Raw genomic sequence first — 72,089 nt, 5'->3', positions numbered from 1 at the left:
AAGGAATCCTATTTCAATTAGCTTTTTTTTTCTAAAAAAAAATCATCGTGAATGACTAATACATTTTTAACAAAATAGGATATGGGAAGTAAAGCAGAAGATGTATTTTCATGGTATTTTATATAATTTCTTTTTGAAGAAAGATGTATAAGAGTTTAGGTTTATAATCATCTATTAATTGTTGTATGTCCTTTTCAATGTGTTCACCGTTATTTTTATTCTCGAATTAAAGTGAGTAAGGTTGAATTTTAGATAAATTTTCATGTGATCAAAGAATTATATTTCTTGTGTAATTTTTTTCAAAAATAAAAAAGAACATGTAGCGTATACACTTTTTCTTAAAGTAGTTCGTATGTAAATATACCAAAAAGACGGAGTCACGAGCAGATAGAGCAGCAATGTCAGCACAGGAGACGACAGACCCACAAGCCTTGGTTACAAGAGCTTGGATATCATTGATGGCTTTGAAGGCCGCCGGTCGGAGCGTCAAGTTAGGCGGAGCATCTTTCTCGCTCGGGCCGCCGGCCGAACCATCAAGCAGGATTGACCCGTCACACCCCTGCACAATTCAAATCGAATATATTTATATATATATAGATTTGCATTTTCAATAAGGAAAGAAAATAAAAGAAAAAAAAAGAAAATTATATCTAGCTAATTAATTAAGACCTGGACAAAGCAATCATGGAAGTGAAGGCGGAGGAGCGCAGCTGCTAGGCCGATGTTATTCTTGATAGCTTGTTTTATGTAGTCCCTGACGAGGGGCCCTACTTGGGGGCAGGTTGACTTGTAAAAGGAGAAGGAGAGGCCGTTTACTATGGGAGGGTAATTATAAGCTGCCTCTGAAGGAGTACTGGCAATGAAGGATAAGAACAGAAGAAGCAGGATCACATAGGCTGAAGAGGAGGAGGAGGAGGAGGAAGAAGAAGAAGAAGAAGCCATTTGGAAAGAGTATGAGTTCGATCGTGCTTCCCACACTGCTTGTTCAATTCAAGTGTGGAAATACCTTCATTTATAGGCATTAATTGATGGGCTACAGGTTAAGATATTTGGTCGGCTTCAGATTTTCCACATCGAGCAGTTGAGATGTCAGATTAATTGTATGGTGGCTAAAAGCATCAAAGTCATCCATCAATGTTCCCATAATTCAATACTGATGCGTGGGCTTGCCGGGTAATGTTTTTTGACTATCTTTTGATTATGCGAATAAGTAGGTAGTTTGATGTGTAATATATGTGACTCAAGATAATTCGTTTATCTTTAATATGTCCATCAATTTATCTTTAAATTAATATAGATGAGATAAATTATAGGTGACTACTAACTATTAGTTCAAGTGACCAAGATATGAGGGAAGATATGTTCGGACGCACTGAACTTTGACCCCAAATCTTATATGATAATACCCCATTTTTTAATCACCGTACTTCCCCGAGAAAACACATTTTGATATGTACTATAGTAAGAAAGAGACTAGGAGATGATAAATTGAGGCCACCGGATCTCTTCAATTAAACACTTTTTGTTTTTGTTTTGAAGATCACAAATTTATTTAATTATTGATGTTTCTTGGGTAAATCCAATTGAGTCATCACCCTATATAGGCCCCATGATATACCTTCTTATGTATGTTGAATATGTGTTAAAGTCTAATATGAGTCTTCAAATTTTAAATGTATATAACTTTTGACTTGGGATTCAGAATCAGGTTCTGTCTATCGTCACACGTGTATAATTTGAAAATCTATATTTATTACCAGTGTAACCGTAACCGTCAATTTTCATCCACAAATTTTGATGTTTATACCCTTTTAGGATCTTTTTACTATTTTTGGTAATTTTTATTTTTTTTATATTTAGAGTAATTTTCATATTTCTGGTATTTTTTTAGAGAGGATTTGTCTTGATCCATGTATTGATTTGAGTTAAGATCGTTAAGTTAATTATTTTCTTTTTTGGCTAAAAAATTATTTCCTTTCTTTACAAGATTAGAATTAAGATCTGTTAATTGTAATTATTGTAATTTCTTTCCTTATTTGAGTCTTAGATTGTGGTCTATATAAGAGTCATGTTTAGATGATGAGGGATTAACCCCTCAAGTTTTAATAAAAAGTTTCTTTCTCGAAGGTTCCTCTTCTTATCTTCTCCTCAATTTTCCTTTTTGCATCATCCCGCAGAATAATTGCTATCCTGCCTGACATCAGCTGGTATCAGAGCGCGTGAAGGTCATTAACAGATCCAATGGTGGGTCATCATGGTCATAGTTGTAGTCGCAACAACAGGCAGACTTCGGTGGAGGAAGCTGAGAGCGTCCAAGACATAATGACGATTGAGGATTTATAGAGGCAAGTTACAGATTTAACGCAGCATATGATGACATAGGATCTTGAAGATCGTGAGATTTCAAATTGTGGATATGAGTCTTCATTTTAGAAATGAGAACCCATATCACCGGTGGGACTCACCTCAGGATCGTCGTAGACAAGAGGAGCCTGTTGGAGACTTTGGATTTCGATATCTGCCTGAATTTTTTGGTTCGTTGCCAGTAGAGGACTTTATTGACTGGATCAACGAGGTAGAGCGGATCTTCGACTATAAGCAAGTTCCAGATCAGATGAAAATAAAGGTAATTGCCATCAAACTTAAAGGGCGAGCATCAGCATGGTGGGAATAGATACGGTGCTCTCAGGACAAACAAGGTAAACCTCAAATAACTATCTGGGAAGATATGAAGGAAAACCTGAAGGAACACTTCCTTCCCTTCGCTTACACCCAAATTATGTTCCAGCAACTTCACTCATTAAGATAGGGTGCGAGATCAGTCAACGAATATGCAGAAGAGTTTTTCCAACTGGTGGCTCGAAATGACCTATTTGAGGAGGAGCATCAAGTGGTACGTTACTTAAGGGGTCTGTGCTTGCAAGATACCCTCAATATTCATTGACTCTCGATGGTGTCAGAGGCCTTTCAGTGTGCACTGACGGCTAAAAAGTAACAAAATAGGAAACTAACGGGGAGAGGTGACCAGAACAATCGGCCAACTCGCCCTTAAAATTCTTGTCCCTCACAGCAATAGCCACCGTAGCAGCCATCACAGTGACCACCACCGTGGTCACCATAGGTTTGCTCTAAAACCCCTATGAGATGTTATCAATGTGGTGAACAGGGACATATGACACACCAATGCAGGAAGCCCTCTTCTACTGATCTAAAGGGAAAAAACTTGTTGATCAAGGAAGAAGTGATAGATGATATAACAACAATCGGCGATCTGATGTATGAAGCATCTGATGAAGTGATTTATAGTGATGGTAATGAGACTTTGGTTGTTCATAAGAGTCTGTTGACTCCTAAGGGCAATTCGAGGGACAATTGGTTGAGAACCAATATTTTTCATACTACCTACACAATCGTGGATAAAGTCTGCAAGATGATTATTGACAGCGACAGTTGTGAGAATGTAATATTCATAGAGATTGTCCAGAAATTACAACTGAAGACAGACCATCATCCTAAACCCTACAAGTTATCTTGGCCGAATACAGAAAGTGAGGTAACAGCAGACTGGTGATGCTTTATTTCCTTTTCAATTGGAAAATATTTTGATAGTGCTTGGTGTGATGTGGTGGTCATGGATACACGTCATGTATTGTTGGGGCGACCATGACAGTATGATAGCAGTGTTGTTCATGATGGATGGAAGAATACCTATACCCTTAATGTCAACGAGAAAAAAATTATGTTGGTGTCGTGGTAGGAAGGAACTGTTGGTGCAGGTTGCACTAATAATTTGGTTTTAATGTATGACAAATAAGTTAAATTTAGATGTGATATTTGTCTAACCTTTCTACTAAGTATGCAGGAGTTGATTGGTCTGAAGGACTTGACCCCAGGCTAAAATTCAACTAGGTCCGCGGCGCTTGATAGTTGGTGCGAATTTCAAATAGGTCCGCCAGACCTGATATCTAGTGGAAAGTTCAGTTGGGTCCACTGGACCTAACAACCGGCCGAAATCCAGTTGGATCTGTGAATTTGATAACTGACGGGAAGACCTGGTGGGTCAAAGGCAAGTCAAGTGACTGCAGTTGGTAAGTGGAGGTAAACAACTGGAGGAGAGATCCAGTGAGGACACGTTTCCCGTTAAGGGAACTGTAGGCGTCGACCTAGCTAGTTTATGTCCATTTGGGAAACCTAAGTTGAGACCTTGACTAGATCCTGGTTTTGAGGAGACAGGATCTAATTACTGCTACTGTTTTATTATGTTGTGCTAACTTTATTTTGCAAGGTAAATATATTTTCTATTGCCTGGACTAACCTTTTTGCAAGGAAGAAACTGCTGAAGAAAATGAGAGTTCGGGTGCCCAGAAGGGATCCAGGCGCCCAGAGTTCGGGCGGAGCTGGTCCGAGCGCTCGGATGAGGCTCACCCGAGTGAGTGTTGTGAGCACCCGGGTAGTTCAGGCGCCCGGAGTTGGTTCAGACGTCCGAATCCAAAAATTCATCCAAAAGCTGATGTGGAGTGTGTCGACTGGCCGAGCCACGTGGTCTAGGTGTCTAGAGGGGGCGTTTGGAGGGGTTCCAGGCACCTGGAATGGGCCTATATAAAGACCTTTGACTAGGACCTTTACAACAACAACTACTACAAGTTTTTCTCTTGCGTGCTAATTCGAAAAAGCTCCGACGACACCGAAAGGTTGCTCCGAAGGTTAAAGAACGAGAGATCCTTATTTCCTTTCTATTTGTCAGTAATGATTTTAGTTCTTGTACTCAAAATGTGTAACACCTTTTTCGAATTGATAATGATTGTCTAACGAAAGCAATCGACGATCACGAGTTTTGGAGTAGGAGTCGTCGAAGGATTTGAACCAAGTAAAACTTTGCTTGTGTTAGCATTGTCTTTTGTTTTCCTTTTCGTTGCGTAATTGTTTTTAATTCATAATTTTTCGAAGAACGCCCCCCCCCCCCCCCCCCCCCCCACGTCTTTCTGATCCTATAGGAACTACTCCAGTTCCAATAGCTAAAAATACTAATATGCTTTATATATCCAGGTTTTTAGATGAAGTAAAGCAAGGAGTTGTATATGCTTTGCTACCATGCCAAAGCATTGCTCTAACCATGGCTGCAAAGTTACCAACCGAAGTACAGCAACTGCTAGCAGATTTTGATGAGCTGATGCTAGAGGATCTTCCTTTTGGGCTACTACCGATGCATGAAATTCAACATAAGATTGACCTTGTTCCCGGGTCAAGTTTGCCTAATCGGCCAGCTTATCGCCTTAGCCCTAAAGAAGCAGAAGAATTGCAACATCAAGTGGTAGAGAGCATGAGCCCTTGTACAGTTCTTGCCCTACTAGTACCGAAGAAAGATGGCTAGTGGCGTATGTGTGTCGATAGCAGAGCTATCGACAAGATTACAGTGAAGTACAAGTTTCCAATTCTCCACTTGGATGACATGTTGGATCAACTATCCGATTCTAAGGTCTTCTAAAAAATTGACCTTAAAAACGGATACCACTTGATCAGAATAAGGCCTGGTGATGAATGGAAGACGACATTCAAGATGCAACATAGGGTATATGAGTGGATGGTCATACCTTTTGGATTGTCCAATGCTCCTAGTACCTTTATGAGGTTTATGCATCAAATCTCGTGGCCCTTTATGGGAAAGTTTGTGGTGATATATTTTGACGACATCCTCGTTTATAGTCTGACATGGACATCACACTTCGATTATCTCCGTGCTATCTTTGAAAAGCTGAAAACGGAATGTTTATTTGTAAATAAGAAGAAGTGCTCTTTCTTTACTATATCGGTAGCTTTCTTCAATTTTATTGTGTCTACTGATGGTGTACATGTAGATCAAATAAAGATAGATGCAATCCTGGAGTGGCCTCAACCGAGGACCTTGCACGATGTTAGAAGCTTCCGTGGCTTAGTTTCTTTTTACAACTAGTTCATCAAAAATTTTAGCACTCTGATTACTCCTATCACGAAGTGTCCCAAGGGAAGCGATTTCAAGTGGTCTGAAGAAGCAGAGACTAGCTTTCAACTGGTCAAACAAAGGATGACCGAAGCACTAGTTCTGACCCTTCCTGATTTTGACAGAATATTCGAAGTCAACTGTAATGCATCCAACGTAGGTATCGGGGATGTTTTGAGTCAATCTGGGCGACCAGTTGCTTTCTTCAACGAGAAGCTCTCTGGGTTCAAGAAAAATTATTCTACCTATGACTTGGAGTTTTATGTCATCGTGCAATCCTTGAAGCATTGACGACATTACCTAGTATAGAAGGAATTCATCATGTTCACTGATCATGAAGCATTAAAGTATATCAATAGTCAACACAAGCTGAGCAAGCAGCATGCCAAGTGGGTGACTTACTTACAAGAATTCACCTTTACACTAAGGCACCAAGCGGGAAGTCTGAACTGTATCATACATGTCAGCATAGATTTTGTATTAGGATTATCCCACACCTAATGAATGTCAGACTCAATTTTTGTGGTTGTTGACAGATTCTCAAAGATGGCACATTTTGTAGCTTGCAGGAAGACTATGGATGCTACTCGGATTGCCTATCTTTACTTTAAGGAGATCATGCATTTACATGGTGTTTCTCGGTCCATGACTTCAGATCGAGATACCAAATTCATCAGTCACTTCTGGAAGAGTTTATGGGGGAAATTGGGGGCATAGTTAAACTTTAACAGTGCTTACCATCCTCAGATGGATGGTCAAACTGAGGTGGCGAACCAAAGTCTGGGTAATCTTCTGAGATGCCTTTCAGGAACTAAACCAAAGCAGTGGGACATGGCGTTATCAGAAGCAGAGTTTGCCTACAACAGATCGAAAAATAGGACCATGAGATTGAGTCCTTTTGAGATTGTCTATGGCCAGAATCCATCAAGAGTTCTATACTTAGCCCCTGTTCCATGTGGAGGACGAATCAGTCTTAAAGTAGATGAGATGACAGAGCATCTTCGAGGTATTCATGAGCAAGTGAAACTGACAATTATGGAAATCAATACTAAATATAAGGCTTGGGTCGATCGTCATCATTGACAGGTACTTTTTGAGATTATAAATTTTGTCTAGGCTATATTGACTCGTGATCATTTCCCTATTGGAGAATATAATAAGTTAAAGGATCAAAAAATCGGACCATGCGAGATATTGCAGAAGATTAATGACAATGCCTACAGGTTGCACCTTCCTAGTCATCTGAAGACTTTTGATGTCTTCAATGTGAAGCACCTAACTCCTTATTCGACAATTGCTAATAAAGTTAATCTGAGCTCGAGGGTGAGTTCTTTTCAAGCCGGGGTGACTAATGCAGACCCAACCCTTGTTGAAGTCCAATATGAGTCTTCAAACTTCAAACTTCAAACGAGCATAACTCTTGACTCGGGACTCAGAATCAGGTTCTATCTGTTGTCATGCGCGCAGAATTCAAAAACCTACATTTGTTACCAGTGTAAAACCTACATTTGTTACCAGTGTAACCTTAACCTTCAATTTTCAACCCCAAATTCTAATATTTAAACCTTTTTAGGGCCTTTTTACTATTTTTGGTAATTTTTATTTTTTTGAGTATTTAGGATAATTTTTATATTTCTAGTATTTTTTAAAGAGGAATTGTCTTGATCTGCATCTTGATTTGAGTTAAGATCATTAAGTTAATTACTTTACTTTTCGGATAAAAATCTATTTTCTTTCTTTACAAGATTGGAATTAAGATCCATTAATTGTAATTATTGTAATTTCTTTCTTTATTTGAGTCTTAGGTTGTGGTCTATATAAGAGTCATGTTTAGATGCTGAGGGATTAACCCCTCAAGTTTTAATAAAAAGTTTTCTTCTTGAAAGTTCCTCTTCTTGTCTTCTCCTCAATTTTCCTTTTCGCATCAGCCCGTAGGATAATCGCTATCCTGCCCGGCATCACCTTTCATAACCACCTAGTCCCATTGGCCTACTCACGGTCATAGTGGTTCCTATATGATGAAGGATCCCTCTGACCTCAACTTCTGACAGTCTCTAACGTGAAACCGACCCAACAAGGCTGCCTATAAACCTCGAGAGCGGCATTGGGCTAATGATTAGACAGTGTCAAAAATATGACTCAATGGTTGTCGCCCTTACTGTAACCTCTTGCTTGTGTGGCTGGCCAGCAAGTGGCGCTTTACTCATGCGGTCATCCACGCCACTCGCCATTGGATAGCTTACATAGACCACCCACCTTCGTGCCTATATAAGGTTTCGTGCAAGTAAGTGAATGTATGGTTTTTTTCTTTCATGCAAAGGCAACTTTTATATCTATTTTTTTATCTTACTAATTATATTATTGATACGGTGCATAAAGGTGGACCCGATAAGGTTAGCCAGTCAAAAGTTAAGGGAACATGACAGTCAAGGGCAGTCAATAGTTAAGGGGATGTGACAGTCAAAAGTCAAGAGAACGTGACAGTCAACAGTCAAGAGAAAGAGGGAGTTAGATCGTCTCACGTTATCAGCCATATAATTTCTGGTCGGGCGTAAGCAGGGTAGGTCCCCTAAATCTGAGACATAAGATGGAACTCGTACTCTTCCAGACCCCGCCTTATCACCCGAGCTTGGTCGAGCGAGGATCTAAAAATCTTATTCATAGTTAGCTCTTGTGGCTGGCGGTAGAATAAGTTCCACTCGGCTCACACGCGCAATGACCTGTGAGTACGATCGCGATGGCATCTCGCGAGAGGGGAAATTGTGGAACACTAATAGAAAGTAAGAAGTAAGAACTGAAAGACTATAGAAGAGCTCTTATATACAAGGGAAGTAAAAGAAAAATGAAGCAATAAATGGGCCGAGTCACTTGAACTCTGAAAAAGCATCATCAGGTATTTTTTTGATGACCCGATGATGGTCCAGAAAATCCTCAGGAGGGTCAGAGGACAGATACCCTCCCTCTTGGAGTTGTTGGACTGCGCCTACTGCTCCATAGGCGAGCGACTGGATGAAATGATCTCCCACTTGGGAGTCAAACTCTGAAGAACGAAGGTACTCTGCTCGACTGGCCAGAAAGCGATCACTTTCTCTTGCTTTATAAATTTCCAAGGCCTGGGCTGAGTGGGATAGTGCAGACCAAGCTTGAGATATCCATCTATAAGTTGCCCAGCTTGGTAGCTTGAGACTCCAAATACCGTCGATGATCCATGAGGAGTATGTCGTTGGAGTTAAACTCATTAGTCAAATGGTCCATCTCCTACTTATGCATGAGCTTGCAGGTATCCAGGGCTACAGTCTACTGAGCCAACTCTGACAAGGCCTTCTTCTTGAGGGGCATCTCCTCTTGATACTTAGCATCAGCCGATTGATAGAGGACTTCCAATTTTTTCTTGTCATCCCATAGCTGATTGACCTCCAGTAAGGCCTCGCTTATGATTTGTTCCTGGGATGCATTTAACTTTTTAAAGACTCCACCTCGGCCTTTAGTTGGCGCACGACAGGAGGGGAGTTAGGAGGATGAGACTCTAGGTTGTCAATACGATCCTTCAAGATTTTATTTTGTAGATACATGTCTAGGGACGTCTGACTTAAGTGCAGCGTCTCGACACAAACTTAGATAAAAGGATAGTCAGAATTGAAAGAAAGGAGAAATAAAAGAAGGCAAAGACTTACCGTAATAGTATTTTTAGTGAACAAATCCACTTGAGCGGGCATTGGGATGGAATCTATCTGCTCCATAGACTTCATCCAAGTAGTTGCTAGTTTCTCCCATAGCAGGATAGTACCAACATGGAAAGAGGGGCCGTGATGCAATATCCGCTCTGAAGGCATAGAAGCGTGGAAACGGAATGATCGGGACTTGGATGGTCCAGGAGTGGTCCTACTGGGGCAGGTCGAGTGGAAGTAGATGGTTGAGGGGTAGATTGTCACTCTAAATCGATCTCTTCTTTAACGATAAGTGTTTTCCCTCGGTCAACCCCTGGTCAGGCTTTTGGAGGAATAGTAGGATCGCCAGGGACTTGTGGCTCTGAAACGAAAGATGGAGCTGACATAGATATCTGGGTCGTAGTGGAGGCCTCGGCTACCGGGTGGGACTTAGCAAGTCTGCGCCTCGGTCGATATGAAAGTGGTTGCTCGTCTGAATCTGACCCCTCTTCTGGAGTCAGGGGGCGACGAGTGGGAGGAACAGTATGAGTCCGCCGAGCAGGCTCAGGAACAGAGCGGACATGCGACGTCACTTGAGGGGCGACAGGATGAGAGACAATATCTATGGTCATCCCGGGAGTAGTCGGAATGGAATGCGAAAGGCCCCGCCTGCCTAAGACTATGTGTCCTCGGCGATTTATTTTCAAAGCGCTTAGTGGGAGAGGTATGATCAAAGACTCGCGGGCAAGAGTGTCCACTGCGGCAAAGTAAGGGTCAGAATAAAAAGGTAAAAGAAGGTCAGGGAAAGGGTAATGCTTCCCTAGAGAATGCGGTAGTTTTGAAGGGGCGACGTTCAGCCTAAATAGATACAACACATGTTCCATTAGTAGCACGAGCAGATCGAAGCGCCAGCTCGCTAGTTGCGTTGATGCCTCTATAAAAGCGGGGTCTGCGTGATAGTCTCCCAGGTAAGGCGCTAAAGGAAGGGATGATCGTCGCTTGGTAGGCCACTCTACAGTGGAGGAAAAGCGAAGGAAAAGATACTTCTCTTTCCACTTCGGCTTTGAAGAAGATAGGGGAGCAAAATGGGTAGTTCGGGTATGAGCTTGGAAGTGAAAAAGACCCTCACTATGACATCGAGGGGTAAGGAGGCACTGAAAGAGGCGAGGGGTCCAACGGATGTCACACAAATTGTAAAGGAGAATGAACTCGCACATAATCCACATGGAATTAGGAGTAAACTGACAAAGGGGAATGCGGAAGTAGCGACTCACGTCGGAGAAGAAGGGGTGGATAGGAAAATGAAGACCGACTACAATTTGTTTTTTGAAAAATATCACATAACCCTGAGGAGGTCGGAAGAGTCGATGAACCTTAGAGGGTATGATGATATGCATAGCCGTGGACACTTTGTATGCAAAGTAGAGATCATCTAGATCTACACCGCTGAAGGTCGAGACTCCGAGAGAATACCTAGGCACTGAGGGATCCATGAAGAAGTTACAAAAGGAAGAAGAAAAGGCAAAAGCACGGAAGATAGGAGAGAAAATAAAATGACTCTAGCTATCAGTGAGGAGTCCAAAGGAGAAATCGAGCAGACTATTTATAGTTGTCAGGGGAGGGCGCTCGAAAGAATGCCTCGACATCAGCAGTAATCATGCAATCTGTAGACGAGGTAGGTGGCGTCAGGCATAGGCATAGAAGTGATGTTGGCCGCTGGATCGTCTTGGAATATCGTGTAGGAGTAGTCTTGTCAGAAAAAATTGGATCAAAGGACAAGTGGTAAAAAAGGAGTGGAAGTCTTTATAACATCGGAAACAGATGATGCTACATAAATCCTCGCCTAGGCAGGCGATATGACTCTGGAATCACTGTGACCCGCAACCGAGCGGGTAGTTGGTATGGATACAGGGTGACCTTTCTTTCAACAATGCCTGCCCGGGCGATAAGCCGACCAGGCATCCACGAAGGGGTCGGACACTTAACCTATCACTTAGCCGTATAAGGGGAAATGTCAAAGGGTCCTGAGTGAACCCAGTAGACACTTAGGCACAAAATTGCATGCTAATAGCATGTTCACTTACACAAACATCTTCGATAAACTTCAAGTTCAAAAGCTAAAGGGAGGTTTAGAACCTTACATCATTGTTCAGAATAAAGGAAGTCATGTTACAAGATAGCACAGATTGTTCAAAAACGGGGGAGACTTCTTCGGGTAGCTCATTGAGAAGACATGTCCGGTCTAGGAAGTCTTCAGGAGGAGTCAACTGGAGCAAACCTTTCTCTTGTAGTTGCACCAAAGCACCTTCTCCACCATAACACAACATCTGGTCAATGAGATGACCTACCTTATCCCCAAAATTCATGGAAGCTAAGAAGAAGGCCTTGTGCGCTGCGAGGCGAGAGTCCTCCCCCGCCCGATAGTCCTTTAGCTCTTCCTAGGCCTTGTGTGTGTCGTCCCGTGTCCTAGCCAACTCCTGGCGAGCAGTCGTTGTCTCCTCCTTTTCCGTTGAAAGCTCCGCTTGCACAGACTTGAGAGTAGCTTGAGCCGCATCCAGTTGCTTCTGAAGGGAAGCCTCTTGATCGGTGCTGATTGATAGATTTGTCGTTTTAGCCGCTAGGTCTTTCCATAAGAAGGCATGTGTTTTTTGGAGGCCCTGCGGTTGTGAGGAGAGGTTGGTAACCTCTGTGTTCCTCGCCTCCAAGTCGGTCAGAATTTGAACACACCTCAGGCCCTCGGACTTAAGCTTGGACTCACTGGTCTTTAAGGTGGCCTTCAGGGACTTTACTTTCTCAGACTCTGTATGGGCTAGGTCCCAGGCAGTTCGGGTTTGGTCCTCCACCATCTATAGGTGGCATTGAATCAGGCTCTCATGGGTTGTTAGATCAAAAGCATGACCCGCGGTCGCAGGAGACATCAATTCCTAAATTAGAGCCCTCAAGGACTCATTCTCCCGATACAGACCGACCACATACTGGGAAAGGCTCAGCCTCATAACACAAGTTTGTAAAGAACGCAGGTTTAGTGATGTCTGGAGGACATTGAGAGGAAGCAGATAAGACTTACTGATACTCTTCGTTAGGAGAACTGGTTGGCTAAGTCCAGCTGGAGATATTCCAAAATCTGGTCGACGGTGTTGCAGACATGACTTCTGCAAGTAAAGGAAAATACCTTAATTAGTGAAGACATGAAAGGAGAGTCATTTGATCTTACCAAAAGGTGTAATCAGAGACGTCTGGATGGGGCTCAGCCCGAAGGTGTACAACACACTTTCCTGCAGCAAGAAAGAGAGTCAGAGTTACACCCCATCCAATTTCTCAAAAGCTGTGAAACAATCTGGCTGGTGCTGATGGTCACTTAATTCAAAAGGTAAGGGAAGATTGGGACGCCATTCAACAGGCCAAGTCACAGACTCAGGCAACTGTATATAGAAGAAACGGGACTTCCAATCTTTATTGGAAGAAGGCATGTCTTCGAAGAACTTATACTCGGTCCTAAATTGTACCATAAAAACACCCGGCTATGATCGTTTGAGGGAATAGAAATGATGAAAAAGTTGAGGAGTAAAAGGAATATCATACAGACAACACAAAATTACCATTCCGCACATGACACGGAAGACATTGGGGACGAACTGAGATAAAGGGAAACCAAAATACCAACTCAACGATGAAAAGAAGGAAGGGATAGGAAAATGCAGACCTCAAAGAAGCTGCTGGTCCTTGAAGAAAGTCACGAAGCCAGGGAGAAGAGGATAAGGATGGTCATCAGTCCTAGGAAGGCAAAGCTTGTATGCTTCAAAAAGCTGCAAGCTAGAGTGTACCAACTTAAGGTCACTCCTATTAAAATCGGAATAGAAGTATGCATACCAGGGGACTACCGTTTCTCTGGCCATTACCAAATTAAAAAACACAGGAACAAAAGATGAGGGAGAAGAGGCACTTACAAAGGAGATGCACGAAGGACAAGTAGGAACAAGCGGAGAAAGATAGGTCCAAGGAAGAGGAAGCACCAATGAACAATCGCTTTAGACCTTTAGGGTTTTTAAACCAAAACCTTTAAGAGACATAGGGATTCAAGCCGGGCAATCGAAATAACATGACATATGGTAGCCGTCAGATCAAGAGAAGAGAAGTATCATTGGGTTGTGTGCAGAAAGCGTGCATCAGGCATCATATCGGAGGGAGTAAGTGGGACACGTGGTGATTTTCTATGAAACAATATTTACGATGGAAAGGACAGGGAAATCATAGTACTGATATGGGAGCATTGGCACCATGCCTCAGTGAGACCGTGCTTCGAGGAGCGAAAATTTCATGCGGCTACCTCGGGAAAAGGAATAGAAGGCGGCGGGAGTCGTTGATCAGAATTTGGCGCCTCACCCCAACCTTGGAATCAAAGAAAGATTCAAATTTGGTCAAGGCCTAATTGCGAGGTAGTGAGGTAAGAGTCATAATCGTAGATTGCTTCAAGGGCCGCAAAGGTTAGGTCCACGGGCTCATTTCCCTTGATCATCAACGACCTCTCGGTCAGCGTTCCAAACTCTCGCCCCAGCGCGAGTTATAAGTGAGCATGCTCTCACGACCAACGACCTCTCGGTCGACGTTCTAGACTCTTGTTCCAGTGCAAATTATAAGTGACGATGCTCTCACGACCAACGACCTCCCGGTCAGTATTCCATTGCCCCAGCGTGAGTTATAAGTGAACATTCTCTCGCGAACGACCTTTCGGTTGGTATTCCAGATTCTTGCCTTAGCGCGAGTTATAAGCGAGCATGCTCTTACGATCAACGACCTCTCGGTCGGTGTCCTAGACTCTTGCCCCAGTGCGAGTTATAAGCGAGTATGCTCTCGCGACCAACGACCTCTCGGTCAGTGTAACGCCCCTATTTTTTTTGAAAAACAAATCATATATATCTACAAACTTAAATCAACACCATCGACATGAAAGAAAATACTGAATTCTTAACATGAGTTTTTGAATTTATTTGCAAACAAACAGCTACTAGACTATGCAGAAAGGTAAACTAAAGTAGGTCTTCTGGTTGTGCCTCCAATACCCCAAGCTAGCTTACTAGTCATTGCCTCCTGTCTCATTCATCTCATTTCCTGAAAAAAAAATATAACTGTGAGTCAAGCGACCCAGCACGTTCAAAAGCATGTTATGCAATAGTTAGCGCCTGTCATCTAGTGTACTATAGGATGCCTAGGCTAGGTAACTTAGGACTTACCTACTGGGACATTATGGATATGAGAATAGACGTCGACATAGACATATAAGCATAATCATAAGCATAAACATGTAATTAAACTAAGCATGAAATAGACATGATAATGAGCATGTATATAAACATAGGCATAATCATACTTGTATGGTATAAACGTACATACTATGGATGAACGGAAACTTAAACATAAGCATGTAAATTAACTAAGCATGATCACACGTACATCTTATGGATGAACAAAAACATAAGTATAAGCATGAAAATAATTAGGCATGAGAATCAACATAATCACATAGGGTTAGTGAGCTCCCGGGCTAAGGTCACCGGTCACACTAAACTACATAGTTTAGTGAGCTCTCGGGCTAAGGACACCAGTCACACTCAACTGCCTAAGGTTTGGTGAGCTCCCGGGCTATGGTCATCGGTCACACTCGACCACATAGTTTTGGTGAGCTCCCGGGCTAAGGACACTGGTTGCACTCGACCACGTAAAATTGGTGAGCTCCCGGGCTGAGGACACCGGTCACACTCGACCACGTAGATTTGATGAGCTCCCGGGCTGAGGACACCGGTCACACTTGACCACGTAGATTTGGTGAGCTCCCGGTTAGGGACACCGGTCACACTCGACCACGTAGATTTGGTGAGCTCCCGGGCTAAGGACACCGGTCACACTCAACCGCATAATTACATAAACATGGACATAAACTTAATCATGCACTTAACATAAACTTGATCACTACATAAACATGGGCATAAGCTTAATTCTTAACATAGCAAGCAAATTCATAACATAAGCTTAAACGTAGACTTGTACCTCAACATAACATGAGTATATATAGCAACTTAGACATGACATAATCGTAAACCTAAATATATGCATGAAAATTCATATCATAAGTTAAGCCTAAACTTATATATCAAGAATTGGCTACTTCTACCTAGCAACAAGTGTGGGAGCATTAATTCGTGCATGAAATCTCCTAAGAACCAAGGGGATTCATTTATCTTAAAGCTAATTCTAACAAACTATATTCTGATTTTTAATTCCGTTGGTTAAATTAAGAGGAAGGGTTTGCCATTTCATCCAAATTATCCATAAATCATCTTGGTCCCATTATAAAATAAAGAAATGAATTTGTAGGATCATACGTAATCTAGTCATAAAAATTCATTTATATCACAAGATAGATAGGATGTGTAGATAAGTTTCCACCATTATATATGCAAGTATCTCCTTAAGCGTGCAAAAATGTTGCTTCATGGAAATCAAAAGTAACCTACTACTGCATGGCTCCATTGCATGAACATGGCAACAATTAATAGCAAATGTCATGACATCTCTTGTATAAATAATTTTCAACCAAATAAATTTCTCTTAACTTCAAAAGGGAGAAACTCGTCAGCAAGTTATAGTGAAACGCCTTAACTCAAGAATCGAACATAGAGACATGATTAAAAATTAAGATGATTGCACTTATAGTTGCTGCATGTAGGAATTAAAACCACCTAAACTAGACTCTATCAAATCTGAAATCCACATCAATACAATAATTTAGAGCACAATAAAAGAATCTAAACTATGGGATTATTTTCCTAAAACAGTAAAGATTATTAGAAGCCATAGGATCCGAATTCCACAAGATATAAGAACTAAATAAAGCATTACACAAGTAGAGAATGCACCTTTAATTTTCTTAGCTATCGGCCCTCCCATCTTTGTCTTCCCTTGGAGCTCTAGAATCAGCGGAGAACAATCAAGAGGGTGGAGCTTCCTAAGGTCGGCCGATCCAAATCCGAAGATGATGCTTTTGAAGGTAGAAGTTTTATAGAGATGGAAGATTAGGACTTTATCTATATTCTATTAATTACATTATATAAATTTTATTACACTAAGTCTTTATAAAAATACATATCCATATATAATTCCTATATTATAATATTATAATTTCATAGTTATTATCTACAGGTACGTTGATATTTTCTTCTTCTTTATATTATGTATAATATTATATATATATATATATAATATTATTTATAAAGGTTAAATCTATATATAATAGCATTTAATTTACCTACACGTTTCTTATATAAATTATATATTTTATATTATAATATGTCAACTATCTTTTAGATGGATAATTTATATATATATCTTATTATTTGATTAATCTAAATTCTCTAGTTGTAGGCTAACTCAATTATATAAATTCTTAATTAAATTAAATGAATCCTTTTAATTAAATCACTGAGTTCTCGGATACTACAGTCAGTATTCTAAACTCTCGTCTTAACACGAGTTATAAGCGAGCATGCTCTCGGGTACAACGGTCTCTCAGTCGATGTCCCAGACTCTTGCCCCAGTGCGAGTTATAAGCGAGCATACTCTCGCGACCAACGACCTCTGGATCGGTGTTCCAGACTCTCTCCCCAGCACGAGTTATAAGTGAGCACGCTCTACGACCAACGACTTCTTAGTCGGTGATCCTGTCCGAGTCGCTGAATCGACGTACGCTGGGCACGTGGCGCTCTCCTCTATCTCCGACCAGCTGCACAGACCTCCGGCGAACCTGCACAGAAGTCGGGCCGGGGAGGGGTCCCCGGCGACGACCCTCCGACGCTCAAGTCAGGCAAGAAGAAGACGATGAAATAGCTCCGAAGATCAGAGTTTTCATACCTCCGGCGAAGTCTGCGGGCTCTTATATAGAGCTCTGAGGAGGCTGATGCACATACACCGAGGCACACACGTGTCCTCAGCCCATACCCAGTATGGGCTTGTCAGAGGAGCTTGCCTGACCCCTTACTGCTACAGTCCGCGCACGTCTCTGATGGGACAGCATAATCTTCTGATGAGATAGCATAATCTTCTGTCTTGTCATTCTAGCCCTTCTGTTTCCGCACCGAGCGGCATGCCGCTCGGCAGTCCCATCACGTCCGACCGGACTAAGGTATACGTCCGTTCGGGGTATTTCTGGCCATGTGCTCTGGACTGTTCGTAGTGTTGATACTTTATTCCTTCGGCCGAGCGGGCCATCCGCTTGGCACTATTATACCGTTCATCATGAGCGTCGGAACCCCGACTTCCTGCCGGGGTGTATTGCTTCCGCTCGGAAGCTTCAGCCGGTCGTCACCATCATTCTCCGCTCGGCCAAGCTTTTGGTTGGCCTTTTACCTTTCGACCTCCACGTGGCGTTGACTTTGCTAAATGGGGACTCCCATTCTTACTGCCGGATCACTTGCCTCCCCTTCAAGTCTAGTCGAAGGAGGCGATTAGTCCGACTGACTGGACTACTGTTTCGCCGAACGGCTCTTCCAGGAAATCATTATCCGCTCGGCCGATGAGGCGGTAATTACGGCCTCCATCAACGCCATCGTCCCTCCTTTCTTGTGCTCGAAAGGGGATTGCTGTCGAAGTATTTTTGATAAGCGAGTCGAACGGCCGTACGTTGCCTTATCCTTCCGCTCGGACGTTTATAGACGCCGGCTCGTCTCTTGATTTTTAACAACGGAGCTCGTCGACGCGGATATTTATAGCCGGTCGGCGCGGCTCTCGATCTTTAATGACGGAGCTCGTCGGCGCGGATATTTATAGCCGGTCGGCGCGGCTCTCGATCTTTAACGACGGAGCTTGTCGGTCTTCTGCTCGGGGATTTATAGACGCCGGCTCGTCTCCCGGTTTCCCGGCCGGAGGGTTTATAGACGCCGGACCGTCCCTCGATTTTTAACGACGGAGCTCGTCGGCGCGGATATTTATAGCCGGTCGGCGCGGCTCTCGATCTTTAACGACGGAGCTCGTCGGCGCGGATATTTATAGCCGGTCGGCGCGGCTCTCGATCTTTAACGACGGAGCTCGTCGGTCTTCTGCTCGGGAATTTATAGACGCCGGCTCGTCTCCCGGTTTCCCGGCAGGAGGGTTTATAGATGCCGGACCGTCTCCCGGTTTCCCGGCCGGAGGGTTTATAGACGCCGGACCGTCCCTCGATTTTTAACGACGGAGCTCGTTGGCGCGGATATTTATAGCCGGTTGGCGCGGCTCTCGATCTTTAACGACGGAGCTCGTCGGCGCGGATGTTTATAGCCGGTCGGCGCGGCTCTCGATCTTTAACGACGGAGCTCGTCGGTCTTCTGCTCGGGGATTTATAGACGCCGGCTCGTCTCCCGGTTTCCCGGCCGGAGGGTTTATAGACGCCGGACCGTCTCCCGGTTTCCCGGCCGGAGGGTTTATAGACGCCGGACCGTCCCTCGATTTTTAACGACGGAGCTCGTCGGCGCGGATATTTATAGCCGGTCGGCGCGGATATTTATAGCCGGCCGGCGCGGCTCTCGATCTTTAACGACGGAGCTCGTCGGTGCGGATGTTTATAGCCGGTCGGCGCGGCTCTCGATCTTTAACGACGGAGCTCGTCGGTCTTCTGCTCGGGGATTTATAGACGACGGCTCGTCTCCCGGTTTCCCGGCCGGAGGGTTTATAGACGCTGGACCGTCTCCCGGTTCCCGGCCGGAGGGTTTATAGACGCCGGACCGTCCCTCGATTTTTAACGACGGAGCTCGTCGGCGCGGATATTTATAGCCGGTCGGCGCGGATGTTTATAGCCGGTCGGCGCGGCTCTCGATCTTTAACGACGGAGCTCGTCGGCGCGGATATTTATAACCGGTCGGCGCGGCTCTCGATATTTAACGACGGAGCTCGTCGGCGCGGATATTTATAGCCGGTCGGCGCGACTCTCGATATTTAACGACGGAGCTCGTCGGCGCGGATATTTATAGCCGGTCGGCGGCTCTCGATCTTTAACGACGGAGCTCGTCACGGATATTTATAGCCGGTCGGCGCGGCTCGATCTTTAATGAGCTCGTTAGTCTTACGCTCGGGGATTTATGACTCGCCTCTCCGGTTTCTGGCCGGAGGGTTTATGACGGACCGTCTCCCGATTTCCAGGAGGGTTTATAGGCCGGACCGTCCCTCGATTTTAACACGGAGCTCGTCGGTAGCGGATATTTATAGCCGGTCGGGCTCTCGATCTTTAATGACGGAGCTCGTCGGTCTTCGGCTCGAATTTATAGACGCCGGCTCGTCTCCGGTTTCCCGGCCGGAGGGTTTATAGACGGACCGTCTCCGGTTTCCTAGGAGGGTTTATAGACGCCAACCGTCCCTCGATTTTTAACGACGGAGCTCGTCGGGCGGATATTTATAGCCGGTGGCTCTCGATCTTTAACGACTGAGCTCGGTGGATGTTTATAGCCGGCCGGCGTGGCTCTCGATCTCTTAACGACGGAGCTCGTCGGTCTTCGCTTGGGGATTTATAGACGCCCGTCTCCCGGTTTCCCGGCCGAGGGTTTATAGACGCCGACCGTCTCCCGTTTCCTACCGAGGTTTATAGAGCCGGACCGTCCCTCGATTTTAACGACGGAGCTCGTCGTTTATAGCCGGTCGGCGCGGCTCTTAATCTTTAACGACGGAGCTCGTCGGCTATAGCCGGTCGGCGCGGGTCTCGATCTTTAACGACGGAGCTCGCCGGGATTTATAGCGCCGGTACGGCTCTCGATCTTTAACGACGGAGCTCATCGACGCGGATATTTATATCCGGCGGCTCTCGATATTTAACGACGAGCTCGTCGGCACGGATATTTATAGCCGGTCGCGCGGCTCTCGATATTTAACGACGGAGCTCGTCGGCGCGGATATTTATCGCGGTCGCGACTCGATCTTTAACGACGGAGCTCGTCGGATAGTCGGTGCGGCTCTCGATCTTTAATGACGGAGCTCGTCGGTCTTCTGCTCGGATTTATAGGCCTCGTCTCCGGTTTCCCGGAGGGTTTATAGACGGACCGTCTCCCTTCCTACCGAGGGTTTATAGACGGACCGTCCCTCGATTTTTAACGACGAAGCTCGTCGGATATTCCGATCGGAGTCGCTCTCGATCTTTAACGACGGAGCTCGTCGACGCGGATATTTATAGCCGGTTCGCGTGGCTCTCGATCTTTAACGACGGAGCTCGTCGGCGCGGATATTTATAGCCGGTCGGCGCGGCTCTCGATATTTAACGACGGAGCTCGTCGGCGCGGATATTTATAGCCGGTCGGCGCGGCTCTCGATCTTTAACGACGGAGCTCGTCTGTCTTCTGCTAGGGGATTTATAGATGCCGGCTCGTCTCCCGGTTTCCCGGCCGGAGGGTTTATATATGCCGGACCGTCTCCCGGTTTCCCGGCCGGAGGGTTTATACACGCCGAACCGTCCCTCGATTTTTAACGACGGAGCTCGTAGGCGCGGATATTTATAGCCGGTCGGCGCGGCTCTCGATCTTTAACGACGGAGCTTGTTGGCGCGGATATTTATAACCGGTCGGCGCAGCTCTCGATCTTTAACGACGGAGCTCGTCGGTCTTCTGCTCGGGGATTTATAAACGTCGGCTCGTCTCCCGGTTTCCCGGCCGGAGGGTTTATAGACGCCGGACCGTCTCCCGGTTTCCCGGCCGGAGGGTTTATAGACGCCGGACCGTCCCTCGATTTTTAACGACGGAGCTCGTCGGCGCGGATATTTATAGCCGGTCGGCGCGGCTCTCGATCTTTAACGACGGAGCTCGTCGGTCTTCTGCTCGGGGATTTATAGATGCCGGCTCGTCTCCCGGTTTCCCGCCCGGAGGGTTTATAGTCACCGGACCGTCTCCCGGTTTCCCGGCCGGAGGGTTTATAAACGCCGGACCGTCCCTCGATTTTTAACGACGGAGCTCGTCGGCGCGGATATTTATAACCGGTCGGCGCGGCTCTCGATCTTTAACGACGGTGCTCATCGGCGCGGATGTTTATGTTAGGACCAAAAGTAGCTAGAGGGGGGGGGGGTGAATAGCTCGTCGCGTTCGCTCGTTGCTCGGCGTTGCTTGTTTCTTCAAAGATGTGCAGCGGAAATACAAAGAAACAATCACACAACGCTAACACGGTTGGTTTACTTGGTATCCACCTCACAAGAGGTGACTAATCCAAGGATCCACACCAACACACACACCCTCCACTAAATAAAACTCTCCTTTATGGTAACTACCAAGGGCGGAGAAGCCCTACAAGACTCAATACAAGAAGAGAGGGAAAGGATACAAGAAATACAAGCTTACAAGCTTACAATGAGTATAAACCCTAACCCTAGCTTCTCTTCTTGGCTTTGATCCGCCTCTTGACTTGGAGAACTTCCAAGATCCTTCAAGAATTGGCGATCTGAGCTGGCGAGAGATCAGGAGTGAATCGGAGAAGAGATGCCGAAGGAATCGTGCGCCTGCGGCCTTTATCGACGCCAACGGTCGGATCCCGATCGATTCGAATGTTCCCAATCGATCGGGAGGCTTTGGATCGATCCACGGATCGATCCAGCGGCTCTCTATGCCGGATCGATCCATGGATCGATCCGGCGCTTCGCCGCTAGATCCCAATCGATCCACCGATCGATTGGGACATCTGATCGATCCACGGATCGATCGAGCGCTTTCGCTAGGAAAGGCTTGGATCGATTCACCGATCGACTCAGCCTCTGATCGATCCACCGATCGATCCAACACTGGTTTTTGCCCAAAACCAAGTTCCAAGCCTCTCAAACCAACATCCGTCAACCTTGACTGTTGGTACATCATGCCAGCATCCGGTCACCCTTTGACCTGCTAGGACTTCCCACCAAGTGTCCGGTCAATCCTTTGACCCACTTGGACTTTTTATTCATGCCAAGTATCTCGGTCACCCTTGACCTACTTGGACTTCCATCGATGTCCGGTCAACCTTTGACTTTCTCAGATTTCCTCGTGCCAAGTATCCGGTCAATCCTTTGACCTACTTGGACTTCCACCGATGTCCCAATCCCTTTGACCTATCTCAGATTTCCTCGTGCAAGTATCCAACAATCCTTGACCTACTTGGACTTCCCAACACCAGATGTCCGATCATCCTTGATCCATCTAGATTTTCCCTTTCCTGGCTTCACTCACCAGGACTTTCACCTAGCTTCACTCACTAGGGTTTTCCATCTGCCTAGCTTCACTCACTAGGGCTTTCACCTGGCTTCACTCACCAGGACTTTCACCTAGCTTCACTCACTAGGATTTTCCATCTGCCTAGCTTCACTCACTAGGGCTTTCCTTCTGCCTGACTTCACTCACCAGGACTTCCATTCTACCTAACATCCCAGTTAGGACTTCCCAGTCAAGTATCCGGTCAACCTTGACCTACTTGACTCTTCTTCAATCAATTTCTTATTGTCAAACATCTAAACTCAAACCAAGACTCAGCTTGGTCAACCAGATCAACCTTGACCTGAGGGATGTTGCACCAACAATCTCCCCCTTTTTGATGTTTGACAATACCACAATAACACTTACAATACCACATGTAAGTTAGGCTAATCCTATAGCCTCAATCTTTATGCCGCTAGGTAATGAACACATAAATTAAGCTCTTCATTCTCCTCCTAAGAGGGCACACTCCCTCTAGGTAATGAAAGTCTAACTTACACCCATTCACAGGTCCTTTCATTCTCCCCCTATTGGCACACATCAACCCATCTTTGGGCACACATCAACCCATGTCCCAATTTTGGGTACACATCAACGAATCCATTTGTTGACGACTCTCCCCCTTAAGAGTTGCTCCTCGTTGTTCACAACATCACTCGTTGTGATCAACACGATAATGAAGGTCCCATACCCTTCATTTATCCTTAACTTCTCCCTCAATGTAGACAAATACCCAACCTTGAGCATTTTCTAACCACTTGAGTTTCCACTTGAAATAATGAGGATATCCACTCCCCATTTCAAGTTCAAAAGCTCATACATGAGCATTTTCTTTAAAGAAGGTTAACCACCTTCCAAGGTTCATGAAAAATAATTTTTCATGTCTTTAAAGAGTCCCTCCCCCTAAAGACATGGTGATAACTTCTGTCATTGCACCAACAATGACTTGGAATCCCTAAACCTTTAGGAAACCCAAATTTAGAAGTTTTGAGGTTCAAATACTCAAAATTTGAAACAAACCTCAACCTAAACTTCAATGAAGCCTTCCTTAACCAATCCATCCTTGTTTTCACATGAAAACACCCTTGTATGTATACAAATGTATTTTGGGGGGTTTGGAATGGTTACCTAGACTCAAAAGGGGTTCAAAGATGCTGAAATCAGGCCTTCCCAGCCAAAATCAGCAACTTGGATCGATTGGAGTTGGGTTCCAATCGATTGAACCTTTCTGAATCGATCCACTGATCGATTCAGACTACCTGGATCGATCGGCTGATCGATCCAGCGAGCTTCTGCTCGCGGGAGACTTGCCTTCTGAATCGATCCACGGATCGATTCAGCACTCCAATCGATCCATGGATCGATAGTTGCTGAAATTCCATTTCAGTCAACTTCAGAAACCCCTAGAAAATTCTACAAAAATCCAAAAATCATGAAATTTCGTGTAGACATTATTTAGGGCATACTTAATCATGGAAAAATAGTTTTCTATGAAAATACATCATATTTTCAAAGATTGACACAAGATTGAAAACTTGCTAAAACTTTAGCGTTTTCTTCAAGTTTGTGTCTAACTATTCAATGGTGATTACTATCAAAAGATAGCCTTCACCATGGTTTTCCAAAAGCATTTTTAAAACATTTTCAAAACCAATATCCCATCATGTTCCTTGGGCATAATGCACATGACTTGTACATTAGCTTTCCCAATGATGGAAAACACATAACTATGTGTTTTGATGAACCTAAAAACTCAAAAGAATGCACTAAATCAACATCTTGAGCTTTGTTCATCATCCTAACATCTCACTTGTATCTAATGTGCACTAAACCACATACAAGTCACCTTATAGTCTTTATGAGATGTAGATTTTGGTTTTGCCCTAATCTAGGGATCATGCATATCTATCTAGGCATTTTAAAGATATTAGACATCCACCTAGGATGTCACTTGTTAATAAGTGTTGCTAAAATGCCATTTGTCCTTAATTACAAGGAATTAAACTAATGCATGATAATGTTATGCCATACATCAAAATAAAATAACTTTCAAAAGAAAGATTCCTATAACTACATGATGTATGAATGTCATGACATGATATTTTTGGATTTTGCATAATAAAACATGAATGCAAAAATAGACATGATGTCATGGCATATGATGGGCAAACAATCATGGGAAGATTTAGCATAAATAAAATATACCTAGATTAACTATCTAAGTATCCTTAAAATCTTAGCTAAACTTATAACTTAAACCTAGATTGCCCTAAAGTGCTTCAAGAAAATGCCAAAGCCTAAATTGGCATTTCTAATTTCCTTGATTAATTTATGCCAGTCGAAATTAAGCATATCCTCAAATGTTGGCATATTTCATTTTTCACAAGAGTAGCACTTTTAAATTAAGGCCCGGATTGCCTTAAATTTCCTAAGAACATACCAAAATCCCAACTTGGTAGTTCTTCTGAATTTCCCAATATGTGCCATTTAAGATTAAAATCAATTCTTCCACCATTAGGCACATTTTACTCTTTCAAGGAGTAAATAAAACTTCCATTTCATTTTCAAAGGTTAACAAAACTTTGAAAATGCTCCTTGAGTGTCAATTTCCTCAAAGTTGGGTTAACTACCCTTCTAATCGGAGTTGACACTCTCTAACCCATTTATGGGGTAGAGAAAATGCTCCTAGGAACCCAACACCTATTGGTGCTCCTTGGATGCTCTAGGTACTCACTAGGGATAACTTCCCTAGATACCTTCCTAGTGACCTTGTTGGGCTTCTTAGAAGCCTTGGTCACATTTTCTAGGTCAACTCTAGGGATAGCCTCCCTTGTGACCTTGTTAGTGACTTTCTTAGACTTCTTAGAAGTCTTAGTCACTTTGGTTGCAAAGAGACTTCTAGGGATATCTTCCCTTGTATCTTTGACTTGACCTCTAGACTTAGGGTTTGTTCCATAGCTATATGGAACCCTATGATAACTAGGCACATCCCTTTTAGCTTTGGGTTTGTATCCCAAACCTAGGTTATGCTCATTTTGCCCTTTTAGAATATTTTCCATCCTTTTTAGGGTCTTTTCCATTTTATCAAGTCTTGATCTCAAGACTTGATTTTCTATCATTAAATCCTTAGATTTTGATTTTTCATTACACCCATGAGCATTTTTGTTTTTGGGCTTGTATCTATTTTCCTTAGTGTTCTTGCCCAAGTGTCCATCTACCTTCCTAACCTTAGGTTGGGTAGTTTTGGCATGTAGGGCCACATGCTTTTCCTTAAAGCCCTCATGCTTCCTATTCTTATGGTAAATCGCATTAAAATGATAAAAATTAGAACTATCATGCTTTTTACCATAATGTAAAGGGGTAGGCTCAATAAAAGATACCTTCTTCTTTACCTTGGAGGCTCCCCCTTGACTAGTGCCTCCTTGAGCCTTGACCACCTTCTTCCCCTTGGGGCATTGACTTCGGTAATGCCCCTTTTGATTGCAAGAGAAGCATATAATATGCTCCTTGCTCTTCTTTGTGTTGGGGATGATCTCCTTGGGCTTCACCTTGCCTTTTTGTGCCACTTGGCCCTTCTTCTTGGCCAATTTAGGGCACTTGCTCTTGTAGTGCCCATGTTCCCTACACTCAAAGCATCTAATATGATTTTATTATTAATTGAAATATTTATACCTTTGCTTGTAGGGGTGGCATTTTCTTTGGATCCGGAGGTAGAAGCTTCCTCTTGATCGGACCTTGATTCTCCTCCATTTGATTTTTCTTGACTTGTGGAGGTAGAATCTTCTTCCTCCTCTTTGTCTCTTGACCCGGATGTAGAAGCTTCTACTTCTTCTTGATCCGGCGTCACCAAGGATTGCTCCCCCTCAATCCTAGAGGTGGAGGCTTCATCATCTTGAATATGAAACAAGGAGTATGCTCCCTCCTTGTTCCCTTCGTTGCATTCCCTTGAGGATGAAGCTTCTTGGATTTCCTCTTCTTCTGAGGTTGAGCATCTCTCAACCTCGGAGTCCTCCTTTTGGTCTTGCTCCAAAGAGTCACCCTCTCTGGATACTTCTTGCTCTTGTACAGTGGAGGGGATCTCTTCATGAAGCTTGGCCAATTTGCTCCATAATTCCTTTGCATCTTCAAATTCTCCAATTTTGCAAAGGATGGTGCTTGGCAATAAATTGACCAAAAGCTTGGTCACTTTGTCATTTGCATCGCACCTTTGGACTTGCTCCGAGCTCCATTTGCTTTTCTTGAGAAGCTTGCCCTTCGAGTTTGTTGGAGCTTCAAATCCTTCCATTAGAGCAAACCATTGCTCTATCTCCATCATAAGAAAGTTTTCGATTCTTGATTTCCAAGAATCGAAGCTCGTGGAAGTGTATGGTGGAGCCACCCTTGTGTCAAATCCAAGTCCATCTTGGAATTGCATCTTGAAGTTGAGCCTTTTGATTTCTTTGACTTTGATGAATTTGCTCCAACTTCTTTGCCCTCTAGCTTTTCTTGTTATGCTTGACCCTTCCGGCGATGATTCCGGTGAAGAGCGGCCTTGCTCTGATACCACTTGTTAGGACCAAAAGTAGCTAGAGTGGGGGGGGTGAATAGCTCGTCGCGTTCGCTCGTTGCTCGGCGTTGCTTGTTTCTTCAAAGATGTGCAGCGGAAATATAAAGAAACAATCACACAACGCTAACACGGTTGGTTTACTTGGTATCCACCTCACAAGAGGTGACTAATCCAAGGATCCACACCAACACACACACCCTCCACTAAATAAAACTCTCCTTTATGGTAACTACCAAGGGCGGAGAAGCCCTACAAGACTCAATACAAGAAGAGAGGGAAAGGATACAAGAAATACAAGCTTACAAGCTTACAATGAGTATAAACCCTAACCCTAGCTTCTCTTCTTGGCTTTGATCCGCCTCTTGACTTGGAGAACTTCCAAGATCCTTCAAGAACTGGCGATCTGAGCTTTGTGAGTGCTGTGGAGGAGCTGGCGAGAGATCTGGAGTGAATCGGAGAAGAGATGCCGAAGGAATCGTGCGCCTGCGGCCTTTATCGACCCTAGCGGTCGGATCCCGATCGATTCAATGTTCCCATCGATCGGAGGCTTTGGATCGATCCACGGATCGATCCGCAGCGCCTGCTCGAACGCCGGATCGATCCATGGATCGATCCGGCCATTCCAGAACATCCCAATCGATCCATCGATCGATTGGGACATCCTGATCGATCCACGGATCGATCCGACTCTGCTCGATTCGAAGGCTTGTTCAATCGATCCGCCTCGGATCGATCCATCGATCGATCCAACACTTGGTTTTTGCCCAAAACCAAGTTCCAAGCCTCTCAAACCAACATCCGGTCAACCTTGACCTGTTGGTACATCATGCCTAGCATCCGGTCACCCTTTGACTGCTAGGACTTCCCACCAAGTGTCCGGTCAATCCCTTTGACCCACTTGGACTTTTTATTCATGCCAAGTATCCGGTCACTCCTTGACCTACTTGGACTTCCATCGATGTCGGTCAATCCCTTTGACCTATCTCAGATTTCCTCGTGCCAAGTATCCATCAATCCTTCGACCTACTTGACTTCCACCGATGTCCCAATCCCTTTGACCTTTCTAAATTTCCTCTTGCCAAGTATCCAGTCAATCCTTTGACCTACTTGGACTTCCCAACACCAGATGTCCGATCATCCTTGATCCATCTGGATTTTCCCTTGCCTGGCTTCACTCACCAGGACTTTCACCTAGCTTCACTCACTAGGGTTTTCCATCTGCCTAGCTTCACTCACTAGGGCTTTCACCTGGCTTCACTCACCAGGACTTTCACCTAGCTTCACTCACTAGGATTTTTCATCTGCCTAGCTTCACTCACTAGGGCTTTCCTTCTGCCTGACTTCACTCACCAGGACTTCCATTCTACCTAACATCCCAGTTAGGACTTCCCAGTCAAGTATCCGGTCAACCTTGACCTACTTGACTCTTCTTCAATCAATTTCTTATTGTCAAACATCTAAACTCAAACCAAGACTCAGCTTGGTCAACCAGGTCAACCTTGACCTGAGGGATGTTGCACCAACAGTTTATAGCCGGTCGGCGCGGCTCTCGATCTTTAACGACGGAGCTCGTCGGCGCGGATATTTATAGCCGATCGGCGCGGCTCTCGTTATTTAACGACGGAGCTCGTCGGCGCGGATATTTATAGCCGGTCGGCGCGACTCTCGATATTTAACGACGGAGCTCGTCGGTCTTCGAGGCTAATTTGGACGCTGCCGTTCAGCGAAGATTGCCCAATGCGTTGGCCATTTTGCTTCCTCCGTCCAAATGATACGGGGCCTTCGGTTTTTGTGTCGATGCTTGGATATCGTACGCCCGGCCGAACGGCACGGGGTCTTCAGCATTGAGCATTTTGGCTCGGATAATATACCTCCGTCCGAACGTTACGGGGCCTTCGGTTTTCGAGCGTGCGGCTCGATCAATATACCTCCGGCCGAACGGTCCGGGGCCTTTGATCCTCGAGCGTGCGGCTCGTACAATATACCTCCGGCCGAACGGTCCGGGGCCTTCGATCCTCGAGCCTTTGGCTCGGCTAATATACCTCCGTCCGAATAGTACGGGGCCTTCGGTCCTCGAGCCTTTGGCTCAGCTATTATACCTCCGTCCGAATGGTACGGGGCCCTCGGTCCTCGAGCCTTTGGCTCGGCTAATATACCTCCGTCCGAATGGTACGGGGCCTTCGGTTTCAAGCGCTTGGCTCGGATAATTTACCTCCGGCCGAACGGTCCGGGGCCTTCGATTTTCGTGCGTGCGGTTCGATCAATATACCTCCGGCCGAACGGTCCGGGGCCTTCGATCCTCGAGCCTTTGGCTCAGCTAATATACCTCCGTCCGAATGGTACGGGGCCTTCGGTTTCAAGCGCTTGGCTTGGATAATTTACCTCCGGTCGAACGGTCCGGGGCCTTCGATTTTCGAGCCTTTGGCTCGGCTAATATACCTCCGTCCGAATGGTACGGGGCCTTCGGTTTTTGAGCGTGCGGCTCGATCAATATACCTCCGGCCGAACGGTCCGGGGCCTTCGATCCTCGAGCCTTTGGCTCGGCTAATATACCTCTGTCCGAATGGTACGGGGACTTCGGTCCTCGAGCCTTTGGCTCGGCTAATATACCTCCGTCCGAATGGTACGGGGCCTTCGGTCCTCGAGCCTTTGGCTCGGCTAATATACCTCCGTCCGAATGGTACGGGGCCCTCGGTCCTCGAGCCTTTAGCTCGGCTAATATACCTTCGTCCGAATGGTACGGGGCCTTCGGTTTCAAGCGCTTGGCTCGGATAATTTACCTCCGGCCGAAAGGTCCGGGGCCTTCGATTTTCGAGCGTGCGGCTCGATCAATATACCTCCGGCTGAACGGTCCGGGGCCTTCGATTTTTAAGCGTGCGACTCGATCAATATACCTCCGGCTGAACGATCCGAGGCCTTCGATCCTCGAGCCTTTGGCTCGGCTAATATACCTCCGTCCGGATGGTACGGGGCCTTCGGTTTCAAGCGCTTGGCTCGGATAATTTACCTCCGGCCGAACGGTCCGGGGCCTTCGATTTTCGAGCCTTTGGCTCGGCTAATATACCTCCGTCCGAATGGTACGGGGCCTTCGGTTTCAAGCGCTTGGCTCGGATAATTTACCTCCGGCCGAACGGTCCGGGGCCTTCGATTTTCGAGCCTTTGGCTCGGTTAATATACCTCCGTCCAAATGGTACGGGGCCCTCGATCCTCGAGCCTTTGGCTCGGCTAATATACCTCCGTCCGAATGGTACGGGGCCTTCGGTTTCAAGCGCTTGGCTCGAATAATTTACCTCCGGCCGAACGGTCCGGGGCCTTCGATTTTCGAGCCTTTGGCTCGGCAATTATACCTCTGTCTGAATGGTACGGGGCCTTCGGTTTTTGAGCGTGCGGCTCGATCAATATACCTCCGGCCGAACGGTCCGGGGCCTTCGATCCTCGAGCCTTTGGCTCGGCTAATATACCTCCGTCCGAATGGTACGGGGCCTTCGGTCCTCGAGCCTCGGGCTCGGCTAATACACTCCCGGCCGAGCGGCACGGGCTTCCCATCGAGCCTTTGGCTCGGCTAATACACTCCCGGCCGAGCGGCACGGGCTTCCCATCGAGCCTTTGGCTCGGTTTATTTACTCCCGGCCGAGCGGCACGGGGTCTTCCCATCGAGCTCGGGGCTCGGTTAATACACTCCCGGCCGAGCGGCACGGGCTTCCCATCGAGCCTTTGGCTCGGTTTATTTACTCCCGGGCGAGCGGCACAGGGTCTTCCCATCGAGCTCGGGGCTCGGTTAATATGATCCTGGCCGAGCGGCACAGGGTTTTCCTATCGAGCTCGGGGCTCGGTTAATATGATCCTGGCCGAGCGGCACAGGGTTTTCCTATCGAGCTCGGGGCTCGGTTAACATACTCCCGGCCGAGCGGCACGGGGCTTTTAGCTCGAGGAACTATAATAAATCTTACAACAGAAAAAGGATAACTGAAGAACTAACCTGCCGACCAGCGAGGGTTCTGACCCAATTTCTCGACTCCCGAATACCCGTGGAGTGATGAAAATACGATATATTTTGTCGAAACTCATCAAGGCTTCCTCGTCGGACCGATATCGGGGCAGGAGTTACTCCCACTTGAGTGCTGGTCGGACCCTTATTTTGCCCCCATTTCTAATGCTTCTCCGGTCGTTCCTCCTGGGTCGCTCAGATATCCGCTCAGCTTGAGCCTTCTGTTTCTGTTGCTCCACGAGCTTAGCTGCTCTTGCCTCAATTAGAGCGTCGAGTCTCTCCTGGGAGAGCATCACGGTGTGAGGTCATCCAGCCTCGTCCATCTATTCCGCTCGGATACAGGCGCGTTCCCACAGACGGCGCCAATTTAATCCTGTCCGAGTCGCTGAATCGACGGACGCTGGGCACGTGGCGCTCTCCTCTATCTCCGACCAGCTGCACAGACCTCCGGCGAACCTGCACAGAAGTCGGGCCGGGGAGGGGTCCCCGGCGACGACCCTCCGACGCTCAAGTCAGGCAAGAAGAAGACGATGAAATAGCTCCGAAGATCAGAGTTTTCATACCTCCGGCGAAGTCTGCGGGCTCTTATATAGAGCTCTGAGGAGGCTGATGCACATACACCGAGGCACACACGTGTCCTCAGCCCATACCCAGTATGGGCTTGTCAGAGGAGCTTGCCTGACCCCTTACTGCTACAGTCTCTGATGGGACAGCATAATCTTCTGATGAGATAGCATAATCTTCTGTCTTGTCATTCTAGCCCTTCTGTTTCCGCACCGAGCGGCATGCCGCTCGGCAGTCCCATCACGTCCGACCGGACTAAGGTATACGTCCGTTCGGGGTATTTCTGGCCATGTGCTCTGGACTGTTCGTAGTGTTGATACTTTATTCCTTCGGCCGAGCGGGCCATCCGCTCGGCACTATTATACCGTTCATCATGAGCGTCGGAACCCCGACTTCCCGCCGGGGTGTATTGCTTCCGCTCGGAAGCTTCAGCCGGTCGTCACCATCATTCTCAGCTCGGCCAAGCTTTTGGTTGGCCTTTTACCTTTCGACCTCCACGTGGCGTTGACTCTGCTAAATGGGGACTCCCATTCTTACTGCCGGATCAGTCGATATTCCAGACTCTCGCCCCAGCGCGAGTTATAAGCGAGCATGCTCTCGTGACCAACGACATCTCGGTCGATGTTCCAGACTCTCTCCCCAGCACAAGTTATAAGTGAGCATGTTCTCACGACCAACGACCTCTTGGTCGGCCTCCCAGATTTTCGCCCCAGCGAGAGTTATAAGCGAGCATGCTCTCACGACCAATAACCTCTCAGTTGGTATTCCAGACTCTTGTCCCAGCGCGAGTTATAAGCGAGCATGCTCTCGCGACCAACGACCTCTCGGTCGGCGTTCCAGACTCTCACCCTAGTGCTAGTTATAAGTGAGTACGCTATCACGACCAACGACCTCTTGGTCGGCATTCCAGACTCTCACTCCAATGCGAGTTATAAGTGAGCATATTCTCACGATCAATGACCTCTCGGTCGGCTTTCCATACTCTCGCCCCTGTGCGAGTTATAAGTGAGTATGCTCTCACGACCAATGACCTCTCAGTCAGCTTTCCAGACTCTCACCCTAGCGAGAGTTATAAGTGAGCATGCTCTCACAACCAATGACATCTCGGTCGGCTTTCCAGACCCTCGCCCCAGCATGAGTTATAACCGAGTATGCTCTCACAGCCAACGACCTCTCGGTCGGGCTACTGACTTCCACCCCGGCGTAAGGTATGAGCCAGCACTGCTCTTGCAAACACTTGTCAACAACATGAGCGTTGGATCACCTTCATCTGCTCCAACATCGTCAGGCCAATGGCAATACTATGACTAGCCACCTTCACTGGGCCGATAGCAGCACAGTGACAAGGATACTGGTTTCAGTCTTAGCAAAGATAATCAGCTACACGCCAGTCTCTTGTACGTAGGTGGAGTCACAAGCATGCTAGGGTTTAGTCAGTCAAACTTGAGCCTCCTTCGACTAGACTTGGAGGGGAGGCTTGTGATACAGTGCATAAAAGTGAGGCCCGATAAGGCCAGGCAGTCAAAAGTCAAGGGGACGTGACAGTCAAGGGCAGCCAATAGTCAAGGGGACATGACAGTCAAAAGTCAAAGGGACGTGCCAGTCAATAGTCAGGAGAAAGAGGGAGTTAGACCGCTCACGTCATCAGCCGTATAATTCCTGGTCGGATGCAGGCAGGACGGGTCCTCCAGATCTGAGACACAAGATGGAGCTCGTACTCTTCCTGACATGTCCCCGACTTATCGGACTTCCCTGACTATTGACGTGAGCTGTGTAAACATGCCTGATACTTTAACTAAGACAACTCCCGGCCGACCATTCAGCTATCAAGGTGTGAAGGATGAGTCCCTCGCCACAGTCTCTCAGATACGGATAAAGCCCGGACGGGTTGCTACGGCTCATCCTCCTCATCAAGATTCAAGTCGGGTGGTAGATCTGAACGGTCATCCAGAGCTATCTGTAGCTAACCCTGGGCGGGATGGAAAGCACTAAGCGACAACAATGTCAGAGAATCATAACCTTCTATCAGAGAATAACTGCCATACGTCAGGAAATATTCTAGTGGTCTGCTATCACCTGCGAATGGAACCTTCCTTCCACCAATAGGAGGCCACCGTACATCCTCGCTCATCTGACAGGCTCTGACACCCGACATTCTCTGACAACATGCAGGTTCTGAAAGTACGCAGTGTCATATAAAAAGAGAGGTCCTCTTCTTTAACCAGATACGCGCACATACGCACTCGTCTTCAATAGTTCTTTTTCCATCGTACACTGTTTTCCAGGAAAAAATGACCCGACTTGAGCATCGGAGGGCCTGCACCGAAGACTTTTTCCCTAATTTCTGGTCTCTAACGTTCTGAGTACTTATCTGAGTATGTGCAGAGTTCGCTTACTACCAGTTCTCGTACTATAGATCAGGGAGTTCCATGTGGGGGTGAGCTTTTCGGGCGTGCATATACTGGGTGCGTCAAAATCGCCTCTCCGTCTATATCAACGTCATCTCCATCGGCCTCTATCTGATTCAGATTCTGAACAGGATCAATTATAATGATTAAAGTAAAAAAATTTTTTTTGTCATTTGTATGGTTTTTATTGCTATCGAAGATGCTATGGATGAAAAATTAAAATTTTTGAAATTGTACACGTTGTTCCTCTTTTGTGTAAATTATTTTAATTTGCAGCTTTATTTTGGAATGGTAAATGTTGCTCTATTTGTGTAAGTTGTTTTACATTATTATTTTATTTTAATATTTTTCATTGTAGTAAGTTAAATTATTATTATTATTATTTAAAAAAAATTAGAATATATGTGTCTAAATAGAAACCGTTATTATTTCGTATATGTATATTTATATCAATGAGTATATATTTTTTATAATTAATTATCTAAAAAAAATTTACCCCTCTCTCATAATTTTCATGACTCCATCCCTACTTCGAGATTTGTCACTTTCTTGCTTGTGTTTGCAAGACCTTTGCTGCAACTCATCGTTGATTTGATCATTGGAGGGGTCACACAGGCAACGTCAACCCTCGACTAACATGCTTTGATTCAGAGGGAGACAAGGAGCCCGAATGGGTGAAAAAGACATTATCGATTATAATGGATTCAATGTTGGCGGCGAGTAACAATATCACAGTAAAAGAAAAACAAAGTTATGCAATGGCAGTGCAAAATTTTGGACTCACCTTTGATCAAGAGGTTGGTCCACATCCATGGCCAACTTGTGTAGCAAATGGGAGATTTTGGGGTAGCCAATATAAAGTTGTTGGATTGGTTCGCAGCAGAAAAGCATGGTGCAGCCAATGCTTATAAGTTTTTCCAACCGTGACTGGCAGTACTTTGGGCGTCGGTTGTCTAGATGGCCGGGCTACGGCTCAAGCATCGGTTTACCTTTTGGTTCCTTGCTCATTGACGATTGCAAACAACGGACAGGTTGCCTTATGTCCCTGACAAGAAGGCTCACTATGCCTTCAATGCCCCATCACAAGGTAGCTGTGAGACCAAGTTCGATGCTGGCTAAGTATCCGACCAGCTATCTACATGGTAGGTAGTTTGATCCGAGCATTCCTGAATCAATATCGAAATAAAGGAAGGTTGATGAAAGCATGTTACTTAACCGCGACTTGTGTGATTTTTCTTGTAAAACAAGCTGGAAACTGATCTCGCTTTTAGGATGAGGAGCCTTGAATTAAGAGAATGTTTTCATGTCTATCATTTATAGAAATCTAGTACTTATAAACTTTTTTGATCTACATATTTTTACCATTTCCCCCCAAAAAAAAATTATGCGAAAGAAAGATTTCATAAAAAAAATCTCTTAAACAATAAAAGGTAAGAAAATAAATAAATAAATATAGTTCTTTTAGATAAGTGAAAATAAAATCGAGACTATTGGGTTAAAATCGAACTAGTTAGTTTAATCTAGAGCTTCATCATCTCTGTTTGACAACTGCAATGAATTTTCGAAACACCTATCTTTTTTTTTAGATTTTTTCTGTTTCTAAAAAAAATACTCGCCCACTGACATACAGGATACCTGGGCTCTTTAAATTTGTTCATGTTCCCGTGACAAAATTACTTAGCCCGCATTGGACCCCACACAACTTTTAAGATTTTCTAAATGCCATCAACAAGATTCGTCTTAATAAAATACATTGAATCCATCATTTCAGACACTTTCTAAACAAAATTGAGGCAACTGAATATAATGCAAAACCACCTTAATTATTGCCGATTCAAAAGACAAGAATTTTTAGTCTCCGTTCTAGAAGCACTAAACCAAACACCTCGTGTGCATTTGAGAACAAACTCTCACCAAGAGAAGGAAAAAAAACTAGAAACCTATCAAAAAAAGAAAAAGAAAAAAAAAAAAATATATATATATATATATAATGTAGTTTAACACAAGACTATCAGGTAAAGTTCTAAATTTATATATAACAGAGAATCACAAAATCTAAAAAATTCAATACACCATAAAATTCATTCACATCAAATATGCATCCACTGTCAAAGACTAGTTTCAAGTTTTTAGAAATTCATTTAGTGCATTCTGGAGAAAATTCTTATTTGTGATTTCTTCTTCTATATTAATTAGTCAGTTAATCAATTCTTTTGTATATAGAGTGCAATTGTTAACTGTTTATCCTTCCCTCATCTTAAATGTATTCACTTGAATTTTTAGGTGGTCTATCTTTGCAAGTCCTTGTTGGGTATTGGATGGCCTAGCTAGGATGTGTGTGTGAATAGCAATCGCTCCTATTTTTTAGCTTAGAAGATGAAATGCAATAGGAATAAGTTGTTAGTACCTCGATAGTTGGTACCCAAAGTGATGTGCCTTGTGTTTGATGTGTGTCTAAGTGTGTAGAAATTTAAGAGAACATAGAACTAGGTGAAAGGTGCATGACATGTGATACCCGAGGAACTAGAAGGAAAAAGAGTATTGGAGATAGTTGAATTTGGAGAAGAAGACGCAAGCAAGCGAGATGGATGACATGGGTATAGAGCCAACAGACTCAGTGCATCTAAGGGATGAAAAACTTAGCGGAAGAGTATTCCTGTTGAGCAAGAAAGACTCACGGAGAGTGAGCCAAAGGACTTAGTGTATTTGAGAGACGAGAAGTTGGAAGGAAGACTACTTAAGGTAAGCTTTGGTGAGCTAAGTTAAGTGAAACTATAAATGGGACTAGGGTAGACTCTAACTTAGCATGGACCGATTTATAGTTATTTTGAGTTAGGGTTATTCGTGCAATTGATTATCAGTCAAGGTTGACTAAACTCAAGTTAAGTTTCAATGTTTGATCAATATATTAGTTAGTTGAACGAGATGTCAAGTAGATAACACTACAAAAAATCATCAATTAGCGATGAAAATTAAATTCTATTGCTAATTAATGACGGAAATTAAAGTTCCATCGTTAAAATTAAACCTAAATTCTCTTCCCCTCCCCTAATTCCTCTCTCGTAGGCGTCCCCTCCACTAATCTCTCACGATCATTCTCTCGTCGACGTCCGAACGAGGCAGGTGGGCACCCGGTAGTCCCTGATCGTCTCTTCTCTCTTTCTCACTCGTCGACGTCGGAGAAGTGCAACGAGCGAGGTCGGAGAAGTGCAACGAGCACGGTCTCTTACTAGGCAATAGAGAGTAGAGAGATGGTGAGTTGCATCATCTTTGTTGGCTCGTCGCCCTCATTGCCTTAGCCTCCATAACTGTCATGGCTTCTAATCCCGAATAGTTCCAAGATTTTTGTGTTGCCTGTGAGAATTCAACAGGTGATTATCATGTATTTGTCGAATTCAAATATATTGAGTCACTAATGGATATCATCTTGTGCAGCTTTGGTTAATGGATATCATGTCTGATCTTACCCTAAATCAATATCCTACTCAAGTGGAGATTATGAATCACAAGAATCAACTTTTCCTATCAGAAATATTTCAAAATGTATTTAATTCTTTTGTTTGTTTATTTTGTAGACTAATTTGACTTATATGGTCCATCTAGGTTTCTTTCAAGGTGCTCAATCTACTTTCAACATTTGATAGAATTGATTTAAAGATTCACACAATATGTTCATATCGTTTGGTACGCAACACGTCCAATTCAATGGGTTCACCTAGTCTATTTAACCCAATTGGCTCAGCCTACTTAAGTTGTTCGACCTACCTACCCAAATCAACTAGTTTGACTAACTTACTTGATCTACTTGGCTTGCTTAGCTTAAATGGTTTACTTGGCTTGCCCAACATGACTTGTATAGTTGGATCACTTAACATGATTGGTTTGCTTGCCCTACCGTACATGATCAATCCACTTGGCCTAGCTTTTCAGTTAGGTTGGCCTAATTGATTCAATTATTTCACTTGGTTAGATCAATTTTCTCAATTCGAACAATTCATTTGACTTGGCCAGCATACCACCTTGATTGATCCAACTAGCTAACCTTATCCATTGCCCCTTCTACTTGACTTGTCCAATGCAACTCATGCTACCAATCGAGCAGCCCAACTCACTGACTAACCTAATCTAGCTAACTAGTCTACCCATTTAGCTCAAATAATACAATTCTATCTCAAGTTGTTTCTTGGTTTCGATTGCCGAATTGGAATTGAACATGGCTTGGCCCTATTCATTATTTTGAGTTTCAAACCGATCTTATTTCCATTGTAATCAGAATGTCTTTTACTTTCAAGGGCAAACTACTTTGGTTTACTTTTTGCGGATTTCGAGGTTGTCTATTGGTGTTGTCTAGGTTGGCTAAAAAATTAATAATTTAGTAATTATCTTGCCATTTTGTATATTTGTGTGATCTTTCTTATGTGCAACTATTTGATGGACATAATTATGGTAAAAGGTGAATACGTTCGTCTTCAGCATCTCTGTTAATCCGTCCCAAGGTTAACACGGAGAAGATAAATCACGGGCGGCTACTAGCCTTTGGAATCGTGACTAGCACATAAGGGAGGTATTTACCTCGACTTTACCGAGATTCGAACCCCACACCTCATTGTGACTACAGCTGATATATATTATGAGGAATATCTTATCTTAAGTGTCATTCCTGCAAATCTATTTTTTCCCGATATAGGTGTAGATACACGGATTGTCAGCTGGTTGTTGGATGAAGCGGGTGCTTAACCTCATTGGTTCATAGATTAGGCGCCTGTGTACATTGACACACTACAAAAAATATAATTTTTGGGATGAATCCTAGGACAAATTTATAAAAAAAATTCGTTGTAAAATTTTTTAGGACGAATTCTGCGATGAAACAATTTTCGTCCCAAATTCTGCCACGAAATTTCGAACGAAAATGATTTTGTCATGAAATTATCGATGTACAGTAGTTACGATAAGTTGGCGATAAATTATTTTCGTTGTCAAATTCATCCCTAAATCAAAAAAAAATTCTAGAAACAATTTATTTATGCAATTCAATCCATACATGCATATATATACAACAAATTCAAATAACACATTATATACATTCAACACATCCTAATTAATATTATCACATCTTATTTCACATACATCTATTAATAATTGAAATCAAATTATAATACAACAAATTCAAAAGTCTCAACAAGTTATACAAGAACTTTCTTCTTCAAGCTACTCTAAAATATTATACAAGTTCCACATTCCAAAAGTTATACAAGTCTAACAATCGAAGAAGTTAAACAAGGATTTAAATTAAAAAAAGAACTAAGATATAACTCATCTTCTTTGTCCGCAAAAGTTTTTTTCCCCATCAAATATTCTTTTCTGCATAAAAACAAACAAATAAAGCAGATCATTTGTAACAAAAAAGATAATTACTTAAATTCTAACAGTCTCATATAAGTAGATCATTCTAACAGACAATAATGGTAAGGATTCACTCTACAGAGTAGTAATTTAAGATGCTAAAGTGAAAACCTATGATGATAAATAAACTAGAACCAAGAGAAACAAAGAGAAATGAGCAAAAAATGTAGGGACATAATCTACTTAACATTCATAAGTTTACCAATATCATGTACTCCCTTTTAAATTGGAAAAAAAAAGTATGACAGTATTTATAACAACCCATAATTAGACAATAAGATAACTTTGCAATGAGAAAATAAAAATTCCTGTACAATTAATACCAAAATGGCTCATAATCATTTAATCAAAAAAATATTGAGAGCATTAATCAAGATTTTATAGCAACGGTAAATTAAATGGTAAGAAGCACCTTGAAGCTAGTATGAACCATCCATTTCATAGCAATGGTAAATTAAATTATAAAAAGTACCTTGAAGCTAACTACAAGTATCCTAAATATGATACAACCTATTTTACCACATCAAATTGTTATGATACAACCTATTTCATCATATCAAACAATAGCTACAAATATCCTAATTTCATATGACATGGAGACCATGAGATGTATTCTTAAAATTCCTATCATATGAAAATATCTCAAATGAAGAAAACACAAACTAGTCAAGGTCAATTAGTTGATATTTGTCTTTTAGTACTCATGGTTACTTGGTTGCTAGGAAAACTCTAATCATAATTCAGAATTTGAACTAATAATGTTGTAGTAGCAAATTTCAACAAATTTATAAAAAGAATGATAACTTTATTTAACTTTTCAAATGCAACTGATAAAAAAACAAACAAATAAAATTAAAGTATAACATGTTCAACTAAGGGTGTGTTACTTAATACTTATTTTTTTTCTCCGATATATATTTCACCTCACCAATCCTGTTAAAAATAAATTAATAATATTAATTAAAATAAAAATTAGAAAAGTTAACAAGCCATGGATTAATGTTTAAAACACTAATTATGAGACAAATAATCATCATACATAATTAAAATCATGAACAACCATCACCACCATCATCATTATCATCGCCGCCATCATCATCATCATCATCGTCATACGGAGGAATCTGACTTAGAGCGGAGCTCAACTGAAGGTGTCGCATGATAAAATCTTGTTGTCGGCGCAACTCTCTCATATCTTGCTCCATTTGCGCCCTTTCTAGGTATTTTTGCGATAATATTTCCTTCAGATTGCTAACCTCTTCAGTCAAGTTATTTATCGTAAGTGCTGGTGAGGAAGAAGATGTTACAACTATTCTTTGGGTTCTGCTATCCTTCCCTCTTTTCATCCTCCACTGGCCTTCAACCATAAACTCAAATTATTGCCAACAGAGTCTTCAGACCCCTGACTATCGACACCACCAGCTTGTGAGCATGTTTGGGCTAGCTCGAGTTCATCATATATTTCCTATTTTTTAAAAGACATAAGATATTAATTAGATATAATAGAAACATATATAATATTAAGACAGCGAAGATACTTAACTACTAAAATCTAAATCATATATTAAGATCAAATAAATAATAATGCCAACCTTTACTGCTTTTGCTCTTGCCCACTCAAGTCTTATCTTTTTTCCTAAAAGTGTGGATGAAAGTATCAATGAAAGAGGGCTCCTTCCCCATCTCCTTGGTTTGAAAAAACATGATTACAAATAATGAAATAATTTGATATAGATAAAAAAATATTATAAGAGTTAAAAAATTACCAATCTCCGTCTATGCTGATCTATGTTAATAGAGTCTCCCGCATATATAACAGATGAGTTACCATAATTGTGAGATTGATTCATTCTATTCAGGTTACTCCTTTGCTTACTTTCCTCCGTTGCCCAAAAGTTGGTGATTCTCTCCCAATTTTCTTCGGTGATGAAGTTTGGCTTTTTCCCCCGATTGTTGGCGTGACTTAATGCATGTCATGTGATCGCCACATTTCTTTTTAAATATTCTGTGAATCTCCATTTCATCATTCGGGTCCTAATTATTTAACCGCTGAAATGGAGAAAAATAATGTATTATATATTCACTTTAAATTTAAATTAAACTCAAGAAAATATACCTTGAACTCGCTCCACCATAGTTGTTTTGTGGCCGGTGGAGTGCTTGAATATGTCATTGATTCTCCTCCCCAATGGTTATTCACGATTCTATTAATTTCGTGAACAACTTGTACATGATTTTCAAATCTGCATTAAATTATAAACAATCGATGTTAAATAATTAAGATAGATAAAAATATAAAATATTTTATAGTACTTACGAGTCTCTGATGGAGACTAAAAAAGTTCTATCATTCCTAAACTCAGCAAATGAGTTTCTTGCAAAGTCAGGAAGATCTATGGGCACTGGTAACTGTACGGGCGATGGTACTGGCGGCGGTGAATTTAAAGCCGGTGGAGAAGGTACATGAGATGGTCCTGCCTAATCAGGGGGTGACACAAGTACATTGGCAAGTGATAAATCTGTCTGATCCTGTGATCTCCGTCTACATTCACCACATCAAAATATATACTGAAAATTTCAATATAAGATAAAGTAAATTGCAAATTTGATACATAAAAAAGAACATTTAAAAACTTACCATTTTTACGTAAAGCTTATAGAAGAAGAGGGGAAAAATTATTTTAAATTATTTAAACTTAACATTTAAAAATCACCACACTCAATATATTATTTTAAAATTTAGGATGAGTATATATTTATGATTAAGAGAAAATTAGAAACTCATAGACTCTTGTTTCATAAAATTCTGACATCTGTAGGTCTATATTTTAAGTTTTAGACACATATTCAAACACGCATTGAAGGTTAATATACATAATTAATAGTAAACTATCTATTTTTCACTAAATATGAAAATATCAAAATTTCATGAAAAAAAATTCTATAGGTTCCTAATTTTTTCCTGATCATAAAAATATCCTAATCCATAATTTTAACCTAATATATTTAGTGTCGTAATTTTTTAACCCGAATTTGACCTAATTCAGGTTTAAAAAATTACCACACTCAATATATTATTTTAAAATTAAGGATTATGATATTTTTATGATGAGGAGAAAAATACGAATACATAGAAACTTATTTCATGAAATTCTGAGATCTCTAGGTCTATATTTAGAGCCTCCAATTCATTTTTATTTTCTTAATTATTTTTTTAATTCTGGGACGAATCCTGGATTTGTCCTAGATTTTGGGATGAATTCTTAGATTCATCCTAGATTTTGGGCTGAATTCCTATATTCGTCCCAGATTTAAGGACGAATCCAGTATTCGTCCTAGATTTAAAAAAAAAATTTAAAAAAGAAAAAGAAAAATCAATCAGAAGCCCTAAATATCGACCTAGAGATGTCGGAATTTCATAAAACAAGTTTTTATGGGTTCCTAATTTTCTCATGATCTTAAAAATATCTTCACCCATAATTTTAACCTAATATATTTAGTGTAGTAATTTTTTAACCTGAATTACATTAAATTTGGGTTAAAAAATCATCACACTCAAAATATTAGGTTAAAATTCTGAATTATGATATTTTTAAGATCATGAGAAAATTAAGAACCCATGGAAATTTGTTTCATGAAATTCTGAGATCTCTAAGTCCATATTTAGAGCTTTCGAATCCAAGATTCATCCTAGAATTTGCACCCCCCCTGCGCGCGTTAATCGCGTACGTGACGCCCGGTTTATGAATTTCCGACTCGAACCCCCCAAAATCCACTCGATTTGGGCTTGGCCCGCGCATGCGTGTAGGTCCCCTTATCATTGCTAAGCATGGATGGAAGAGCTTCCTATATAAGCCCTTCCAAGCTTCTCCACTTAGCAATGTGGGACTAAAAATACTACCAAAAAATGTTTTGAATTTAATTCAAAATTCAACACAACTTTGATCTGACTAGACTTAACTTACTTTCAAATATTAAATTATATTTAGATCAATTTTTGATCAAACTTAACTAGACGAAGGTATATTATTAAATATCGAAATCCTGCATATTGATTACACGAAAATATTGTTGGGAAGCATATTTTGAGATTAAAAATAGATATATTGTGAAATTGTTAGAATATTTATATTTTTGTTTTCCCTCTAAACTCTTTGATAGATTTCCTACAGTGACGTGTATTGAGAGTACCTTATATTGCCTCCATTTCTCTTACACTTTTCGATGTTAGGTATGGCAGTTTAAATAATTTCTAAATCAAAGTTGGTCTCAATCTAGAGGATGTCGGTTGACAAAGTATCCAAATGATAAATATGTAGATTTTCCTAATAAACGCATATGCTTCTGGAGGTATTCTTAACCAAAAAACATGCAAATAAAAACAAAACTGACACCAACAATTCTTTTAACAATTTCTGAGGAAGAAGTCAGTGACGGTCTGTCCAAAAGAGTCTCCAAGAGAACAAAGTTTGTACGTTTAATACAAAGTGCCATGCTCCCCTCCTTTGGCCACAAACCAAGCATGATGATAATGATGAATCAATTATCCCGTCCAGCTTATGCTTCAATTCTCTGTCAATTTTTTATGCATACAACTCGATTTTTTCTTTTGCCTCATCTCCTCAGCCCAAAATGTCAACGCTCCATCATTCCTAATATTCTTGCTTCTCCTCTCTCTCTCTCTCTCTCTAGATCAGCTGCACTAACATACCCAATTTATCGCATCGAATTTGTATCGAGGAAATGGGTCTGTTGAGACTGAGAGATGCCGGGAAGGTCTACAAATCTGTTGGCGAGGTCGATCTCGGGCCCAACAGCGACGAAGTTTATCTACATCCTAAAGTCAAAGGTGCTAATTCTGTTTTAATTGTTACATGTCACCACGTTGTCGCTGAATACAAAAGCAGCTGCTAGTCCTCTATAGCTCTAGATGGATTGAGATTGAAGTATTGAGTATTGTGATGAAAATGTTAGCTCCTCGAGTGGCGGGGTTTCTCGTAAAAATCTTCACATGGATTTTGGAATCGCCGTTTCTTGGAGCCATGGCACTGTATCTGCTGAAGAAGGATAATCTAATTCATAGGGTATTGGAGTTCCTTTTTCCAAATCTTTCTTAGTTTTCCTTTTTGCTATAACTGTAAAGATATATATGCCAATTAGATTTGAGTTCCATTTCTAATAATTCATTTTATTAAAATCTTTTCCATTGACCAAGTGGTATTTAATTATAAGAAGATTTATACATGATCAATTCTATGAACTTAAAACCAAAAAAGAAAAAAAAACCTAGGATTTCTCAGAGGGCTCGTGGTTGAAACTAGTTATTGTGTTTGGTTCAGAAACTGAAGAAGAAAAATAGTGCAAACAATAGAAAGCATGCATCATTCACTGGGAAAACAATGTGTTTGCAGAATATTTGCTAATGAACAATGAATTTAAATTTAAATACTGTGATATATGAACTAATCATCTTCCTCGTTTGTTTTGTAAGCCACTATTGGGTTTGGTTAGAAGATATTGTGATCCAACTATTATGATCCTTGATTGCCTTAAAAATTAACAAGCATTCGCTAAGATATAATTGAGATTTTTCTGCAAGAGTTTGGAAAAGAGTGAAAATTTCTTCGTGAGGTTAATTGTTTAATTTCTTGCAGTTTCTCTCATTTGCTGAAATCCAAGAACAACCTCTTTTCACTCCTAACCACAGTTGGGAAGGTGTGATTTCTACCAAGATCATAATTTATTTATTTACCACCATTAATTAGTCTCACTTGCAAAATTTTACCGTTATACATGATTCAGATTTCCAGGAACAAAATGTTAGTCTCATAAATCCCAACTTATGTCCTATCAAACGTGTTCAAGAGGTTGTAAATTGCCTCCCTGAATATTTGGAATCTACATTTAGTGATTCAGCATCTCAATTCAAGCGTCGATCGATCCGAGATTTCTGGAATGCATACAGATCAGGAGAAACAACTCCACTTGTAGTATGTTAATATGCATCAAGTATTTGATTTTGCTATGCATGCAAGGCACTAACATTAACGATACATGTGTTCAGGTAGCAGAAAGATTTTTATCAGCCTTGAAGGAGTCTGACAGCTCCAATCCCTCAATGGCTTTCTTCATTAGTTACAACGCTGAAGACATTATCAGGCAAGCAGAAGAATCAACTAAACGATATGAAAAAGGCATACCAATTTCAGCTATCGATGGGGTGCTAGTTGCTATCAAAGATGAGATAGATTGCATTCCCTATCCTACAACAGGCACTATCCTCAATCTGTAATCAATGAGCAGTTCATAGTAGGTAGAATTTGTTCATGTCAAGTGATGTGTACTTTTTGCAGGAGGAACAAAATGGCTGCATAAGATGAGACCATGTGTTGAAGATGCAAGTTGTGTGAAGCAACTAAGATCATGTGGTGCTATTCTCGTCGGGAAGACCAACATGCATGAGCTTGGGGCTGGGACCAGTGGCATCAATCCTCACTATGGGTATCATCAAAACATATTTAGCAACATAAAAAAGACACAAGTTTTTTCTTTTTAACACTAAGTCAATTGTTGCACAGAGCTACAAGAAATCCTTATGATAGGAACAAGATCTCCGGTGGCTCATCAAGCGGATCGGCTGCGGTTGTGTCTGCCGGACTGTGCCCTGTTGCACTTGGTGTTGATGGTGGAGGTAGGCAATTAAGCCGATTCACAAGAACCAACAGCCAATCTATTTCTATATTTCTATATTTCTATCGAACACACAAGAATCTTCACTTTCCAGGATCTGTGAGAATGCCTGCGGCACTGTGTGGTGTTGTTGGACTCAAGCCAACCTCTGGTCGTGTTTCAGATTCTGGGTAATCAAGTGAAAAGAAATTCTGTCCCTATCATTAATGGCAGTTATAACTTGCATTTAGGCTATTGTTTCAGGATAATTCCGCTAAATTGGACAGTTGGGATGCCAGGAATATTATCAGCAACTATTGAGGATGCATTAATAATGTAAGTTTTCTAGGATCATATTAGTATAATTCCACTGAACCATATGAATCTCAGTATGATTTGTTAATCCAGTTATGCAGCTATTTCTAATGAGCTTCCTTTATTTCAACCAACACTTTCACAGGTAAGGAAGCAACACAATTTTTCTTGAACAAAATGGTTTTTAAAACGTCCAATCATGAATAAGATTTCAATAAATATGCATTTTCAATAGTCAATCTTTTGTTTCCAAAGATTTTCACACTTTTCACATACTGTTTGATTACAAACAGACAATCACAGACGTCCAGATTGCAAAATATGGCAAGGTTAGACTACTGCCAACGTGTGGACTTAGAACTATTGTCCATATATATATATATATATATTTAGTTTTCAGAAGTAGATTCCAATAATCTCTTCTTTGGGTTTAAGCAGTGGTTTAATGACAGCACCGTTGACATCAGAAATTGCTGTGAACAAGCTTTAGAGATGCTATGCAAGCATTATAAATGGAAGGTAATAGAATCAATTGGCAACTTGATTTAACATTTTGCACAAAATTAAAGATAAAGAAATAAAAAATGTTCCCTTAAATGAAGAATGATGAGACAACCACATTATATCGAGAAAATAGTCTTTATTATTTTATTAGCCAAAATGTTCATAGAAGAAGATGACTTTTGTCCAATTCACACTGGAATTTAAGTCATAAGTTAATTTTCAAATCAGCACAAAATGTCTACAAATATACTTGTATATGATGTCATTAGAGAGATTATACAATGATCTAAATTTGAACTAATCAATTTTTTTCCTTTTAAAAAAAATCAAGTCCAAACTGATTTTTATATCTTGTGACAATTTTGTACAATTCTAACCAATCTTATGGGTTATTTTGTTAAAACTAAGATTTATGCAAATTAAGTGCAAGAGATTCAAGTTCACTGTCTTAAGTTGGATACAAAAAGTTGGGAGAAGATGAAAACAAAGGGTAATTTGGAAGAATTAAAAAAATAAGGTAGGAGCATTCAATGATAAACCAACATAGGAATGTGATTTGGTTAAATGCTTGAAAAACAAAATATCATTTATTCAGGTGGTAACTGAAAGTACGATATCATTGAATTTAATTTCATTCTGATACTACATGAAGGTAATTGATGTGACTGTTCCTGAGATTGAAGAGATGCGCCTGGCTCACTATGTAACACTTGGATCTGAATGTTTTGCTTCAATGGCTCCATATTTTACAAAACTGTAAGCAAATCTAATTAACAAACTAATCTAACTCTGTAAACTTTTATCTGAATGTGGCGCTAACAAAAAATTATGCTTAAGCTAGTGATTATGCAGAACTAGGATGGGACGCAAGAGTTGCAATATCTGCCTATGGTGCATTCAGTAGTAGAGACTATTTAAATGCCCAAAGAATAAGGTAAGTTTTCAGAAATTTCAACAAAGGATACAATAGAAATGTGCTTGACTTCTGAAATTTCAAATGTATATTCATAAATACATTCCATTATGGATTTATATTCAGGAGACGACAAATGTACTTTCACATGGAGATTTTCAAAATGGCAGATGTGATAGTCACACCAACAACAGGGTACCTTTTCTTCAAGAAGTGCAAAGTCATTTAGCAAATATTTCTTTACAATGACCCCAATTGTTTATAAATATATCTTATATAAGCTTTTTCACTAAGCTCTGTGTTTCATCAAGTGAGTGTTTTTCTTAGGAGGATACTTTTTCTGCCTTTTGATTTCTAGTGTAACTGCATATCCATTACAAAGTGATGCTTTGAGAACCGGAGAACTCGACTACATTAATGGCGGTGAGCAAAAATATATACCTTAACTCGAACCTTGCATTTTGTTTTCACTTGCCTTTATAATTTTAGGGGAATCTGAAATGGATATGCACTATGCATGACTTGACCTTCTTTTTGAAAAGTAGTAAAATGCTAACATCTTTGTGTATCTCGTATAGCTGCACTTGTAAGGTACTCAATAGCAGGAAACTTTCTTGGATTACCAGCAATAACGGTTCCGGTACAAATACTGTCTCTTTTATCCATCAAATATGATTGTACCTTGTCTACATTGGCTTTGTCATGTTTTAGGTTGGTTATGACGATGAAGGTTTACCAATCGGTCTTCAGTTTATTGGAAAACCTTGGTGTGAAGCAACACTACTACACATAGCGTTTGCAATGCAGGTAAAACAATAACATCAAAATGCCTTCAATTATGCTGTCAAAGCTCATTTTCATGCAACTTTATTCATTAGGCCACCTCTAAACTCTTTCTAAAAACTATACAACGAATTTTTAACTTCTTTAATAATTATTTTACTTAACTCTTGAAAATGTTCTTTTTGGGTGGGTTTGTATCAATTGGAAATTGGTTTTCTTACCAAATTAGTTAAATAGAAACTTAGGTAATTATTTCCTGAGTAAACGGTTGTAAATTAATTTTACAAGTGAATTAAAAATTAATATCCCAAACTATTTGAGCGATAAAGAAGATCGGGCAAATAAACACTAATTCAAGTATGCACAAATATTAATGTTGGGATTAAAAATAAGAAATTTCTAAAATGTGCATTAAGTTCATGTGAAAGAATTGTTGACACTTGCTTACATGGTATTTAACAACATTGTGAGAACTATACAATCCAACATAGTTCAAATGAGCCCCCTTGGTTGAGGAGAGGAGAGAAGAGAAAAAAGATTTATCTTCCCTCTCCTATTAATGGAAACATTTTATTCACATTGATTTATTCACACTTACTATCTATTATAATATAAAGGCCCCAAGACTCCGCTGTCAAATCATTCAAATTCAAGTTGTGATATTTCCTCTTAAGCTCTTCTCCTCTCCTATATAAAGAGCTCTGAGATTTTGAAAGTTCGCCAAGGCTTTAAATTTAAGTGCTCATATTTCAAGTTGTATGTCTTTTTAAGCACTTGATGGGCATTATCAGCTTAAAACGAAAGAGTTTTACCCTTCCACCTTGAATCTCTTATCCAAAGGAATAGCCTTACATAAAAGGGTGTTCCAGCATTTAAAGGGGTGGCTTGATGACCGACAATATTATATCAACAACAATGGTACTAAAAGAAGTTTGTCTTTCATACTCAAAGGTGTATTTTGACGATTGATAATAGTCATTATTGGTGATGACCATCCTAAAGGGTGAGTTAATTCACCCAAAAGGGAGCCGATAATCAGAAAAGTGTGTTGAGAATATAAAGGAACATGATCTATGTTGTCATACAGATGTCTCATTGGTTCATGCAATTGACATATTAATGGCCTAGTGACTAGACCCAATTGAACAATTTCAACTCAACCATCTTCCAGTTACTTTGTGATCAATCCAAGGAAAAGTTTCCTAGCTCTAATACAACTTTATGGGACTGAATTAGACGGATGGATAATTAAATAGAAGGGTGGGGGTGTTTAGAGTTGGGTGAATAGCTATTCTTCATGTGATTTATAATTAGACACGACATGCAATGGAATTCACAAGGAAGAAATACAGATTCTAACAATTGATGTACATAGTTTGTAGCCTTAGTTCCTACTCTACATCCTATGGTCCTTAGCAGATCACTCTTAAAAACTCTATCTTTTCTCCATCTCAGACTTCTTTCAAGGTGGAGAAATCTTTTACAAAACTTCCCAAAATTTACAATTCGAGCTTAGAATGAGGGAGAGAAGTGTTACAATTGAGCTTAAAAAATTACAATAAAATGATAGTGAATATTAGCTCTAAAATTTTCCTCTTCACCCCATTAAATAGGCCTCCAACACCTTTAGTTGGTCTTGACCGTTCTGCTATGCTGATGCTAACTAGTTAACTAGATTCCACAATTTGTTGATTGATGCACTATAATTATTAAGTCATTTGATTGTTTTCATTCAACTTTTTCATATGAATGACTCTCTCTAAATTATTTCTATAGCTCAATCGATTGGATATGTTTATCAATAGATTAATCCATGATTAGTTGACTCAACTATGAACAAAAATATTCATTTCACTAGATGATCAACCTAAAACAAATACCTAGTTGACTCCGCCACCATTAGTCAACTAAATTATCTCAACAATCGACTACAACATCCTAATGGTTCAGTCTTCGCCTTAGTTATAGATACCCTCTCCCAATCACAATCTCTCAACTCACTTAAGAATTTACCTTGCATCCCCTTCACTATGAGGATATCTCTAATCAGACTTCTCATCCTTGGATGCTTTTATATATATATATAACTCTTTCTTAACATCACCTATGGACAATCCATCTTACTTAGGGGTAGATTACATTAATAAATTTTCATTGAATATGGAGAGTCATGGTTGTCTAGGAGAATAGGTTGAAAATCCAATATGAATCCAGTAATAGTAACCTAACTATGTAGTCTATAGATCCCAAGATTATGGTTCCAAAAGAAAAATTAAAATATGCTATAAGATTCTAGACACCTGGGAGGTAATCACTCTAACTCATTCTTGTGAGAGAGAGGTGTAGGATCGATGTGTCAGGTAAAGGAGGGTGAACAGCCTTAATATGAAATTAAGCAATCTTAAACACAACATCAAAGCTATCTAGATGTTAGTTGTACAACTAAAAATAAAATAAATGACAATAGAGATAAATTATAATAACACAACTATTTTACATGAATTGAAACTCTCAAATTCTTACTCCATGGCCTACACAAGTTAAGTCAACTCTAGATTTAAAGAGGTGAAGAAACCTCTTACAAATTTTTATAGTAAATTAAAAACAATAAGCACAATAAATTCTTGAATAAAATTATGAAGTTGAAAGTAAATTATGAATTAATCAAAGGGAGTAACAGAATGTAGAATTTGAGCACTTTTATTTTCAATGAGCTCCCCTTATCCCTTTATTTATAACCTCCAAGTTGGCTTCAAATCAGCTTTAAACAACTTCTCTACAAAATTCAAGGGGGCTCACTCTTTTTCAAGTTGGCTTAATTCATTATTGCATCAACCTTCTGCTTGATGATGGATACTTCAGCCAACTAAAATGATTCTAGTTAACTGAAATATTTGATCACATAAGTTATCTAGTAGTTGCTCCATTCTTCTCCCAAATCAAATGTTTGATCTAAATTTGGTCAAGGATTCAATCTACGACCACTAAACTCACTTTAATCAACTGCCATAGTAGACTCCCAAATAGAGAGCAACAATTTCAAACAAGGTCCTTAGTCAACTACATAGTTGACTAAGCCTACCTAAGTTGATTGGAGTTATATTAACTCAACTCAACTCTAAATAGAACATTTATGTTTGTGATTAGAACATCTTGATTTGACTCGACAGTTAACTCAATACATTGATCAACTGGTCTTGTCTTCTAGTCAATTAGATTGTCGACTCTAACTCGCAAACACTCATTTTTTTATCAAGTTCACAATTGAGTCAAATTTACCTAAAATCCAAAATATATGTCATTCATAAACTCTCAAAACTCACTAGGAGGTTACGTGCAAGAACTCTCATTTCTAGACCTTCCTTTACCAAGTGGTCTCACATTTAGGTTTTCCTCATTTATTAGGTATCATCTATCAAGACTTTCAACTTCCAAGTACATGATCACTCTTAACCTAATTAGACTTCCAATCACTGAGTATTCAATCACTCTTAACCTACTTGACTTCTCCGTCCATTGTACATGTAATAACCCATCAAGTATCCTACATCTGCACACTTGACAACTTCATTAAAAAATACAACATTAACCTAACTTAAACCTTTTTCCCACACATCAAAATCATTTGTCTGAAGTCAACCACTTGGGGATTGCACTGACAATCTTTCTCATTTATTTAAGCTAGGTTAATCAATGAAATGTTCTAATTCAAACTCCTCATTTCTCTATTTCTAGGTCATGAAAGGTTGTAATTTAAATGCATCACTTTCTCCCCCTTGTCACACTTCAAAAATAAATAATACAAGTATAAAATTTTTTTGTCATGCATACTAGATCAATGTAGGATACCAAATGTAGATGAAAAACATATGTAAATTTATATATTGATCAGTATATGTAAATGAAAGACAAATTCAAGCTTAAATTTGCCTCCCTTGTAAGACAAGTTATATCTCCCTCTTAAAGTGATTTAATGAGTTGGAGTCAGAGTAACTGGAGAGACTTAGTGAGTTGGTATTTTGTCAACATGTGCTTGCATGGTGCTAAACAATTGTGGGAACCGTGTCATCTAAGACTATCTAGATGAATGCCCTTTGGTTGAGAAGAGAGAACTCTCCCATAAATGAAAATATTCCATTGGCACTGCATGTTCATACTTGTTTCACTTTACTTCTCCATCACTATATAAAAGTCTCAAGCCCTCTCTCTCAAATCACTCAAACTCAAATTGTGATCTCTCCTCTCCTAACTAAATAGTTCCAAAGCTTTTATAGTTCGCTAGGACTTAAAATATTGAGTGCTCATATTTTGAGTTTCAAAACATTATATCTTGGGAGATAATTGCTAAAAGAAAATTTCATAAGATCACACCTAAGCGGATTATATCATCTTAAAGAGAAAAGGATAAGCTTAGGGTGAAATTGATATCCAATAGGGTAACTTGATGACCACCAATATTAAATTGATGATGATGATACTAAAAAAGATAAATCTATCATACTCAAAAGGATATTTTGATGACTGATGGCAGAGTTGTTAGCGATGACCATCCTAAAGGGGTGATTTAATCCATCTAAAGGGATGCTTCGATAATTAGAAAGGCATGTTGAGAATATAAAAGGACACTATATTAACATTCCACCAATTCAAGTTATCAACTTATTGAGGAGTTGGCTAACTGAATCAGTTGGACCAGTTTCAACAAATTCTAAGGAAATCTTTTTTATATCCTAACATCTTATAAGTGGTCATAGATATATATCACCTAAATAGATGCTGTTACTTTGTAAGGTTCAAATGATGAATTCATGTGTATTTACCAATTCACTTGCTTTCCTTTTCCTTTGATTTACCCAGGACTAATACACTACAAACTATTTTGATGGCAGATGCTATGCATCAAAAGATGCAAAAAGCCAGAGGTATTTTATGATTTTCTCAAGAATGAATAAGCAGAGCAGAGCAGAGCAGAGCACATTTTGCGTTCAATTGGAATAAGTGAGACAAGAAGCTACAGGGAGTCCAGAAATTACTCAATACTTAACAAAGTCAAACTTAACTGTGAAGATCATGAAGATTTAGTACTATAAAAGATCTTAGAAAAATTTGATACTCAATTGAATATATATTACCATTGGAAATGTATACAAAGATATATGGAAATATTGTTTTAGAGACTTGGATGAAGTATAGCTTTCTTTTTTATATTTTAAAAGAGACTTCAATAAATGCATCATTTATAAGAAGGCATGTAAAATTTGATGTTTATTCATTTAAGTGAAGCTTTGCCTTTTTTTCAAAAGAAAAAATGAATGATCATTGTTGAGTATCTAGTTATGCATTTTTATCATATGGAGTCCTTGTTGTATTGACCATAGCATGAGTTGGAAGATCTCACTGACAACCCTGGTGGAACAAGATGAAGTCGTCACTTTAGCAACCCTTTTAGGGTGGTCTTTTTTTTTAGCAACCCTTTTATGATGGTCTCACACACTCTGAAAGAGAATAAATCACTGGAACTTATTCAGTTTTAGTCGAGTGACTTACCTAGATAGGTGGATCTTCCTAGACAACTCGATCAATACATCAATTGTGCATTGATACCCAATGAGATAATATTTATCCATGCAAGCAAACTCTAATACACATGGCACCTCATCATGTCAACAAGCGGGTAAAGGGTGTAGGTCCGAATAGGCCGGCTAGAGAGGGTTTTACTTGAAAAATAACTAAAGACCTTTCTTGAGTTTTGGAATTAGATTAGTAGCAATAGCATAAAAATAAACAATACAAAAACGGAAAGAAAGAGACTCGAAATTTTACTTGGTTACAACTGGAGTGGTTGTTAATCCAAGACAATGACAGCACTAGAAAAAATCTCCTTCGTGTAAGCGGAGAAACCACTTACAATCTTTGAACGCTCAGACTATTGCTAGGAAATGAATGCTTGAGTTGTTGATATATTTCCTAGCTCCAGGGGCCTTTTTATAGCTCTTGAAAATTCTATCCATAGCTCGAGGGCGCCTCCTAAGGGTTTGGAGGACGGATCCAGCGAGGTGGCAGCGGATAAAACTTTATCCGCTGTGAACGACTATTTTGCCCAGGTCGAGGTGCCCTCCATGCTTATGGAGGACGTCCTCCGCCTGAAGGTGGCGGGGGCACTGGCTCGCTTCAGAGGTGCCTTCAACACCTTATTGAGGGCACCTCCAGCAGTGTTCTCCAGCTCCTTTCGCTCTCTTACTGCTCTGATTGTCTGGGTGATTGCGGCCAACCGAAATAGAGCTCATCCGAACCCAATTTCCGGCCTTCTCCTCGAGCAGGCTTCCGCTCCGGCTTCTCGTCCCTCGAACGTCGCATGCATTCTTCTCGTCCACTGGTGTACTCTTCCGCAGCCCTCTTATCCCTCGAACGCACCGAGCCCGTCGGCTCCCTTCCCGTGTCGTCCTTCTCGCTAGCTGTGTCTTCCGCTCGACTTCCTGTGCGCCTAAGCTCCTGCACACTTAGACACAAGGATTAAACCAAAACAGGACCTAACCTAACTTGGTTGATCACACCAAAAATAACCTTGGGATTCCAACAATCTCCTCCTTTTTTGATGTGAGCAACCCAAGTTAATTTAGGGTAAAACAATCATAAGGTAAAAATAATAAAATTGTAATACCAAGTAAATAAAGTTGCAATTATGCAATAAGGTGCAAAGATATTCAATATTTAAATCTACCTCCCCTAGACTTAATATTTCCTTCTCCTCCTTTGATCACACAAAAATTGGTGATCCGGCGATAAGAAGGGAGGGCCCACCCTCTGAAGGGTCCCAGCCTAAGGAAGGATGGAGGGCTGGCCCAGCGAATAATGGTCCGAGCGGAGCTATAGATAACCCATCCATGGGCTTGGGTTTCCGACGCCAAGGCAGGAAGATCGAAGGGCCGAGCGGAAGTCCGCTCGGCTGGGACCGAAGGGCCGATCGGGTGGTCCGTTCGGCCAGGATAGAGGCGAGGGTACAAAGGTGGCCGAGCGGCCTATGCGCTCGGCACGGGTTATGGGATGTCAGCAGAAGCATGTCTGATGATTAGGCCGTACACAAGATCACATGATGGAGGATCTTGTCGTCACATCAGGGGAAGGTCGCTACAGTAGTAGTATGGCCTCATGGACGTCTTCCTGACAGATCCATATCTGGGCATGGCCCTTCTGACAGACCCATACCTGGGCATGGTCGAAGGCAGGTGGTTGCTTTGACTGGTGCGCCTAGGCTTCTTCGAGAGGTCTATATAAGGCCTCCATTTCTTCATCGGAGGTACGAGGGTCTCCTACTTAAAAGTCACTTTTTTGCTATTCCTCGCCTGACTTGAGCGTTGGAGGGCCGTCGCCGGGACACCCCTCCCGGCTCGGTTTTGCTGCAGGTTCGCCGGAGCGCTCGAGGATTCAGCAGGGAGTGCCACGTGCCCAGTGTCCGTTGGCTCCTGGTCGGACAGATCAAATTGGCGCCGTCTGCATCCGATCGAAACAATGGACGAGGCTGGACGACAACATACGGTGGCGCTTTCGACGGAAGAACTCAAGCTCTGGATAAGGGCCGCCAAACTTGTGGAACAAAAACAAAGCGAGCCGAGCAACAAGCAACATCTGCGTCGGTGGCCGAGCGAGCACCTCCAACCACCGTCGCATTCCATCGAGCCTTGTTTCGCACTCCTGAAGTCCAGCTCAAGAGATAGGGATCATCTTCAGACGAAATGCCAAGGCGGGATGACAGAAAAGGGAAAGCTCCCCGGGCGGACTCATCTCCCGAGCGGATCAATCGCCAATTCTCGGAGGCTATTCTACGAGACCCTCTACCCAAGCACTACGTGCCTCCGACGATCGGCGAGTACAGCGGAACAACGGACCCGGATGATCATCTGGGTAAATTTGATAACACAGCTACACTCCATCAATATACAGAGGGAGTAAAGTGCCGCGTCTTCCTTACAACTCTCTCGGGATCGGCTCAACGGTGGTTTCGGAGGCTGCCGGACGGGTCCATCACTAGCTTCAAGGACTTCCGAACGGCCTTCCTCCACCACTTCGCTAGCAGTCGGCGTTATCAGAAGACAAGTGTCAGCTTGTTTGCCATCAAGCAAGAGTCGAGAGAATCGCTTCGAGCCTACATCCAGCGATTCAACCAAGTGGCGATGGATATCCCAACGGCCACATCGGAGACGATGATGAATGCCTTCACTCAGGGCCTTGTGGATGGGGACTTCTTCCGGTCGCTCATCCGAAAGCCGCCCCGAGATTATGATCATATGCTACATCGGGCCAACGAATACATTAACGTGGAAGAAGCGCAAGCCGCCCGGAAAAAGGAAACTCCAACAGAGCGGGCACCTATTCAGGCCGAACGGAAATAGAACGCCGCTCAGCAGCCACCTAGAGGACCGAGGGCAGAAGCAATCCGATCCCCTCGTGTAAGGTCCCAAGTACAAGAAGTAGCTGCCGCTCGAAGCAAGCCAAAGAGGAGATGGACCCCGATGTTCTGCTCCTTCCACCAGACGGATACGCACAACACCAGGGATTGTCGAAGTCTGCCCTTCGTGGCTCACCCTGTGCCGCGGAATGCCGTACGGCGATCTACCTCAGCCGATCGGCGACAAAGAACTCAGGAAGTCGATCGGACGCGAGTTGATAGGCCACGGCAACAGACTCCCGATCGGCATCGCTCACCCAGGCGGGAGAATCGCCGAGCGTCCAGAGAACGGTCCCGACCATCCGCTCGTGAAGAGGAAAATAAAAGCAACACTTCCCGAGGCGAGATTAATGTCATCGCTGGTGGGCCGACCGGAGGAGACTCCAACCGAGCCAGAAAGGCGGGCGTCCGGCAGCTGCAGATCCACGCAGTCGGTTGTAGCCAAGAGCGGGCCAGTGGACCGGAAATCACTTTCGGGCCCGGAGACTTAGAGGGAGTTGAAGTGCCCCACGACGACGCTCTGCTCATTAAAGCGGTAATAGCAAATTACACTATTCACCGCGTATTTGTTGACACAAGGAGCTCGGTCAACATCATATTCAAGAAGGCATTCGATCAGCTGCAAATTGATCGAGCCGAGCTGCTACCCATGACAACGCCGCTCTACGGGTTCACAGGTAACGAAGTGCAGCCGGTCGGGCAAATCCGGCTGGCTACCTCATTGGGAGAGGAGCCGCTCAGGAGGACCAGGACAATAAATTTCGTGGTGGTCGATTCTCCCTCGTCCTACAACGTCATTTTGGGACGACCGGCGCTCGGCGAATTCCGAGCGGTTGTCTCAACCTTCCACCAGAAGATGAAGTTCCCCGTCGAAGACAAGGTGGGAGAGGTACGGGGAGACCAGTTAGCAGCTCGGCGGTGTTACATAGAGATGGTCCGAGCGGAATCCAACTCCACTAGGAAGGCGCCTCGAATCGAGGTAAATGCTATCACTGAAAAGCCACCCGCCTTAATTTATGAGGAAAAAGAGGAGGTGCAGATTCATCCGACCCGATCGGAGGCCACGACTTTTGTTGCCTCTGATCTAGAGGAGAAGCAGAAGGAGGAGCTGATCCAATGCCTCCGACTAAATCATGATGTGTTCGTCTTGTCGACACATGAATTGCCCGGAATTTCGCCGGGCATAGCGCAGCATGAGTTGCACGTCCGACCGAACGCTCGGCCAGTGAAGCGGAGAAAAAGGGATTTCAGTGCCGAGCAGAATGCAATCATCCGGACGGAAGTAGAGAAACTTCTGGAGGCCGGCCACATACGAGAAGTGCAGTTCCCGAGCTGGCTGGCTAACGTGGTATTAGTCTCCAAGCCGGGCGGCAAGTGGAGAGTCTGCATCGACTTTCGGGACTTGAACAAAGCATGCCCCAAGGACTTCTATCCTCTGCCCCGGATAGATCAGCTGGTGGACTCTACGGCCGGCTGCGAGTTAATTTGCATGCTTGACGCCTACCAAGGATATCATCAAGTGCCGCTCGCAAGTAAGCTTCGTAACGGCCGACGGCACATATTGCTATAATGTGATGCCGTTCGGATTGAAGAATGCCGGGGCCACCTATCAACGCTTGATGAACAAGGTGTTCAAGGAGCAGATCGGGCGTAATCTGGAAGTCTATGTGGACGACATTCTTATCAAATCCGTCCGAGCGACCGATCTTGTCAAGGATATGGAAGAAACCTTCCGAACGCTGCGCAAATATGGAGTCAAGCTAAATCCCCAGAAGTGCCTGTTCGGAGCAAAAGGAGGGCGTTTCTTGGGGTACATAGTGACCGAGCGGGGAATCGAAGCAAATCCTAGCAAAGTGAAAGCCCTGCAGGACATGTCACCCCCAAGAAATACAAGAGAAGTGCAGAGGTTAACCGGTCGGATAACTGCTTTGTCCAAATTCATCTCCAAAACCGCCGACCGGAGCCTTCCATTCTTCAAGATCCTGCGCAAGGCTACTAAGTTCCAGTGGGATGAAGAATGTGACCAAGCGTTCGAAGAATTGAAGACATATCTTAATTCTCTGCCAGTGTTAGCCAAGCCAATCGGGGGTGAGTCACTTTATATTTATTTGTCATCGACTGAGCATGCTGTAGGCTCAGCACTTGTGAGGGCAAGCGGTGAAGAGTAGCCGGTGTATTTTCTAAGCCACATTTTAAAAGATACTGAATCTCGTTACACCGGGCTCGAGAAGTTGGCCTTTGCTTTGGTTCTAGCCGCTCGGCGCCTTCGACCGTATTTCTTGGCGCACACCATCATTATCCGGACGAACAGTCCACTCGGAAGAGTACTGTTGAATCCAGAAGCGTCCGGATGGCTCATCAAGTGGACGACAGAATTGAGTGAATTTGACATCCAATATCAGCCCCGCTCGGCGATCAAAGCCCAATCCTTGGCTGATTTTGTGACCGAAGTGCAAAGGCCAGAGCCGGAAGCTACGTGGAGAATATATGTGGATGGGTCCTCCACTCGGCTCGGAAGTGGGATTGGAATATTGCTGCTCTCACCTCAGGAAGAGAAGATGCACCTATCCGTCCGGCTGGATTACAAAGCTACCAACAACGAAGCAGAGTATGAGGCCCTCATAGCCGGATTGCAGGCAGCCCGGCATGTGGGTGCCGGTCGGGTGACTCTCTATTCAGATTCACAGTTGGCCGCTCAACAACTTTCTGGCACCTTTGAAATCAATAGTGCTCGGCTTAAACTCTACGTTGAGGCCTTTGAAAAACTCAAAGCCACTTTCCGAGAAGTTCTTATACAGAAGATTCCCCGAACGGAGAACCAGGCAGCAGACGAGCTAGCCAGACTCGCGAGTTCCATAACACCAATAGCCATTCAGCAACCAATTGAAAAAGTACTGCTGGTGGCGCACGTCGATCGGATGCAAGGCCTCACGTTTCCAAGCGATTGGAGGACGCCTATTATAGAATTTCTTCGTTCGGGCACCACACCCTCAGATGAATATGCAGCCCAGCTCCTCAGAAGAAGAGCCGGTCGGTTTACACTCATCGGAGATCAGCTTTACAAGAAAGCTTTCTCGCGCCCGTTGCTGAAATGTGTAAGCTCGGAGGACTCAGCTTACATCCTCCAGGAAGTACATCAAGGATCATGCGGGGGTCATCCGGGCGGGCGCTCATTGGCCAAGAAGATCATCTTGGCCGGATACTTTTGGCCAACTTTACAAACAGATGCCGCTCGGACAGTATCTACCTGCCTTTCATGCCAGAAGTATCACAACTTCTCCCACCGACCGGCTGAAGAAATGAAGGCGTCAAGCGTTTCATGCCCGTTCGACCAATGGGGAATGGATATTGTCGGTCCATTTCCAATGGCGGCCGGGCAGAGGAAATTTTTACTAGTGGCGGTAGACTACTTCTCCAAGTGGGTGGAGGTCGAGCCGCTAGCAAAGATCACTGAGCAAATGGTTAAAAAATTCATCTGGCAACACATCATTTGTCGGTTCGGCATCCCTCGCCGACTAGTGTCCGACAACGGGCGGCAGTTCACAGGGAAGATGTTAGAGGATTGGTGCAAGAGCTATGGCATTGAGCAACATTTCACATCCGTGGCCTATCCTCAAAGCAACGGTCAAGCTGAAGTGGCCAACCAGGAAATTCTCCGTATTCTGCGCATTCGGCTCGATCATTTAGGAGGAAGTTGGCCGGACGAAGTGCCGAGCGTCTTGTGGGCCATCCGAACGACGCCAAAAGAAGGGACAGGAGTCACACCGTTCCATTTGGTATATGGCGGTGAGGCCGTCATTCCGGTCGAAGTCGGCGTTGAGTCAAGCCGGATCCAGAGCTACGATGATGACAACGCCGAAAGGAGAAACATGGAGCTGGATTTGGTAGAAGAGGAGAGGGCAAAAGCATCCGTTCGGCTGATGGCGTACCGTCAACGAATGAAGCAAAGCTATAACCGGCGCGTCATTCCCCGATCATTCCAGGTCGGCGACCTTGTCTGGAAGAAAGTCAAGCCGGTCGGCGACGTCGGCAAACTTGAAGCTCCGTGGGCAGGTCCCTTCAAAATCATCGAGAAGCTCCGCTCAGGTGCGTATTATTTGGAAGATGAGGAAGGTCGCCAGCTAGATAGGCCGTGGAGCGCGAACCACCTCCAGCCTTACCGGGCAGGGTGAAAGGTGTGCCTATGTAAACCATCTTGTGTACTTTTTTCGACTGAATACTTGAATTGCAGAAACGAAAAATCAAGAGAACAATTCGGACGGAGATAAATTATCCGAGCCAAAATGCTCGACGTAGCAGACCCTGAGCCGTTCGGCCAAGAGTACGTTCTCCGAGCTGGGTGGAAGGGGCATATGGATTATCCGAGCCAGGCGCCCGAATAGCGAAGGCCCCCCAGCCGATTATATTCGCAAGCAAATGACCCGTGCTGTTCGGGCGGGCACAAAGACTGTCCAAACGCGAGATAAGATATGAAGGCCAAGGTCGCTCGACCTGGTAAGGAGTTAGCCTTCAAGGCCGACGAGCACCGTCGTTAAAGATCGAGAGCCGCGCCGACCGGCTATAAAAACCGAGCGGAAAACCGACGAGCACCGTCGTTAAAGATCGAGAGCCGCGCCGACCGGCTATAAAAACCGAGCGGAAAACCGACGAGCACCGTCGTTAAAGATCGAGAGCCGCGCCGACCGGCTATAAACATCCGCGCCGACGAGCACCGTCGTTAAAGATCGAGAGCCGCGCCGACCGGCTATAAAAACCGAGCGGAAAACCGACGAGCACCGTCGTTAAAGATCGAGAGCCGCGCCGATCGGCTATAAACATCCGCGCCGATGAGCACCGTCGTTAAAGATCGAGAGCCGCGCCGATCGGCTATAAACATCCGCGCTGACGAGCACCGTCGTTAAAAATCAAGTCGGACCGGCGACTATAAATACCCCGAACAGACGAGCGAACATCAGAGTAAGAAACCGCGGAAACTACAAATATTAAAACATTCAGGCCCGATTGGGGGTTGGTCCTTCGATACTCAGCGTTTGTTAACTTCGCGCAGGCAAAATACGTGCAAAGCGAATAGGCCTCCCCGCTCGGACTTTATGCAATGGGCCAAGCCGATCGGACGCGTGACGGTGAACGCTTAAGAGCATGACTGACTCTAAGCATACACGTTAATCAAACAAAAGAATATTATGGATAATGAGTAAGAAGACAAAAGTAGATGGGCATCGTTGCATTAAAGGAAAAATTAGGCCGAACGGCACGTACAAAAATTTTGCATCCGCCGAGCGGATGAAATACAGAAAGCACTTAACTCGCCTCACTCAGGGTCTTCAAAATTAAAAAAGGCGTCCGGGATATCATCGATCATGGCCGCCAGGTCGGAGGCGGGAATATGCATTCCCTCAGGAAGGTGGCCACCCCTCTTGAAGTACGCCATGGCGACCTTGACCGCTTCGGCGAAAGTAGAGGAGACGCTGCCACCGAATTTTACGCCGAACCTCTCCGAATGGAGGTATTCCTGGCGCGCTGCTGCTAAGCGACTCGGCTCTCCCTCTTTATATTTTCTGAGCACCGCCCGGGAGGCGATTAAGGAATCTTGGAGGGCCTTCAAGTCCATCGCAGCCTTTGTGCGTTCTGCCGAACGGTCCTCTCGCTCGGCGTTCAGCTGGGCCTCCAGATCCTTGGATCGCTGATCTAGCGCACGGACTTCGACTTTCATTTTATCTAGATCAGCAATTGCTCGCCTCTTCCGACCATTGGCGCGCTTCACGTCCCCGTCCCGCTTCTTCACCAAGTCTTCGAGTCGGGCCACCTCTGCAGCCAGATCGACAGCCTTCTTCTGTTCGGCCTCAAGAGCTTGTTTCTCCCGCTCGGCCGTGGGACCTCCCGATACTTGAAGTTTTTCCAGGAGATCCTCCAACTCGGCTAGCCGATGGCTAGTGGCGATTTGCTCAGCCCAGCGCTGTAAAGGAAATAATGGAGTCAGTAACCAAACAGTGGCATGGTACAGGAAGAAAAATGAATTTACCTGAGTGGCCTGCTGCATATTGTTGTCGCCGAGCTGCTTGGGCGTCATGAGGGCCACTTGAATCTGAGCGTCCTCAAAGAGCTTGGCGAGTGGACCCGTCAGGGTTACTTCGTGGACAGGGCTCGATGGCCGATCGGCTGATAGTAAATATTCCTCCGATGGGAATCGGAGGGTAGTCTTGATAGTCGGATGGCTGGACGGCGCTTCTTCAGTCGCGGCCGCCTGATGCAAGGACTCCCCTATGGTGGAAGTTTCGCCCAACCGACGTAAGCGGCGGCGAGTTCGGGGAGGAGAGCCGGAGGACTGTGCGGTGGGCGAAACCACAGGGGTCCCGATCTGTGATGGCGTGCGATCCGGCGAAGTTACGTCGATTGGCGCTTGTGTTTCCGCCTCTTGGGTCGGCGGACGGCTGGAGTCTCTTCGACGTTTCCGCCGAACATCCAATGGGGGATCCCCGACCTGGGGAACGCCTAGCTCGGCGGGGGCTGAGGAAACAGCCTCTGTTTCAGGGGCGGACTGCGCTCCCCCCTCTCCTGCATCTGCCGGGCGGCTGGGGATAAGACCCCGCTCGGCGAGCTCTTTCTTGGTGGCCGCTTCAATCTCCACGGACTTTAATTTCAAATTAGCGGTAGCCTTGGAGCGCCACATGACTTCAGCTGCAGTAAAAGCAATTAAAATCAGTTAGACAAAAAAGAGTAAGAAAGTAAAGAATCCTTACTCATGCGGAAGGGTAGATTTGCCCGAACGGGAGACAATCCGAAAATATACAACACCCCCTTGAGCAGCAACTGGTCGATCTTGTATCGCTGACCGGACAACCAGTTCGCCGCATGGAGATAAGCTGGGTTGCTTCTGAACTTGCCTAGCTCCGGCTGAGGCGGCACAGCGGTCTGCCATTTGGTTCGGAATGCTGGCCGCTCGGGAAGTCGGATATAGAAGAAAAACTCCTTCCAGTGTTTGTTGGAGGTCGGCATATTATCAAAAAATCTAAAGCCTATTCTACTTTGGAAGATAAAAGTGCCTGGCTCGGATTGTTTGGGGTAGAAGAAGAAGTGGAATATTTTGGGGTCAAGGGGGATACTATGCAGCTTGAAGAGGACGACCACCCCGCTCAGCAGCCTAAAGGAATTCGGCACAAGTTGGCCGAGCGGGATACGAAAATAGTTACAAACTTCCAAAATAAATCGATGGGTGGGAAACCTAAGGCCGCCCTGGAATTGGTCTAGAAAGAAACAAATGGTGCCGGTCGGCGGGTCATGGGGCCGATCGGCTGGGCCGGCTATAATTATTTCATGGTCATCTGGGATCCCGTACGTCCGAACCTGACGCCGAGCGCCCTCTTCGTCAAACCGACTCTCCATACTCATATACCATGGACCGTGAGCATGGGTAGAGGGGTCAGAAGAGCTCGCCATCTCGAAGAGACAAAAGGATAGCAACGAAAGAGAGGTAAAACGGTTAGGAAAGACCTGGTAAGCGAGGAAAGAAGGCTCACTAAGAAGGGGATGGGCGGAGAAGATCGCCGGTGAGATGGTAGATGCCGAAGAACAGGAGCTGGATCGCCGGAGGCCGCAGCAACAAAAGAGGCAGGGGGGCAAAGCACGGGCAAAGACGCGTAGGCGGAGGAAGGCTAAGGCTTTATACGGCCGAAGTCGATGGGCCTCCACCGTCCGATCCAGGTCACGGGAAACAAAAACGCCATCGGGTCGTCCATTTTAAACGGAGACGTCCCATCGTAAGTGACGCCGCCGTCACACAATGGTCGACACGTGGCGCTCTGTCACCAAGCGCAATTAATGCGCCCATACTGCGCATGCTTCGACTTAATGGAGAGGATTTGTGTGATTTTCAAGAAGATTTGGACAAGCAAACATTCCTGTTGAGCGACAAGACCACCATAACGAAGAGCCGAGCGGCTGAATTTGGAGGAAGGGCCGAACGGCCCCACGAATATTATAAGCAACGGAAAGGCGACGAACGCCTGCTCGGACACATAGTCCAGTCAGTCGGACTCACTGCCTCCTTCGACTAGACTTGAAGGGAAGGCAAGTGATCCGGCGATAAGAAGGGAGGGCCCACCCTTTGAAGGGTCCCAGCCTAAGGAAGGATGGAGGGCTGGCCCAGCGAATAATGGTCCGAGCGGAGCTATAGATAACCCATCCATGGGCTTGGGTTTCCGACGCCAAGGCAGGAAGATCGAAGGGCCGAGCGGAAGTCCGCTCGGCTGGGACCGAAGGGCCGATTGGGTGGTCCGTTCGGCCAGGATAGAGGCGAGGGTACAAAGGTGGCCGAGCGGCCTATGCGCTCGGCACGGGTTATGGGATGTCAGCAGAAGCATGTCTGATGATTAGGCCGTACACAAGATCACACGATGGAGGATCTTGCCGTCACATCAGGGGAAGGTCGCTACAGTAGTAGTATGGCCTCATGGACGTCTTCCTGACAGATCCATATCTGGGCATGGCCCTTCTGACAGACCCATACCTGGGCATGGTCGAAGGCAGGTGGTTGCTTTGACTGGTGCGCCTAGGCTTCTTCGAGAGGTCTATATAAGGCCTCCATTTCTTCATCGGAGGTACGAGGGTCTCCTACTTAAAAGCCACTTTTTTGCTATTCCTCGCCTGACTTGAGCGTTGGAGGGCCGTCGCCGGGACACCCCTCCCCGCTCGGTTTTGCTGCAGGTTCGCCGGAGCGCTTGAGGATTCAGCAGGGAGTGCCACGTGCCCAGTGTCCGTTGGCTCCTGGTTCGGACAGGATCAATTGGGGTACTCAATAAAATCTAAGGGTAAAAAAAATTAACAGGGAAAAAAAATGAAATTTTTAAATGAAACTTGCAATTAAAAAAAACTATTTTTTTTTTAAAAAAAATTCTAAGTGAAGTTTGCAAGTTAAGTAAAAAAAATATTTTAAATGTTAAACCATTGACAAAAAAAAATTGAAAGCATTTAAATTAACTATTTCATGCTTATCGGTTTGTCAATTGAATATTCAATTCAGAAATTGACTTCCAAGCTGTGGCGAGGCACTAGGCCTTCTTGGTTGTTGGATCATCAACCACTTCTAGACAAAGCCTCTTAATGAATTCAAATATTTAATCTTCTATCTGAAAGCCCTAAGTCTAATTTCATTTTTAATTTATACAAATTTTTGGAACCCCATATAGGTTCCTTCCTATAGGGTTAATCAAGAATTTTGGGGGTACATAACTTTTAGGAATTTTCCTAATTTGACCCTTATGAAATCTAAGATACCAGTTCAGATTTCTATATTTCCTAATATTTACATTGTATGAAGATGCACAATTTTTCAGATATTCTATTTCTATTTTCAATTTGTCATTTTTCTATTTTTAGATTATCATATAAATCTAGCGGACAAGCTTTGGACAATTATATTTTCAAATCTATGTTATCTTTTTCTAACTTGCAACATTCTTTAGTTAATAATTTTATAAATTTAAGCAATTTGTCAAGTAGGAGAGAACGTACCTTACTTACCTTGTTGATCTCATTGTCTGTAGCTCTCCCTGAAATGCTGCTTTCTTCTGTTGACGCTCCCCCTTTATCAATGCTCTCGATGCTCATTTCGGGCAAACTTGCTTCGTGGTCGTCTTCTTGGTGACTTGCCATCAACGCAAGTCCGGAGAAAGTTTCGACTTCTGATTCGGACGACGCTTCATCCCACGTCGCCTTTAGGGTCTTGTGTTTGTTCATTTAGACGAGCTTCTTGTCTTTGTCTTTGTCTTTATCTTTGTCCTTCTTCTTCAATTTAAGGCAGTTGTCTTTTACATGCCCTTCTTCATCGTAGTGGTAGCATTTTATTTTATTTTCTTCTTCTACCCTGCACTTGATTAAATTGCTTAGATTTAAATAATATTTTAAACTCACGTACTATCAACGCTATTTCATCATCATCGAAGGAGGATTCTGACTCTTGTTCGTCCATTTTTACTTTAAAAGCAACATTGCACTTTGTCTCCTTCTTTGAATCTACACATCTTATTTCATGGACTTCAAAAATAGAGAATAATTTATCTAAAGTAATAGATTCTAAGTCCTTAGAGATATAATAGGCATCCACTAATGATGCGCATTCTTTATTTCTAGGTAAGGCATTAAGTACGTACCTTAGCGAATCTTAGTTGCTTACCTTTTCTCTGAGGTTTGAAAGTCCGGTGATTAGCTCCTTGATCCTTGAGTGAAGATGTGCTACAGTTTCATTTTCTTCTAATCGGAGGTTGCTGATTTGGTTGCGAAGTAAGTCCCATTTTGCAAGTTTTGCCTCCGAGGTTCCTTCATGTAGTTCCAGGAATTTCTCCCAGAGCTCCTTTGCAGACTCGTAGGCTCCAATCTGATTGACTTCTTGTAGCGGTAAAACGCTTAGCAGATGGAACTTTGCTTTGCCGTTTGCCACGAAATCAGCCTACTCCTTTTTGGTCCAGTGATATTTGTCTTTACCTTCGGGTGCTACAAAACCAACCTCCATTATCAAAAATAAATCAAAATCGGTCTTGAAAAATACTTCCATCTTCTTTTCCAATTGGCGAAGTCCCCCTTGAACTTTGGTGGGTGAATGCTTGATCCGACCATCTCATGTGCTTTGTTCGGTGGTTAGTCCTCCTGAAGCATCCTTGGCTCTGATACCACTTGTAGGTTCGGGTAGGCCGGCTAGAGAGGGTTTTACTTGAAAAATAACTAAAGACATTTCTCGAGTTTTGGAATTAGATTAGTAGCAATAGCATAAAAATAAACAATACAAAAATTAAAAGAAATAGACTCAGAATTTTACTTGGTTACAACTGAGGTAGTTGTTAATCCAAGACAATGCCAGCACTAGAAAAAATCTCCTTCGTGTAGGCGGAGAAGCCTCTTACAATCTTTGAACGCTCAGACTATTGCTAGGAAATGAAGGCTTGAGTTGTTGATCTATTTCCTAGCTCCAGGGGCATTTTTATAGCTCCTAGAAATTATATCCATATCTCAAGGGCGCCTCCCAAGGGTTTAGAGGGCGCCTCCAGCGAGACGACAACGGATAAAACTTTATCCGCTTCGAACAGCTATTTTGCCCAGGTCGAGGGCACCCTCCGCCTGAAGGTGGCGGAGGCACTGGCTCGCTTCGGAGGCGCCTTCAACACCTTGTTGAGCAGCTCCTTTCACTCTCCTGATGCTCCAATTGCCCGGGTGATTACGGCCAATCGAAATAGGGCTCACCCGAATCTAATTACCGGCCTTCTCATCGAGAAGACTTTCGCTCCAGCTTCTCATCCCTCGAACGTCACGTACGTTCTTCTCGTCCACTATTGTACTCTTCCATAGCCCTCTCGTCCTTCGGACGCACCGAGCCCGTTGGCTCCCTTTCTGTGCCGTCATTCTCGCTAGCTGCGTCTTCCGCTCAACTTCCTGTACTCCTAATCTCCTGTACACTTAGACACAGGGATTAAACCAAAATAGGACCTAACCTAACTTGGTTGATCACACCAAAAACAACCTTGGGGTTCCAACAATAGGTCTAGCTTCTTGAGCACTTCATCTCCTGGCCAGGTGAAGGCAAATAGTTCAAGCACCTTGTCTCTCGACTGGGCAATGTTCAACTGCCTAAGACCCTCATCTCCAAGATAAGCAGACACTTGGTTGCTAAACTCTTCGAACCTGGAAACTCTCTTAATTAGGTTGGATTTGGCTATCCTAAGAAAGGATAGGGTTGATCACAATTCTAGAAGGTGACCCCTCGTACGTTAATCCTTAGTTTGTAATGGTCGAGTAACTGACACCTTAATGGAAGAATGATTATACCTAGACATGCTATCATAACAAATAAGAGGTTATAGATCTAAGGCAAGGTGTGGGCGCAACCTGGAAAGAGACACCCTTTATTCGGAGATCTGCTTTTTGCTTGTTTTGATTGATAGGACGTGATTTGGAGCAAAAATGATGTTTAAATGGAGTCTAGAGCTTCCAAAGTGTCTGAACCATGTGGAACTCATATGGGCATGTGAAAATCAAGTTTTTCCATGTTCTGACCGTGTGGAGGTCGTGTGGGGGTCGTGTGGAGGTCGTGTGGAATCCACACGGCCATGTGAAGGCTGTGTGGAATTTTTAGCACTATAGATTGAAACTAAAATGGTCATAACTTTGTGCTCAGTTTGAGTTACAAGTTTTTCTTTATATCAAAATGTAGATAACTTCAAGATCTAAAACTTTACTGAAGACTCCAACCAGAGAAAATCCCATATTGATGGTCTAAAAGATGTTGCAATAAGACATAGCCATGCAGAGCCATGCCAAGGGTCATGCAACGAGTGTGTGAAATTCACACGGTCATGTCGATTCATACGGGCCGTGTGGAAGTTCCAGAGAAGAAGAAGACTTTGGCTGTGTGGACCACACGACCGTGTCACATTCCCATTGAAGAAGAAGCCTTTGGTTGTGTGGACCACACGGTCGTGTCACATTTCCAAAGAAGAAACAGAGTTAGGCCATGTCAATCCACAAGGGTCATGTGGAAGTTCCAGAGAAGAAGAAGACTTTAGCCATGTGGACCACACGGCCATGCCATCAGACCAAAGCCAAGGCAGCGCATGGCCATGTGGATTTACACGGCCGTGTCATGGCCCATGCAAGGGTTTTACCAAGTGCTATAAAAGGGATTTTTCTCCCCTTTTCATGAATCTTTGGCTTGGGGCTCAACCCCATTCCTCGAAGAAGGGTTCTCCCTTTTGGGGGAACCCTAGTTCTTCCATCTTCACCGATTCATCCACTTCCGGAGCTAGGATTGCATCTAAGAAGACCGGTGCTACATGGATAAGTTTTCTCTTCTCTTCTCCTTATATTTTGAGTTGTAGATTTCTTTACTTCTTGTGTTCTTGTTTGTATTATCTTGCAATGGAGTAGATCTCTGGATCTAAGATGTAGGAAGTAGCTATGATCTGGTTGTGGATGTATGAACTATGTATTTAGATATTTCCTTATTCAATGAAGTGTTATGTCATGCTCTATTTGTATTATGCCTTCTATGTGTTTGATGAAGTGTGAATGGTGCAAACATGTAGATGTGGATTGATTATGGATCCCGTAGAGGGATACCCTAGATCGTATGACCGAGGGATGCTAGTGACAGGCAGATCCCACTAACAAACGTTTAGGGTATCATCTTGAAAGGAGAAGTAATTCTCTACAAGGAAGTAGGTAGTCGTAGTCAATTGTAATCCTCATCTCTATATTTATTAAATAGTGTATGTGTTCCTATGTTGTATGATCGAGGGACGCTAGTAACAGGCAGATCCCGTTAACAAACTTCATAGGAATTATTCCTATTTAATTGCAGAGGATGTTGATTTAACTACCTTGTCGGTTGTCCACTGTAAGAGAGAGCCGATAACTTTCTACATGTGCATAAGAATGGAGGTAAGAAGATGAATAATGCATAGGGTCATTAACTAGCATCATAGTGAAACCAAAATCCTAGTATCTATCCATCCCCAAATCTAACTCTCCCTCTTTGTCTACTCTTTACATTCTCTCTTTCCTTCACCTCTCTTTTCCAATTAACCTTCGATTGTCTAGATAGTTCACCATGCAAAGTTAACTAACACTTAATCAACAGTCCCTGTGGGTTCGATATTTTTTGTATTACTGATAACATAACCGTGCACTTACGGTGATGTAACAAGTTTTTGGCGCCATTACCGGGGACTATTTTCGATTAACATTAGTTGATTAGTATATGAGTTATTCTATACTTGTTAATAGGGTTTTCATTTATTTGTCTATTTTTATTTCTACATTTACTTTTCTTATTATTAGCTTTTAGTTAAGTTTATTTTTTTTTCCTTCCCTTAATTTTTGCACTTTTCTTTCCTGCAATTTAAATTCTGTATTTTTTATTACATTTAATTTTTATTTTTTTTTTCATAATTTTTTTTAGATACCATGAGCACTAACATGTCATGTAGGCCTTTAAGAGACTTTTCTGCACCTATTTCTATTAGATTTATGTCTCCCATTGTGCAGCCTCATATTGAAGCAAAAAGTTTCTAACTAGATCCAGAGTTAATTGCTATGATACATGGTCACAAATTTGGAGGAGAAGTATTAGAAAGCCCTTATCTGCACCTTGAGACATTTCTAGAGCTTTGTGATATGGTGAATTTTGAAGAAGTGTCAGTAGATGCAGTTCGATTGATGGCATTTCCTTTCAATATTAAGGATAAAGCAAGGACTTGGTTATATTCTCTCCATCCTCAAAGCATTACTAGTTGGGAACAATTGGAGCAGCAATTTCTAAATCATTTTTCCCCTCCAAGTAGAACAGCGTATATGAGGAATTGCATTACAAATTTTGCTCAGGCAGATAGAGAGTCATTATTTGAAGCATGGGACAGATTCAAGAGTCTACAAAGATAGTGCCCTCATCATGGCTTGGAAAAATGACTGACTCTGCATATATTCTATAGGGAAATTTCTTTCTCAGATAAGTGTTTATTGGATTCATCAACTGGAGGTTCTTTTATGAACAAAAGTGTGGACGAAGCATATACATTAATTGATCAAGTAACATTGAATCTCCAAGAATGGTCAGATAGAAGTGGGATAAAATTTACCCCGAGAACTTCAAAAGTGCAAGCCATAAAAGCAAAAGAACCTTTCAAACAAAATGCAGTTCAACCTTCTAAAATTTTAGAAAAT

At 43.1% G+C, this 72,089-nt stretch overlaps 2 protein-coding genes and 1 non-coding gene across 3 annotated transcripts in view; 1 reads left to right on the top strand and 2 right to left on the bottom strand.

Annotated features, from left to right (window-relative positions):
* LOC121989265 (peroxidase 12-like) overlaps positions 1-997 on the bottom strand; it is a 2,103-nt gene extending 1,106 nt beyond the window's left edge. The window contains exons 1-2 of the mRNA XM_042543186.1: positions 670-997; positions 365-559 (exon numbers count right to left, since the gene is read on the bottom strand). Of these exons, the coding sequence (XP_042399120.1) occupies positions 365-559; positions 670-942 (468 nt within the window). The 5' untranslated portion in view covers positions 943-997. The remainder of the gene's footprint in view (positions 1-364; positions 560-669) is intronic.
* Positions 998-44,252: 43,255 nt separating this feature from the next.
* LOC121990590 (fatty acid amide hydrolase-like) lies at positions 44,253-54,181 on the top strand. The gene is made up of 19 exons (XM_042544700.1): positions 44,253-44,602; positions 44,728-44,837; positions 45,408-45,468; positions 45,556-45,743; positions 45,818-46,025; positions 46,107-46,254; positions 46,332-46,444; positions 46,538-46,613; positions 46,687-46,758; positions 46,831-46,882; positions 47,031-47,066; positions 47,176-47,256; positions 47,894-47,997; positions 48,083-48,175; positions 48,281-48,349; positions 48,513-48,577; positions 48,733-48,794; positions 48,866-48,961; positions 53,827-54,181. The coding sequence occupies exons 1-19, from the start codon at positions 44,497-44,499 to the stop codon at positions 53,887-53,889; spliced, it is 1,803 nt and encodes a 600-aa protein (XP_042400634.1). The 5' UTR covers positions 44,253-44,496; the 3' UTR covers positions 53,890-54,181.
* Positions 54,182-71,718: 17,537 nt separating this feature from the next.
* Positions 71,719-71,824, bottom strand: LOC121993349. Its single transcript, XR_006115209.1, has one exon. It is a non-coding gene; the product is annotated as a small nucleolar RNA R71 (small nucleolar RNA).
* Positions 71,825-72,089: the final 265 nt, after the last annotated feature.

This window comes from Zingiber officinale, chromosome 6B (assembly GCF_018446385.1).
Source record: "Zingiber officinale cultivar Zhangliang chromosome 6B, Zo_v1.1, whole genome shotgun sequence".
Taxonomy (NCBI): domain Eukaryota; kingdom Viridiplantae; phylum Streptophyta; class Magnoliopsida; order Zingiberales; family Zingiberaceae; genus Zingiber; species Zingiber officinale.
The sequence above is the reverse complement of the archived record's forward strand: the minus strand, read 5'-3'. Positions and strand labels throughout refer to the sequence as shown.

What these genes read in the sequence shown, in the direction of transcription:
- LOC121990590 (XM_042544700.1), top strand. Translation starts at nt 44,497, where the DNA reads ATGGGTCTGTTGAGACTGAGAGATGCCGGGAAGGTCTACAAATCTGTT. An exon ending in ACTTGGTGTTGATGGTGGAG is followed by an intron (nt 46,445 to 46,537) that starts GTAGGCAATTAA and finishes TTCACTTTCCAG; the next exon opens with GATCTGTGAGAATGCCTGCG. An exon ending in ATAGTCACACCAACAACAGG is followed by an intron (nt 48,350 to 48,512) that starts GTACCTTTTCTT and finishes TTTGATTTCTAG; the next exon opens with TGTAACTGCATATCCATTAC.